Below are 72089 nucleotides of genomic sequence, written 5' to 3' on the forward strand. Positions count from 1 at the left end.
CAGATGGAGGGCCGACTCAGGCTAAAGGGAAATGGGTGTCAATGCTTGATGCAGCAGAAACTGAGAAAGATTCAGCCTTCAGATTTATACACAGAGGTTCTTCCTGTCTCTTTCTCCAGTTAGTGATATCTCATGCAGGAGTTTTCTCCATGCTAGGAAATGGCTTCTCAATCCAAAGCACCCTAGAAAGGTACAGCATCTATGGAAGGTGCCTCCCCTGCACTAGCCTTTCTTACTGCTGCATTTTTAACCTCCTGGCTTTCCCTCCTCTGGATCTCCCTGGGGAACATGTGGCCATATGATTCTTTCCATTTCACAGAAAGGAAAATGGCACTGGAGACATAACCCAGTGGCCTTCCAAGGGACGTGGGTGATGTCATAGGAGGAACAAAAAGAAGGACTCTTTGTGCCTAAAAGTGAAATCAACTTCAGCAGAGAGTGGGATACCCACCGCTTTTCTGGGTCTTACATTCAATATCACACAAGATGGGTCGGGGCTGGAACCTCCTGGGACCTGAATCCCAGTCATGGGAGAGGGTAAGGCGGGAGCCCTGGGGATCTGGGAACCTGAGAGGGAGTAGGGTCACCCTTGCTGAGGACAGCCACTACTGGAACCAGACAATAACAGAAAAGAAGGGGTAGGGGAAGTCCCATCATTGCTGAAAAGCAGGGTATAAAGAGCCCCACTGTTAACGTAACTCTCCACCACAGATCCTGGGATAGTGAAGGTCACAGAAGAGAAGGGGGCAAAGCCACCCTAAAACAGCAAAGGCAGACCTGGCTCTGGGACCAACAGAAGGAAAAGAGGAGAGGACTCTGTTTCCTCAGGTTATTTCCTAAGCTGGCCAGCCGTACCAGAAACACCCATCCTCCAGATAGGCCAGGATGCTGGCTGGCGTTTTCGGATGAGGCTTTCCAGGTTCTGCAGATAAGTGTCCAAAAAGACTTGGCAAGTGACCCATAAAGATCACAGGGCTTATAAAACAACAAAGTGCCATTCCACCCCGGCACCTGCCTCTCAAAAATTCATATTCTTTTCTCTACATTCTGGAGTCTGGATGTGTAAGCTTTGACTGGAGATGGGGTTAGGGGAACAGGATGAAATGCTGATGTGGGAAGTCAGGGAGAAGTCACAGCTCTAGGGAAGCAATCCCCTGCAGCCCACACAAAATTCATCTAATATTTACCTAAAATTAGCCGCACTCCAGTCCATGCCTGATCTGAGGCCTCATTAGGCCATAAAGACTCACGTCTTATACAAGGGGACTTTGAAAGGTTGTTGACAATGCGTATTATGAAAAAAACTATGCATGGATTTCAAAATTTTTGCACCAACGAACTTCTATGGCCTTTTTAAAATATCTCTGAACAGAATCTAGTTTGAGGCGCTAAGAAGGATAAGACATCAGTTTGAAAAGGGCCCTATCAGAACAACAAAAATTCTGCTAAAATTGATTTCCATAGGTTTTTGGGGAACAGGTGGTGTTTGGTTACATGAGTAAGTTCTTTAGTGGTGATTTCTGAAATTCTGATGCACCCATCACCTGAACAGTGTGCACTGCACCCTATTTGTAGTCTTTTATCCCTTGTCCCGCTCCTTTCCTTCCCCGCAAGTTCCCAAAGTCCATTGTATCATTCTCATGCCTTTGCATCCTCATAGCTTAGCTCTGACATATTGGTGAGAACATATGATGTCTGCTTTTCCATTCCTGAGTTACTTCACTTAGAGTAATAGTCTCCAGTCTCATCCAGGTGGCTGTGAATGCTGTTAATTCTTTCCTTTTTATGACTGAGAAGTGTTCCATCATATATATATACCACAGTTTCTTTATCCACTCATTGATTGATGGGCATTTGGGTTGGTTCCACGATTTTGCAATTGTGAATTGTGCTGCTATAAACATGCATGTGCCAATATCTTTTTCATATGATGACTTCTTTTCCTGTGGGTGGATACCCAGTAGTATGATTGCTGGATCAAATAGTAGTTCTACTTTTAGTTCTTTAAGAAATCTCCACACTGTTTTCCACAGTGGCTGTACTAATTTACACTCCCAAGAGCAGTGTAGAATGTTCCCTGATCACTGCATCCACGCCAACATCTATGATTTTTTTTATTTTTATTTTTTGATTATGGCCATTCTTGCAAGAGTAATGTGGTATCTCATTGTGGTTTTGATTTGCATTTCCCTGATCATTAGTCATGTTGAGCATTTTTTCATATGTTTGTTGGCCATTTGTATATCTTCTTTGGAGAATTGTCTATTCATGTCCTTAGCCCACTTTTTTATGGGATTGTTTGGTTTTTTTCTTGCTGATTTGTTTGAGCTCATTGTAGATCCTGGATATTAGTCCTTTGTCAGATGTATAGATTGTGAAGGTTTTCTCTGACTATGGGTTGTCTGTTGACTCTACTGATGGTTCCTTTTGCCATGCAAAAGCTCTTTAAATTAGGTCCCAGCTATTTATCTTTGTTTTTTGTTGTTGTTGTTTGTTTGTTTGTTTTCCAGACGAAGTCTAGCTCTGTCTCCCAGGCTGGAGTGTAGTGGCGCAATCTCAGCTCACTGCAAGTTCCTCCTCCTGGGTTCATGCTATTCTCCTGCCTGAGCCTCCCGAGTAGCTGGGACTACAGGCGCCCACCACCACACGTGGCTAATTTTTTGTATTTTTAGTAGAGACAGGGTTTCACCATGTTAGCCAGGATTATCTTTGTTTTTATTTCATTTGCTTTTGGGTTCTTGGTCATGAAATCCTTGCTTAAGCCAATGTCTAGAAGGGATTTTCCAATGTTATCTTCTATAATTTTAATAGCTTCAGGTCTTAGATTTAAGTCCTTAATTAATCTTTAGTTGATTTTTGTATAAAGTGAGAGATGAGGATCTGGTTTTATTCTCTTACATGTGGCTAGCCAATTACCCTCGCACCATTTGTTGAAAATGGTGTTCTTTCCCCACTTCATGTTTTTGTTTGCTTTGTCCAAGATCATTATGTATTTGGGTTTATTTCTGGGTTCTGTATTCTGTTCCATTAGTCTATGTGCCTATTTTTATACCAGTATCACACTATTTTGGTGACTATGACCTTATAGTATAGTTTGAAATCAGGTAGTGTGATGCCTCCAGATTTGTTCTTTTTTCTTAGTCTTGCTTTGGCTATGCAGGCTCTTTTTTTGGTTCAGTATGAATTTTAGAATTGTTTCTTCTAATTCTGTGAAGAGTGATAGTGGTATTTTGAGGGGTATAGTACTGAATTTGTAGATTACTTTTGGCAGTATGGTCATTTTCAAAATATTGATTCTACCCATCCATGAGCATGGAATGTGTTTCCATTTGTTTGTGTCATCTGTGATTTTTTTCAGCAGTGTTTTGTAGTTTTCCTTGTAGAGGTCTTTCACCTCCTTGGTTAGGTATATTCCTAAGAATTTTTTTTTTTTTTTTTTGCAGCTATTGTAAAAGGGGTTGATTTTCTGATTTGATTCTCTGCTTTGTCACTGTTGGTGTATATAAGATCTACTGATTTGTTTACATTAATCTTGTATCCTAAACTTTGCTGAATTCTTTTTATCAGTTCTAGGGGCTTTCTGGAGGAGTCTTTAGGGTTTTCAAGGTAAATGATCATATCGTCAGCAAACAGTGACAGTTTGACTTCTTCTTTACCAATTTGGATGCCCTTTACTTCTTTCTCTTGTCTGATTGCTCTGGTTAGGACTTCCAGTACTATGTTGAAGAGGAGTGGTGAGAGTGGGTATTCTTGTCTGTTCCAGTTCTCAGAGGGAATGCTTTCAACTCTTCCTCTTTCAGTATTATGTTGCCTTTGGGTTTGTTATAGATGGCTTTTATTACATTGAGGTATGTCCCTTGTATGCCGGTTTTGCTGAGAGTTTTAATCGTAAAGGGATGCTGGATTTTTGTCAAATGTTTTTTCTGCATCTATCGAGATGATCATGTGATTATTGTTTTTAATTCTGTTTATGTGGTATATCACATTTATTGACTAGCATATGTTAAGCTGTATCTGCATTCCTGGTATGAAACTCACTTGATGATTGTGGATTATCTTTTGGATATGTTGTTGGATTTGGGTAGCTAGTATTTTGATAAAGATTTTAGCATCCATGTTCATCAACCCAAAACTAGTTTTCTTTTTCGGTTATGTCTTTTCTTGGTTTTGATATAAGGGTGATGCTGGATGCATAGAATTAATTTGGGGGTTCCCTCTTTATCTTGTGGAATAGTGTCAAAAGGATTGGTATCAATTCTTCTTTGAATATGTGGTAGATTTCTGCTGTAAATCCGACTGGTCCTGAATTTTTATTTGTTGGTAATTTTTTAATTACGATTTCAATCTTGCTGCTTGTAACTGGTCTGTTAAGGGTATCTAATTCTTCCTGATTTAAGCTAGGAGGGTTGTATTTTTCCAGGAATTTATACATCTCTTCCAGGTTTTCTAGTTTATGTGTGTAAAGGTGTTCATAGTAGCTTTGAATGATCTTTTGTATTTCTGTGGTATCAGTTGTAATATCTCTCATTTTGTTTCTTATTGAGGTTATTTGAATGTTCTCTCTTCTTGGTTAATCTTGCTGATGGTCTATCAATTTTATTTATCTTTTCAACATTTTTTTATTTGAGAAAAACATATATTCTCCCCTGGATTTGCCATTAGGGAATAATTTCAGGTCAAGGCTATCTTTTATAACTTGAAATATGATTGGGAGAAACATGTTATTGAGTGGCTAGTGTAATTTTAGTGTTAATCTTAGCTAAATCTTTCCTGCAATTAATTCCTTCATGGCTTCCACAAACCACCTATGACATGCTTAAATTTTCTGACTTGTCCTGAATATTCTTCTTTTTAAACAATCAACCATTCTTTTTAGGACAAGTATTTACCATCCATCCTTATAATTTTTTCACGATTTCCACAAACCATCTACAACATGCTTAAACTTTCTGACTTGTCCTAAACATCTCTTTTAAACAACCAACTATTTTCTTTTAGACAAGTATTTACCACCCAAGATCCTTTCTTATATAAAATATCTTTCCTTTACAACCTTCTTTTCATAGCCAGGATGTGACATATTACCAAACCCAATAAAAAGTCCTTGCAGGCTCAGTGATAGTAAAACTTTCATGCTTCCTTTTTGTTGGTAACTATTATTTCTGCTATAAGGATAATAATTAAGCAAAATACTATAGCAATGAAAACTCTCTGTCTGATATTCCAGTTAGAAGGTGTTACAGCATATAGTCTCATTACAAATAGAGTGAGTATCACAATTCCTGCAAGTGTGGTGTAGTAGATAATTTTCATCTAAATTGCCAAGACATAACATTTCCCTTTTGGAGGTCTATGAAGTTACAAATGCAATCCCATGGATAATTAAAACCTCCCTGCAAATATGTATCAAAAAGAAGTTTTAATATCTGGCAGTACATCTCGAGGGGAAAAGTAGAAATGACGGAAAGTAAAAGTCGGACTGAGTGGGATGAGCAGCCCTTGCTCATTTATTTATCCTTTATGATTTTCACCTTAAGATCGCCTATTTCTTCACATTGGTATCCAGGACGTTTATCTGGGCTGTCAAAGGTTGCTCTATCAGCTTTCTAGGTTTGACTTGAGTATGATGTGTCCAGAAGTTGATACCTGTAACTTTTATCACATTTCAATTAATGTTGTACCTTGATATCCCAGATGAGGTCCCCAATATGAAGCGGCTGCATTGTCTGGGTGATATACTCTGGGGTTCATCATTGTCCACCAGGAAAATTTAGGAAATAGACACACATGAGGAGTTTAGGAGCAGAGGTTTAATAGACCAAAGAGAAGAGAAAGAGGAACAGCTCTCTATATATAGAGAGAAGGGTCTCTGAGCAGAAAAGACCCAAAACACATCAAATTTATGGTGAAGCTTGAGTGGAGGAATGGTGAAACATTGATGCTTTATGAAAATTTCATAGGGACAATGACCCAAAGGAATCAGCAGTTTGCAGGTGGATAACTCATTTAAGAACAGATAAGACAAAGTTGAAAATGAAGCCCATGACAGTAGAGCATCCAACATTAATTTGTGAGAAAAATATTCATCTTGTTCATGTCCTAATTGAAAAGGACCAATAATTAACTGCACAAAAATAGTCAACATATTAGACACCTCAACTAATTTAGTTTACACAATTCTGACTGAAAAATTAAAGTTGAGTAAATTTTCTACTCAATGGGTGCCAAAATTCTTGCACCCAGATCAGCAGCAGACAAGAACAGAGCTTTTCATGGAAATTTTAATCAAATGCTATCTCCATCCTGAAGCATTTCTTCAAAGGGTTATTATAGGAGATGAAATATGGCTCTACCAGTACAATCTTGAAGACAAATCACAATCAAAGCAAGGCTACCAAGAGATGGAGGGGATCCAGTCAAAGCAAAAGTGGACCAATGGAGAGCAAAGGTCGTGGCAACAGTTTTTGAGATGCTCAAGGCATTTTGCTTGTTGACTTTCTGGAGGGCCAGAGAATTATAACATCTACTTATTATAAGAGTATTTCGAGAAAGTTAGCCAAAGTTTTAGCAGAAAAATGCCTAAAAAAACTTCATGAGAGAGCCTTTGTCCACCACGACAATGCCCCTGCTCATATCTCTCATTAAACAAGGGCAATTTGCCACACTTTCAGTGGGAAATCATTAGGCATTCACCTCACAGCCCTGGTTTGGCTCCTTATTACTTCTTTTTTTTTTGTAATATTAAAAAATCTTTAAAGGGTGCTCATTTTTTTCAGTGAATAATGTTTAAAAAACCTGTTTAACATGGTTAAATTCCTAGGACTCTCAGTTTTTTTAGGGATGGACTGAACAGGTGGTATCACTGGTTTCAAAAGTTTCTTCATCTTGCTTATGTTGAGAAATAAATTTTTATCTTTAATTCCATTTTTTCACAATATTTTCGAAGTCCTCTGTTACTTGGCTTGGGTCCCTGGGGCACAAAATAGACAATGCACAATTTCCTGGAGTGTTGATGTTATTATTCAAAAATAAAACAAGGGTATCTGTATTAGTTAGCTAGTTTGTTCAGCAATGAAGTAGCAAAGACTGGGTGGCTTAAATAACAGACATTTATTTTCTCATAGTTCTGGAGGCCAGAAGTACAAGATCAATGTGTCATCAGGGTTGGTTTCTCTTGAGGTTGAGGCCTCTCTCCTTGGCTTGCAGATGACTACCTATTTCTGCCTTTTCACCTGGTCATCTCCTGTGTATGTGCACCCTTGGTGTCTCCTTGTGTGTTCAAATTTTCTCTTCTTACAAGGACACCAGTCAGATTAGATTAGGATCCACCCATATAGCATCATTTTACCTCTTTAAAGGACCTATTTTCAAATACAATCACATTCTGAAGTGCTGCAGGAATATGAATTTGGAAGAATACAATTCAGCTCTCAACAGCATTCAGATTAAAAAAAAAGTAAATCATTTCTATTCACAGGTAAAATAATCTAATAAATAGAAAAATGCCAAAGAAGCCATTAAAAAACTATTAAAGCTAATAAAAGCATTCAGCAAAGTTGCAGAATACCAAATCAACAAAAAAGTTGTATTTCTACACATTATTAATAAATAACCTGAAATCAAAATTTATAAACAATGCAATTTACTATAGTATCAAAAAATAGTATACTTAGTAATAAATTTAACCAAAGGAGCAAGACTTGTACACTGAAAACTAGAAAACTTTACTGAAATAAATTGAAGAATACCTAAACAAATGAAAGACATCCCATGTTCATGGATTGGAAGACTTAATATTGTTGGGATGGCAATACACACAAAGTGATCTATAGATCTATTAATCTGCACACTTTACATATGTACATTATACACGAATAACAAGGAAAAGAAGAGAAGAGAAAGAAAGAAAACAAAAACAAAGCCGTTTTCATTACATTTTGAGATAAAATAATCCAAATGGTATCCAATAAGCCCTTAGTTATCTTTCCAACTGCCCTCTCCTCTCCCTCACTATAGCATGCTCCCACTTTATAGATTCTGATGACAGAACAAGATGGAATCAGAGATTCAGTATTTGTGTATCTGAAGACTATTATGGTAGTCTTAAAAAAGCCTGGCCCAAAAAATGGACCAGACTTCCCTTTACCCCCACAGGATGGTCCTAGGACCAAAGATAGATGCCAGGAAAGCTTCAATTCAGTGGTAACCAGTGTTCATGCCTGAGAACTGCCCATGGAACCATATGCCATGTGGTGCATCATGCTCCCATCCCTGCCTGGGGCCAAGCAGAACCTTAGGGCCTTTTGTCTGGACACTGCAAAGAGCACTGTCCAGTTCTACTAATTGGACCAGACCAGAAGCAACTCCTCCTACCTTGACTGGTTGCTGCTGCCTGACCCATCCACCTCTGCTTCCCCAGTGGGATCAGGCACACAGTCATCCTGGAGAATTTCAGCCAGTGGAGCTTCTGTGCAAAATTCTGTGACCCTGGGTGGACAAAGTTGGTGACGCTACCAAAGAACGATGTCTAGGGAGGCCACCAGGGCATCTGCAGAGAAGCAGAGAGCTTCCAATTCCTAATAGACATGACTCAAACCTTAAGAGATGCCGAGATATCAGGGGAGGTGTGCAGACGACCCTGTAACTGATGCATCCCTCAAACCCCCTTCAGGAATGAAGAGCATAGCCCCAGCTCCAGAGCCCTCAGCTGCATGGTCAGTTCCTCCAGGATTGCCTGTCCTGGAGAGCACCTCCCATCCAAAGTTATGCCTTCTTCTGGGGATGGCATCCACAGACTGCTCAATGTGGGCCATGAGGGCCTGGGCCCCTTGTCCCTCCAAGACAACTCTGAAGGGTTGTCTCAGCCTTCAGAGTCCCCATAAAATGGGAAGGGGTCTCAGCAGAGTCAGCATCACAGCCTGCCTCTCCCTCTACATTGCTCTGTGTCTTTCTCGTACCTTCCTAGCAGTGATCCCAGGAGCACCCTTAATGATGCTGAAGAGGAAAGAGTTAAAAGATGAGACAAAAAGTGAGTGTCCTTTCAGCTCCCCAAGCTGTAAGCAGCTCTTTCCTTAGCAACCTAACATATCAGTTAACAGTTTCTGTGTTTATTTTTTCTCCCAGCCAGAGCAAATCTAGACCGCTTGCTTTGGGCTGAATGTTAAAGAAGGCAGTACTGTTGGCAGGCAGAGGGGCTGTGGGCTGTCCGTCTTCCTCTTCCTCCGCTCCGGGAAACAATGGCAGGATCCAGTTGCTTATCTGCCTGCTTATCTAGCAAGCTGCTGGGTGTCTGGATCCTGCAGGGGCAGTGGGGGAGAGCCCTTAGCTCAGCACTGCCCTCCTGTGCTGGGGCAGGCATGGCAAAGCCCATGAAGTTGCTTCCCTCAGATAACCTTGTGTTTCCACCCAGAGAGGGGAAATAAAGACACGTCACATCATTGGATTATGGGGAGTAAATTATAGGAGGCACACACACAGTGATGGCATTCAAAAAATATCAGTTGTGGCCACCACTGTCTCAGCTCTTTGAACTTGGACTTGCAGGACTGGCCTCACTTGCAGGGACTGTGGCAAATTTCTCCCCATTTAGTGAACTTCTGTTGACAGTAAAATAGCTGTAGGTATGCATAGTGAGGAAATGTTAGACTTTATCCAAGAGTCAGGTTGCAAGACCAAGCTTCTCTACTTCCTGGCTATCTAGCTTTAAACAAGTCATACCTTTGAGCCTCCATTTTCTCACAAACTCATTTCTTATGGATAGACAAACTGGAGAATCTGGTGAAATAACTCATATAAGAGGTCTTGACACCCCCAGAAAGCATTGGCTGATTCGAAGTCCACGGTATAAAATGTAAGAAGGATTTGGTTATGCTGATGAGTAAATTTACCTGATCAGGACAGGTAGAGGAGCTCAAACTGACCGACAATACAGTGGCTGGGAAGAGAGGAGGCCTCTAAGAACCTGTTATCTGAATGGTGGGCTGAGGAGGGCATTCCTAGAAAAAGGGAAGACGCTGTCCTGAGTGAATTCTGCTCAGACCCATCTACTGTTTTTATGAAACACCCTCCTATGGCTCCATTTCCTCAACACAATGGCCTGTCTTGTGTCATTGAACATGTTCTATGGCCTGCCTGGAATGTCTTCCTTCTCCCCTCCCATGCTCACCTCCACCGCAGTAAACTCCTATTCATCCCTCAAAACCCCAGCTCTGCCATCAAGTCTTCCAGGAAGGCTCTCCCAGCACCATCCTCACCTGTGGGTGGGTTTTGCACCACATCTATGCTTTGACCTGGGCTGCTGTTGAACAGTTGCCATGAGCCCAGACCTCTCTGAGAGCATGTGGAGCACCCTTCATGACACAAACAAGAGCTCAAGGATGGTGGCTGGGGTTCAGTCTGCCACTGCAAATACCAAAAGCTGTCCTCATTGAGTCATCCCTCCCAGAGCAGGAAGAGCAGAGGGTCTGGGAAAACAACCCCAAGGAGAGAGACAGGGCACTTGTGAGCTGTGCAGCCTCCCTGCTGGGACATAGGGAACTCTTGCTGGAGATGAGCAGGGCCTGAGTCTGAGGGTGGCCCTGCTGAAAGCACAGTAATAGGAGTTATAATCAGCTAAGAGCAGGAAATCTACTTTGTTTTTCTAATGTTATTCTTTGCTTTCTAGATAAAACAGCATGTGAGCATCTCTGCAGTTGCTGTCCCCAGAGTCCGCCTCCTGGATATTGCCAGCTGCCTGGACCAACCTTTCCGAAAGATCAGCCAGGTCACAGTGAGGGTCAAAGGTGAGCCACGGGCCTCAGCAGCTGCTGAGTGGATGGTGCATGGGACTCAGGAAGTGACGTTCTCTCCCCACCCCGCCTTCCTCGGTCTATTGCTCCAAATCCTGGACCACACACTGCGTGCTGTGGCTCCATCACTGTGCTGGGTGAGGGGTGGAGGACTGTCCAGCTGACAGCCACCCAGGAGGCCCGCCCAGGAGATGCAGCCCAGGCCTCTCCTTGGAACCTGAAGAACTCCAGGGAGCTGATGGGACACTGGGGCCCAGGTCAGCCCCTCCCCCTCCCTGAGGGTGCCTGAGGACACCTTCACTGTTCTAGAGAAGGAGGCCCTCCCCATGGTTGGGGACAGTCGCAGCAGCTGCAGACAGATGATGGGAGGGAGCATTCTTTCCCAAACCCTACAGGCGGCCGAGCATTCACCAACTGTTGTTGTTAAAGAAAAAAATAAAAGAAAAAGAAACCAGGATTGTACCTGAGGTCAGGCAGGCAGTGCTCAACTCAGCACTGGAAAGATTGCTAGAAGCCTTGGGCCTCTCTAGGAAGACTGGGCCAACATGCGATCCCCTCTGCAAGGTGGAGGCCATGCACCTGCTTCCTGCTCCTGAGCTCCGGTATCCTCACTGTGACCCAGGCCCCACTGCAGCAAAGAGACACTGGGAATGAGCCCTTCTGTCCCCTCCTTTCCAGAAGGTGGGAAGATGCGTTGGTTGAGGGCCTAGACTTTTTTTCATCCCCAAAGACTTTCTTTTTTTAATATTATTACACTTTAAGTTCTAGGGTACATGTGCACAACATACGGGTTTGATACATAAGTATGCATGTGCCATGTTGGTTTGCTGCACCCATCAACTCGTCATTTACATTTGGTATTTCTCCTAATGCTATCCTTCCCCCCAGCCCCCAACCCCCTGACAGGCCCCGGTGTGTGATGTTCCCCACCCTGTGTCCAAGTGATCTCATTGTTAAATTCCCACCTGTAAGTGAGAACATGTGGTGTTTGGTTTTCTGTCCTTGTGATAGTTTGCTGAGAATGATGGTTTCCAGCTTCATCCATGTCCCTACAAAGGACATGAACTCATACTTTTTATGGCTGCATAGTATTCCATGGTGTATATGTGCCACATTTTCTTAATCCAGTATCATTGATGAACATTTGGGTTGGTTCCAGCTCTTCGCTATTGTGAATAGTGCCACAATAAACATACATGTGAATGCGTCCTATAGTAGCATGATTTATAATCCTTTGGGTATATACCCAGTAATGGGATGGCTGGGTCAAATGGTATTTCTAGTTCTAGATCCTTGAGGAATTGCCACAGTGTCCTCCACAATGGTTGAACTAATTTACACTCCCACTAATAGTGTAAAAGTGCTCCTATTTCTCCACATCCTCTCCAGCATCTGTAGTTTCCTGACTTTTTAATGATTGCCATTCTAACTGGCATGAGATGGTATCTCATTGTGGTTTTGATTTGTATTTCTCTGATGACCAGTGATGATGAGCATTTTTTCATGTATCTGTTGGCTGCATAAATGTCTTCTTTTGAGAAGTGTCTGTTCATATCCTTTGCCTACTTTTTGATGGGGTTGTTTGTTTTTTTCTTGTAAAATTAATTGTGTTATTTGTAGATTCTGGATATTAGCCCTTTGTCAGATGGGTAGATTGCAAAAATTTTCTCCCATTCTGTAGGTTGCCTGTTCACTCTGATGGTAGTTTCTTTTGCTGTGCAGAAGCTATTTCATTTAATTAGATCCCATTTGTCTATTTTGGCTTTTGTTGCCATTGCTTTTGGTATTTTAGTCATGAAGTCCTTGCCCATGCCTGTGTCCTGAATGGTATTGCCTAGCTTTTCTTCTAGGGTTTTGATGGTTTTAAGTCTAACATTTAAGTCTTTAATCCATCTTGAATTAATTTTTGTATAAGGTGTAAGGAAAGGATCCAGTTTCAGCTTTCTATATATGGCTAGCCAGTTTTCCCAGCACCATTTATTAAATAGGGAATCCTTTCCCCATTTCTTGTTTTTGTCAGGTTTGTCAAAAATCAGATGGTTGGAGATGTGCGGTGTTATTTCTGAGGTCTCTGTTCTGTTCCCTTGGTCTATGTATCCGTTTTGGTACCAGTACCATGCTGTTTTGGTTACTGTAGCCTTGTAGTACAGTTTGACATCAGGTAGCACAATGCTTCCAGCTTTGATCTTTTTGCTTAGGATCGTCTTGGCAATGCAGGCTCTTTTTTGGTTCCATATGAACTTTAAAGTAGTTTTTTCCAATTCTGTGAAGAAAGTCATTGGTATTTTGATGGGGATGGCATTGAATCTGTAAATTACCTTGGGCAGTATGGCCATTTTCACGATATTGATTCTTCCTACCCATGAGCATGGAATGTTCTTCCATTTGTTTGTATCCTCTTTTATTTCACTGAGCAGTGGTTTGTAGTTCTCCTTGAAGAGGTCCTTCACACCCCTTGTAAGTTGGATTCCTAGGTATTTTATTCTCTTTGTAGCAATTGTGAATGGGAGTTCACTCATGATTTGGCTCTCTGTCTGTTATCAGTGTATAGGAATGCTTGTGATTTTTGCACATTGATTTTGTATCCTGAGACTTTGCTGAAGTTGTTCATTTTGTTATTTACCCAGTAGTCATTCAGGAGTAAGTTGTTCAGTTTCCATGTAGTTGTGTGGTTTTGAGTGAGTTTCTTAATCCTGAATTCTAATTTGATTGAACTGTGGTCTGAGAGACAGTTTGTTGTGATTTCTGTTCTTTTACATTATTGAGGAGTGCTTTACTTTAAAATATGGTCAATTTTACAATAAGTGTGATGTGGCCCTGGGAAGAATGTATATTTTGTTGATTTGGGGTGGAGAGTTCTGTAGATGTCTATTAGGTCTGCTTGGTGCAGAGCTGAGTTCAAGTCCTGGATATCTTTGTTAACCTTCTGTCTCATTGATCTGTCTAATGTTGACAGTGGGGGGTTAAAAGTCTCCCATTATTATTGTGTGGGAGTCTAAGTCTCTTTGTAGGTCTCTAAGGATTTGCTTTATGAATCTGGGTGCTCCTGTATTGGGTGCATATATATTTAGGATAGTTAGCTCTTCTTGTTGAATTGATCCCTTTACCATTATGTAAGGGCCTTCTTTGTCTCTTTTGATCTTTGTTGGTTTAAAGTCTGTTTTATCAGAGAGTAGGATTGCAACCTCTGCTTTTTTTTGCTTTCTATTTGCTTGGTAGATCTTCCTCCATCCCTTTATTATGAGCCTATGTGTGTCTTTGCATGTGAGATGGGTTTCCTGAATACAGCACACTGATGAGTCTTGACTCTTTATCCAATTTGCCAGTCTGTGTCTTTTAATTGGGGCATACTACCCATTTACATTTAAAGTTAATATTGTTATGTGTGAATTTGATCCTGTCATTATGATGTTGGCTGGTTATTTTGCCCATTAATTGATGCAGTTTCTTCCTAGCATCGATGGTCTTTATAATATGGCATGTTTTTGCAGTGGCTGGTACCAGTTGTTTCTTTCCATGTTTAGTGCTTCCTTCAGGAGCTCTTGTAAAGCAGGCCTGGTGGTAACAAAATCTCTCAACATTTGCTTGTCTGTAAAGGATTTTATTTCTCCTTCACTTATGAAGCTTAGTTTGGCTGGATATGAAATTCTGGGTTGAAAATTCTTTTCTTTAACAATGTTGAATATTGGCCCTCACTCTCTTCTGGCTTGTCGGGTTTCTGCTGAGAGATTCACTGTTAGTCTGTTGGGCTTCCCTTTGTGGGTAACCCAACCTTTCTCTCTGGCTGCCCTTAATATATTTTCCTTCATTTCAACCTTGGTGAATCTGACAATTTTGTGTCTTGGTGTTGCTCATCTCAAGGACTATCTTTGTGGTGCTCTCTATATTTCCTGAATTTGAATGTTGGCCTGCCTTGCTAGATTGGGGAAGTTCTCCTGGATAATATCCTGAAGATTGTTTTCCAACTTGGTTCCATTCTCCCCATCACTTTCAGGTACACCAATCAAACGTAGATTTGGTCTTTTCACATAGTCCCATATTTCTTGGAGGCTTTGTTTGTTTCTTTTTACTCTTTTTTCTCTAACCTTGTCTTCTCAGTTTATTTCATTAGTTTGATATTCAGTCACTGATACCCTTTCTTCCACTTGATCGAATCAGTTATTGAAGCTTGTGCATGAGTCACGAGGTTCTTGTGCCATGGTTTTCAGCTCCATCAGGTCATTTAAGTTCTTCTCTACATTGTTTATTCTAGTTAGCCATTCTTCTAACCTTTTTTCAAGGTTTTTAGCTTCATTGCAATGGGTTCAAACATGCTCCTTTAGCTCAAAGAAGTTTGTTATTAACAACCTTCTGAAGCCTATTTCTGTCAACTCGTCAAAGTCCTTCTCCGTCTGGCTTTGTTCTGTTGCTGGCAAGGAGCTGCGATCCTTTGGAGGAGAAGAGGCACTCTGATTTTTAGAATTTTCAGCTTTTCTGCTCTAGTGTCTCCCCATCTTTGTGGTTTTATCTACCTTTGGTCTTTGATGTTGGTGACCTACAGATTGGGTTTTGGTGTAGATGTCCTTTTTGTTGATGTTGATGTTATTCCTTTTTGTTCATTAGTTTTCCTTCTAACAGTCAGGTCCCTCAGCTGCAGGTCTGTTGGAGTTTGCTGGAGGTCCATTCCAGACCCTATTTGCCTGGTATCACCAGCGGAGGCTGCAGAACAGCAAATATTGCAGGCGGTAAATATTGCTGCCTGATCCTTCCTCTGGAAGCTTCGCCCCAGAGGGGCACCCGCCTATATAAGGTGTCTGTCGGCCCCTACTGGGAGGTGTCTCCCAGTTAGGCTACATGGGGGTCAGGGACCCTCTTGAGGAGGCAGTCTGTTCATTCTCAGAGCTCAAATGCCATGCTGGGAGAACCACTGCTCTCTTCAGAGCTGTCAGACAGGGACGTTTAAGTCTGCAGAAGTTTCTGCTGCCTTTTGTTCAGCTATGCCCTGCCCACAGAGCTCGAGTCTAGAGGCAGTAGGCCTTCCTGACCTCTGGTGGGCTCTGCCCAGTTCAAGCTTCCTGGCCACTTTGTTTACTTACTCAAGCCTCAGCAATTGCGGAGCCCCTCCCCCAGCCAAGCTGCCACCTCACAGTTCAATCTCAGACTGCTGCGCTAGCAGTGAGCAAGGCTCTGTGGGCATGGGACTTGCCAAGCCAGGCACAGGAGAGAATCTCCTTGTCTGTCGGTTGCTAAGACCTTGGGAAAAGTGCAGTATTTGGGCGGGAGTGTACTGTTTTTCCAGGTACCATCTGTCATGGCTTCCTTTGGCTAGGAAAGGGAAATCCCCCAACCCCTTGTGTTTCCCGGGTGAGACAACACCCCAGCCTGCTTTGGCTTGCCCCCCATGGGCTGCACCTGCTGTCCAACAAGTCCTAATGAGATGAACCAAGTACCTCAGTCGGAAATGCAGAAATCACCCATCTTCTGTGTCAAACACGCTGGGAGCGGCAGACCGGAGATGTTCCTACTCAGCCATCTTGGAACAGAGCCCCCCTCCCAAAGGACTTTCTCTGGCTAACTCTGATGCTTTTCTGAGTTCTTACTTAAATTTCTCCTTCTCCTTCTGTGGCCCAGCCAGTTTTTTTTTTTTTTGTCCTTACCACTACCCTTGCTGCCTCCTCAAATTATCCAGAGCCACTGTTGTTTTCTAGAACATTGGCAAGCACATTGATAGAGTGCCCACATTGTACTGAACTCTGAGGGGAATAGTCTTGTCCCCATCACTCAGGTGGGGAAACTGAGGTGAGGTTAGTTTAAAGCAGGTAAGCAGTGGGTCTGGAATTGGAGCTCTGGCTGGCTGGCTCATGGCCGTGCTCTTCCCACCACAGCAGGAGGCCACTGGAGGCTCCAAGGGCTCTGAAATGTTGAGAACTGCCCTGTGGGTACCAGCGAAGAGGGCAAGAACACAGCACTACTTCCTTGGATACTGTTTCCCTCCTCAGAGGGGTTTTCTGAGCTGCCTTGGGTCCTGTGAGGAAGGTAGGAATTACATTTCACTAGGGAACAGCCAGGGTCACCTCCTTGCCTGAGGCCCCACCATCCCATCAGCCTGGATGGGCCTGCTCAGCAGCCACACTTGCCCCTAGGCTGAGAAGGGGTGGGGCTCGGTTCCACAGAGTCTCCCAGGGCCTCAGGCAGGTACTCTAGGCTTATTCCATCTCCAGGTTCGCAAGTAAAAAAAAAAGTCAACTGCCCAAAAGACTTCTCTTAGCACTCACAGCAGGTTAGGCTGGCAGGTGGAGTCTATGCTGGGGTGGTCCCGTCTGCCAGGCCTGATGTTCCAGGTGAAGAGATTGGTGAGCACCAGGTGACCCCACCCAGGTGCACGTGGCTCTGTCAGGTACAGGCAAGTCTCTGCCCACCGAAGGGACACCACGAGGGCCCAGGCAAAGCAGAGCTTTGCTTACTGGGTGTCTGCTGGTGCTGACATCACCAAGGAACACACCCCGGGCAGCTTAAACCACAGATGTTTATCCTTACACAGTGCTGGAGGTCACAAGTCCAAGATCAAGGTGCTGGACAGCCTGGCTCTTCCTGAGGGTGGCTGGTGGGTCCAGTGCAGGCCTCCCACCTTGGCTGGTGGACAGCCATCTGCTCCCTGGCTCTCCATATCACCTTCCCCCTGTGCCTGTCTCTCTCCAGATCTCCCCTTTCTGTAAAGACACCAGTGCTACTAGATCAGGGCCCACCTGTGTGACTTCACTTTTACTTGAGTACCTCTCACAGACCCTAACTCCAAATCAGATCACATGCTGAGGTACTGGATGTGAAGACTTTGACATTTGAATTTTGAGGAGGCCTCCATTTAACCTGCACCACCAAGGACAGAGCCAAAGACCCTGGGATGACATGCCCAGAACAGGACCTGGTGGAGGCTCTTCTTCAGGGGAGAGAGGGAAATGGGAGCCACCACTGGCAGAGCCTGAGGGCAGGGAAGCCAGAAAGAAGCTGTGGGAGTCCCCACCATGGAAGCCCCTGCTGAGCAGCCTGTGTTCCCTGAAGCAGACCCTGACATGAGGACTGGGGAGCACGTGTTTATTAAGGGCAATCCCCGGAAGGAGGAGAGAACCAGGTAGGGAAGGAGGGAACCCAGGGCAGGGCTCTAGAGAGAGGATGACCCTCAGGAGCAGGAGGGTGTACCTGAAACCAGACCCAGCAAGAGATGGGAGCCCTGGGAGCAGCCCCACTCCAGGTCCTCTGCAGGAGTGACCCGGCTGCCACCAGGCTGCCCTGCCCAGCTCAGCAGGTCCTACGGGTGCAGGGAGGCAGACGGGCAGCGAGATCTGGGACCGGTACAGAACCACAGCTGCCACAACTGCCCATGGCTCCCTCCCTTCTCTGACGTCAGAGTGAGCAGTGCGGTCTCTGCTGCCTTCGCATTCCAGCCTCACACACCTCCCTGCAGCCTGGCTGTGCCCTCTGCACCACTGGAACCTGCTGAGCCATGCAGGGCAGCCTGGTGGTTGCCAGGACACTTCTGCAGAGGACCTGGAGTTGGGCTGCTCCCGGGGCTCCCGTCTCTTGCTGGGTCTGGTTTCAGGTGCACCCTCCTCCTCCAGGAGGTAGGGGCAAGACAAGCTTCAGCCCCTCTTGCTCTCCATGGTCTGTGTATGGTACAGGGCGTGGGCCTGGGGAGACTGTTGTGTGGTGTGTGCGTTGTGTGTGTGTGGGGGATTGTCTGCATGTCTGTGAATATTTGTGTGATATGTGTGTAGTATGCTCATGTGTCATGACTTTGTGAGGGTGTGATGGAAGAGTATGTGTAAGAGAGAGGTTTGAGTGTGTGTGGTATGTGCATCTGTTGTCTGTGTGTGATGTGTGTGTACATAGTGTCTGTGTGTGATGTCGGTGTGTTGTGTGAGGATTTATGTGTGTGTGTGGTGTCTGTGTTTGTGATGGTGTGAGTTTATGTTTGTGTGTGATGTTGGTGTGTGTGATATTGGTGTGTTGTGTGTGAGTATGTGTGTGTGTGTGATGTCTGTGTGTGATGGTGTGTTTTGTGTGGGATTGTGTGTGTGTGTGTGGTGTCTGTGTGTGTGATGTCAGTGTGTTGTGTGTGGGTTTATGTTTGTGCGTGATGTCGGTGGGTGTGATATCAGTGTGTTGTGTGTGGGTTTATATGTGTATGTGTGATGTTGGTGTGTTGTGTGTGGGTTTATGTGTGTGTGGTGTCTGTGTGTGTGATGTCGGTGTGTTGTGTGTGGGTGTATGTGCATCATGTCAGTGTGTGTGATGTCAGTGTGTTGTGTGTGGGTTTATGTGTGTGTGATTTTGGTGTGTTGTGTGTGGGTTTATGTGTGTGTGGTGTCTGTGTGTGTGATGTCAGTGTGTTGTGTGGGTTTATGTGTAAGTGATGTTGGTGTGTGTAATGTCAGTGTGTTGTGTGTGGGTTTATATGTGTTTGTGTGATGTTGGTGTGTTGTGTGTGGGTTTATGAGTGTGCATGGTGTCTGTGTGATGTTGGTGTGTTGTGTGGGTTTGTGTGTGTGGATGTGGTTTCTGCCTATGGGAGAAGGTTTGCTCACAGATGGAGGAAAAGGAGCTCTACAGGCAAAGATCCCAGGGCCGTGGAGGAGGGGACACAGTCCTGAGAACTCCTTCCTCTGAGTCAGAAGGGCAAGAAAGGTGGGATTTTAAAGAAACAGAGAACCCTGGTGGGCGAGGTGAACCTGAGCTCCTTGGGCCATCCGTTGTCCTGTGGAGCAGAGGCAGGCCCGTGAGGGTGATTTTCAGAATGCTGCCTGCTTCTGAGAGTGAGACGAAGACCCTCTGGGGTCCCTCTGATGTCACCAATGTCACCCGTCTCGGAGCATCTCTGGTCCAGACCTGGCTGGGAGAGAGAGCTGTGGGTGGAGGTGCACTGGGTGGGGGCTGGTGGGAGGGGCGGGCTGGCTTTTCCTCAGCCCCCAGACTTAGTTAGAGAAGATCACATGCAAGAGCTTGGAAGTCCTGGGAGGAAGTATGATCCTGAGTGCTGGCACACTTGATCATGCATGACAGGGACTTAAGAAAACCCCTAATTACAGCCGTGTGGGGTTTGTCTCCCTTCTGAAGCCTGGCACCTGTGTGCTCAAGGCAAGGGCGTGACCAAGGTAAGAGACCCCTTCTCTCCCTTAGGCAGAAGTCCTCCTAGCAGAGTATGCCCACGCTGGTTAGTGCTGCTGCAAAGATGAGCCGAAGACCATGAGAGACCCCAGGTGGTCCTTCTGGGGAGAAGAAATGGGTTTTGGCCCCAAATCCTACTGCTGCATTTTTCCCCTATCCCTGGGAAGCCATGAGACCTCAAACCTGTGTTCCCAAGGAGGCGAGCAGCTGTTGCCAGGTGATAATATGATGTGCTTTGGGAAAGTAAGTGGCTGCCAGACATGGCTGAGAGCTGTTGTCACTGCCGTCAAGTGCATGTCTTCAAGCCATATCACACGGCGTCCCTCGATGTGAGGCCACATGGCAAGTGGGCCATGTATCTCCCTCTGCCCTTTGCAAGCACGTAAGACAGCAGATTTTGCAGATACCTTGTGGCACAGGGGAATTTCCTTTGGCCAGGTCTGAAGAAATAAAGCAGCAGGCACAGAGAACAAAGCCAAGGCTTTCAAAAGACAAGGAGCCAAAAAATTTACTCAAAATAAAAGTAGCTTTAAAATGTCTCTGCCACTGGTAGTCTCATTTTCTTTTTAATGTAGGAAATAGTCAAGTATTAAAATGACCAAAATGAAACAAGTGCCTCACGGACTGAGAAGGAAGGAGGAAGATAAAAAATGAAAACAGGACAGAGAAGAGAGGGAGGTTCTGGGTGTATCTGCATGTGTGCATGTCTTGTTTTTCCCTTTTATATCTCCTTCATCTGAAATATCTAGCAAAGAAAAATTTAAGCTGTAAGAGGGAAACTTTTTCCAAACAGTGAAGTTTACCAAACTATGGCCTAAGATCTATATTCACATTCTAAAAAACCATGCCCAATTCCCCACGCTAACAGCAGCCCCAGACCAAAGAGCAGCTCTTGTCTTGACCAAAGTGAATAACTGTCTTAACACGAGGTGACTAGAAACCATCTGTCTCGAGACCAGAGAGGAGACCTGTGGTCAGTGACGCTGTTCAGCAAATACTTTCCATTCCTGACGTCCAGGCTCAAGGAGGGATTGGCCACCCTGGTCCCCTAGGAAGATGGGGCCATGTGCTGGCTCTGGACAATGGTCATGATGGAAATGGCATCTGCTCTTGCAGGCCAAAGAGTTTAATTGCCTCCAGAGCTCTCCTTCCCTCTGCAACAGTGACCAACAATGTCCAGGTAGTGGTCCTTCCATCACCTTGAATCTCAGAGTAAGAATGTCATGGAGTAGAGCCCCCCAGATAAGCTGTATTGAACATGTAACGTGTAGATGAAATCAACTGTTGTTGTTTAAATTCACTAAGTGTGAATTACATAGCACAATTATACTTATCTTAATTGATACAAGATGAGTTTGTTTCTTAGCTGACCAATAGCAAAAATCCATTAAATGATGAATAAATTAACAAATGGATGGATGGATGGATGGATGGATCAGTGGATGGGTGGGTGGATAGATGGAGCTGTTAGATATGGCTCTTTGTTTATAAATCTCAACCACAAACTTTGTCACTTCTCCAAAATAAAACTCCTACATGGTAGGGACCCTGTGAATGTTACTAAAATGAGAGAGCTATTAGAAGCCAAGAGATGAGGCTGATTTTGACCTCTAGCTTAAGAATATTTGGTGCCACTGTGTATAAGCTTTACCCACCTTTGACAAAAAGGGACCCACTATGGACACCTCAGGAAGTTCTTCAGCCTGCAGGCACTTCTGTTCAGGGTAGGGATTCAGGTTATCTAAACTCCAACCAAGTGTGACCAATAACTCTTGTTGCTCCTATAGCCTCAGCAAGAACACAAGCAAATATGCTCTCACTTTTGATAAAAAGCATGTCTATGATTGTTGATGTGCAAATATAAAGAGCCGAGCATGGAGAAAGAAGAACAAGAGTTAAAACATACCTCAGTGACCACCACCAGCCCTTACATACCTGCCCTGTCCTGGTCCCCTTCTCCAGGTGCCCTCTTCAAAGTATCCCAAATCAGAGAAACAATATAACCAGTGACTATCAGGGAGATTTCAGTTCCAGACCTAGGACCTGCGATGAATTTCGGGGGAAAAGTGCTTTCCTTTTTTATCAGCTACTCAGAGGATGTTGACTGACAGCTAAAACTACTCAAAGGCTACAAAATCCAGCCTTACGGTTTCAAGAATAGTCAACCCTGCGTGTGAAATCATCAGAGAATGGAGATTTGCCCCCTGTCTAGGCAGGCTCTTAAATTTGCAGTTCAGATATAAAAAAAGGTCTCACTTGTTTACTTATCTGTTTTGCATATATTTTTAATTTTCTGTTGAGTATGATGTTAGATATTAAAAAAACTTTTTAGCTGAGGATGGCTTCTGGGGTTAGCCAGTTCTTAGAGACAGCAAAAGACTCAGCTGGGAGCATGCCTTTGTTGCACCAACTAACCCATCCAGAGCCATTCCCTTCTATCTGGCCTGTACATCTCAAAAGGCAATATTCCTCTACCTTGACAAGCCCAGGGCCAGCTACCAGGCAACTAGAGACCACCAAAAGCCCCCTAAAATTATTCCAATTGGCCAATTCTAAATTGTTCACACTGCCCTGTTTTGCCTTTTCCGTTGAAACCAAAATAAGGACTGAGGTCCAAGCTGTCCTTAGCTCCTGTCTTCTGCCATCTGACCAAAGCTTGGTGCTTCCAATGTGGCCCTGAGTGGTATGTGTTGGCCTCCTCTCTGGAACTGTGCGTGTAATCAGCTTTGTCTTTCTCACGTCTCCTTGGTGGCGGCATCTGACTGATTATCCCATAAAGAAACACAAAACATTACTGTTTCTGTTTCTGAGAATAGACATGCCTAGTGCTGCTGGGTAGGGCGACAGGCGCTCAGCACCGCTGTGGGAAAATGAACTCCTGCAATCTTTCTGGAGGGCAAACATCAACAAGGCTTGCCAAGTTTTAACATGTGCACACACTGCCTCCCAGCCACTCCAATTCTAGGAATTTATCCTAAGGAGATAATGAGTTAATTGCAAATATGAATATCCAAAAATGTTTATCACTGTTTAATATAGAATCATGAAAATTTGGAAACAGCTACCATGGACTATGGTAGGGGACGGAATAAATAAACTTTGATGCCACATGCAGTTGAATGCATAAAACCTGCATTTGAAAAAAATATTGTGTGCCATGAGAAAATACTGTATGATAAAGATCTTTTAAGGCTCTATGACATTTTCTGTATGATTCCGTTTAATTGCGTACATCTGTACATAAACAATGCTATTAACATCAACATGCTCTGAGGTGGGTTATAGGAGATTTTCATTCACATCTCAGTACTCTTCTGTATTTTCAAATTCTTGACTGTAAAAATCTACTTCTCTAGAATAAGAAAAAAAATCTATAATTTTTTAATTGATGGGGAAACAAACCCTGAATGATAGGAACCAACAGTTTTGTCAGTTATTCATAATTAATGCTATCAGTATTTAGTAGCTCTCTTCAAGCATGCAGGTTTACAAAACACCACTGGTTTATCATCTTGTGAATCAAGACCCGTTTTCTTGAGTGTAGAGGCTCTGGCATGGTGAAAACACCGAACACTTAATTCAGAAGAGCTCAAGCAAGACTTGGCAAAAAAAGAAAAAAAATCAAATCATTTTATGGATAAAGAACAAAGCCAAGGTGGAGATGGCCCCATTCTCTTCTTTGTTAAAACTGATCATTGATCATTGATGGAACATGGAACTTGGGGTTTGGGGGGATTTGTTTGTTTGTTATTTGTGATGGGGAAAAAAGTTTTCAAAATAGGCTTTGTCATAGCCCTGCCTGGGGTCAGGCTGAACTGTAAAAGCATTTCTATGATTGTTGAGCTCACTCAGTAGACTGAGTGTGAAGGGCTCTAGATCCCAGGACTGGGTCCAGAGAAGTTGTCGTGCATATGTAGGCAGCTCACACACCTCTGACTTCATGCAGCGATAATTAGCTCCTAAACTCAGTTTCGATTTGTTCATGCAACCCTTACCACTCCCAACCTCCACTCATCAAAGATCTGGGCTGGATGTACTCAGTGGTGTTAATTTGGTGTAACTTATGTTCAGACATTAAGCAACGCTTATGGGATAAACTAAAATCTTGTCCCTCCCTGGGCTGTTGGCAGAGTAGCCCACACAATCAGCACATCTCATTGCCAGCTGGCACCAGCTGCTGGACCCCTGCTTCTGGGTGATAAACACTGAAGAACGTGAACGTTACACCAGGAACACTTGTCATTCACTAGCTTCTGGCAGGAGCCAGCAGAATCCCTTCAAACCCCTTCGTGCGTAACCCTTAAGCTACTTATCTCCTGGGCCACATCACGTGATGTCATCAGATGTAGATGTGTATTTACAAGTTCGTTACCCAAGACTTTGAAACTATCTCCACCTCCATTCCCAAAATGAAGATGTTAACGTCCTCTTAGGAGAAAATGGAGAAGTGGCTTTCTCCAAAAGTCATTCTTACCCAGAAGACTATGGGGGGTAAACATTCAGGCCAGACCGAAGGTACTGTTGTCTTATGCTTTGGTTTGGTTTGTTTTTCCTGTTTTCTGGTCAATTCCTGTGGCTCTTTTTCCTGGGGCCCGGCTTTGGAGGCAAGCCCAGGTCCATGCACTCCAGACCATGCAGTCAAGCATGACTGGGATCTTCACTAACAGGAGGTTGGAACCTGAGAGAGGTGCCTTCTGTGAAGCTGGAAGAGCCCCACCAGCACTGGGCCATGGCTGTGGAGTTTGTGGAGACTGCCATCAATGAGATAATAATAATAAAGACATACTCAAAGCTAAGTGGATAAAAGGCTTAGGCTGTATCCAGCTTCTTTTAAGCACTTTACATAATTCGTCTCATTTAAGGCTCCAAATAACATCATTGAAGACAAGATTGTATTCTAGACCCACACAATTTAGAGGACAGACAGAACCCAGGAACTTTCAAAATACCAGGGAAATGTCTTTTAAAGAGGCAGAGGCAGCTCCTAAAAAATATTCGATTCCCATACCTGTGAGACCTATGCAAGCACATTGGAAAAATGATATGCAATATAATACATATTATATTGATATTGTGGGGATTGTTGTTACAGTCATGTTACAGAAAACTAGCTCAACATAATAAAGGCTATATATAAAAAACCCACAGTTAACATCATATTCAATGGTGAAAGACTGAAATATTTTCCTGTAAGATCAGGCAGAAGAAAAGGGTGCCCATTTTCACCACTTTTTCTCAACATTGTATGGGAAGACTGAGCCAGAGCAATGAATCAAGAAAAATAAATAAAAAGACATCCAAATGGCAAAGTAGAAGTAAAATTATCTCTGCTCACAGATGACATGATCTTTTAAGTAGAAAATCCTTTAGATCACATCCATACACACACAAACACACACACACACACACTCACACTTTAGTATCTTGAAGTGTTTCCAGTTCCTTCAAATAAAGTTAGGTTGCTGATGTCAGATCTTCTGTTTTAATGTGTAACAGCTATAAATGTTTTTGAGTTAAAAATAAAAAAATGAACTCAGCAGGATAGAAAATTCAGAAAGTTGCAGGATTCAAAATTAACATGCAAAAATTATTTCCATTTCTATACATTAACAATGAATAATCTGAAAAGGAAATGAAGAAAACAATCCCATTGACAATAGCATCAGAATAAACATTTTATTCTAAGAATAAAATACTTAGAAGCAAACATAAGGAGGTAAGAAATTTGTACACTGAAAGCTAAAAAAAAATTGCTGAAAGATATTTAAAGCATAAGTAAATAAAAAAAAGTTCTGTGTTCATGAATTGGAAAACTTAATATTGCTAAGAAGTCAGTACTACCCAAAATGATCTACCAACTCAATACAATCCCTGTAAAGATCCTAGTGACTTTTTGTGCACAAGTAAAAAAATCTATTCTAAAATTATATGAATCTCAAAAGACCTCAAATAACCAGAGCAATCTTTAAAAAGAGGAACAAAACTGAAAGTCTTTCACTTCTTGATTTCAAAACTTACTACAAAACTATAGTAATCAGGACCCGTACCTTTCACCATATACAATAATCAACTCAAGATGGAGAGAAGATGTACATGTAAGACCTCAAACTAGAAGAATCCTAGAAGAAAACCTAGGAAACACCATTTTTGACATCGGCCTTGGGAAAGAATTTGTGACTAAGTCCTCAAAAGCAATTGCAACAAAAACAAAAAATGACAAGTGGGACCTAATTAAACTAAAGAACTTTTTTCTTTTTTCTTTTATTTATTTATTTATTATTATTATACTTTAGGTTTTAGGGTATATGTGCACAATGTGCAGGTTAGTTACATATGTATACATGTGCCATGCTGGTGCTCAGCAAAAGAAACTGTCAACAGACAACCTCCACAATGGGAGAATATATTCACAAACTATGCATCTGACAAAGGTCTAGTATCTAGAATCTATAAAGAATTTAAGCAATTGAACAAGCAAAAAAAGACCCTATTAAGAGGTGGGCAAAAAACATGAACAGGCACATTTTAAACAAAGACATATAAGCAGCCAATAAACATATGAAAAAGATGGTCATTATAACGAATCATCAGAGAAATGGAAATCAAACCATAATGAGATACTATCTCACACCAGTCAGAATGACTTTTGTTAAAAAGTCAAAAAACACTGGGCAAGGTGGCTCACGCCTATAATCCCAACAATTTGAGATGCCAAGATGGGTGGATCACCTGAGGCCAGGAGTTAAAGAGCAGCCTTTAACTGCTGCTTTCATGGTGAAACCCTGTCTCTACTAAAAATACAAAAATTAGCCAGGGCTGGTGGCAGGCATCCGTAATCTCTCAGCCACCAGAGAGGCTGAGGCGTGAGAATCATTTGAACCTGGGAGGCAGAGGCTGCAGTAAGCCGAGATTGTGCCACTGCATGCCAGCCTGGGCAACAGAGCAAAACTCTTTCTAAAAAAAAAAAAAAAGTCAAAAAAACATCAGATGCTGGTGAGGCTACGGAGAAAAGGGAGCACCTATACACTGTTGGTGGGGTTGTCAGTTAGTTCAGCCACTGTGGAAAGCAGTCTAGAGATTTCTCAAAGAACTTAAAGTAGAACTGCCATTGGACCCAGCAATCCCATTACTGGGTATATACCCAAAAGAAAGCTAATTGTTCCACCAAAAAGACACACATGCACACACAAACACACACACACACACACACTTGTTCATTGGAGCACTATACACAAGAGCAAAGATAGAGAATCAACCTAGGTTCCAATCAACGGTGGATTGGATAAAGAAAATATGGTACATATACATCATAGAATACTACACAGCCAGTAAAAAGAATGAAATCATGTCCTTTGCAGCAATATGGATGCAGCTGGAGGCCATTATCCTAAGTAAATTAACACAGACACAGAAAACCAAATACTGCATGTTTTCATTCATAAGCAGGAAGTAAATATCAGGACCTCATGGATATAAAGACAGCAACAATAGACACTGGGGACTACTAGAGGAAGGAGAGAGGTGGGTACAGGTTAAGAAACTTATGGGTGCTATTCTCAGTACCTGGGTGATGGGATCACTTACCATACCCCAAACCTCAGCATCACACAATAGAACCAGGTAAAAAATCTGTACATGTACCCCTGAATCTAAAATAAAAGTTGAAAAAACAAACTACAGTAATCAAAACATTGTACTTACATAAAGACAGACATACAGAATAATGGGATAGAATACAGAGTTCAGGTTTAAATTCTCACATATATGGTCAAATAATTTTGAATGAGGGTGCCAAAACCATTCAACAAGAGTAAGGACAGTTTTTTTAACAAATGGCACTGGAAAAACACAATATTCACATGGAAAAGAACGAAGTTGAACCCCTACCTTAACTATATATAAAAATTAACTCAAAATGGATTAAAGAACTAAATGTAATTACTAAAACTATAAAACTCTTAGAAGAAAACATAGAGGAAACCTTCACATCATTGGATTTGGCAATGATTTATTGGATATAGCAGTAAAAGCACAAACAACAAAAGAAAAAAATTGATAAATTGGAATACTTCAAAATTTAAAAATTTTGTGCACCAAAGGACACTGTCAACAGAGTAAAAGCAATCCACAAAATGGAAGAAAATATTTGCAAATCCATATATCCAATAAGAGATTAATAGCCAGAATATCTAAAGAGATTTCACAACTGAAAAAAATGAAAACAAAAACAACCGGATTAAAACATTAGCAAAGGACTTGAGCAGACATTTCTCCAAAAAATATATACCAATGAACTTTATGGGATTTTTCCATCTTGGTAAGAACAGGCACTATTCACAGCTCTGAGTAAGCTTGGGGCATTGCTTAATCTAAATCTTTCAGATGGTTCTTTCCCCAGCCTTCAACAGAACCCATTAATAATTTGCTGAATATTTGAGGGGTACCCTCGGCACATCTTCAGAGCTCTCTTGCCCACTCTCTCCATGCACGTGTCTCCTCTTTGGTGCTCATCCTATCAGTGCTAGTCAGCGGGTTCTCCCTGGACTCTCCACTCTGTGTCTTCAACTCAGAGTCCACCAGGCTCCAGCTGGCTTCTCCTTCCTTGTATGTATTCTTTTTGCTTTTACAGAGAAATAAAATGTCACATAATGCTAAGGTAAACAAAAACCTACCTTTCCAGTGCCATTTGTTAACCAGACTGTCCTTACCCTTGCCTGGAAACTCTCAAAGCAGTAGCTGGGGCAATCATATGAGTTGCCTCATTTCTTCCCTGTCTCTCAGGGCTTACTGTCCTCCATTGCCTGATGCTCCTTGTCTTGAAACTGTCATTTTATATATTTGGTCTAGCTTGTTGTTTTTTTTTTGTTTTGTTTTGTTTTCAGGTGGGAATATAAATCCAGTCCCTGTTACTCCATCTTGCACAGAAACAGAGTTTTGCCCATGAATCTTTAAATTATGATTAAAAACAATCTTTCCTAAGGAAAGTAAATAATTTTGGTGAGAGCTTTTCTTCCCCAGTGACATTTCAAAAGAAATGTGTGGCCAAGCATGTAACGGGATCTCCTCATGGGGAACTCTATCTCTACTTGGTACCCAAAGAGAGGATCTGTGGCATGAAAGCAAAGCTATCTCTAAATTGATGTTGCAGGAAGCAGAATATCCCCAAGAACCAGAGGAGGCAGCCCCAGTGTTCAAAAAAGCTCACTACCCATATGTGACCTCTTTTAGTTCCCACGGAGGAAACTGCTTCCACTGGATGGAGAAGTTAAAGCCTTTAATCAGCAAGAGGTGGCAGATCATTCATTCATCCCTGCAAGCCTGGGGTTAAATCACAGCTCATCCTTGGAGACAACTGAATCCAATCTTTTTGCTTTTACAGATAAATAAAATGTCACATAATGTTAAGGTAAACAAACACCTACATATCATGAGGTTAACATTTCCAGGGAGCCCTAGGGGTTGTAGCAGTGCCTGAGAGGATTTTACAGAAGACAGGGAGGCCAGAGGGAAGATAGAGAGGACTCCAGGCCCATTCCTCCTTCAGTCAAAGCTGTTTATTTTATATGTGAAGAAGATTTCATCTGAAAAATCACTGATTTGATCCAACCGCTGCAATTTTCAGATGAAGAAGAAAAATTTGTAAAAGACTTACCCAGGGTCAGGCAGGACGTTTAACATGCAGCCTGTGATCAGAACCCCGATCTCTTGCGCCTCTGTGTGATACTTTTACATCTGGGTCACAGAAGGATGCTGGTGAATGGAACAGAGCCCACAGGAAATCCCTGATTCCTAAGGCAAGATAAAGCGGACTTCACAGACTTGTCATGAGGAACCAAGAAGCAGATGAATGCAGAATGCTTTGTGAAGAGTAAGAAGCGGCACAAACCCCAGGAATTTACAACAACTGTTCTTACCTACCAGACCACTGCCACCCAACTGGGCTGACAATTCCGAGCAGGCTGCTTCTCAATCCAGCATGGCACAGGACACCGACAGCCCCATCGGGGCATTTTAAATTTTGTCTTGACAATGGTTTTCTTCACAGCAGTTTGATCTGGGGATAACTCTGTCTACCGTATGACTTCAAAGAAGCTATGGATGACCTGCAAGCTGAGTCCTTCCCAAGGTTGTGCTTGCAAGGGGAAAGGGAACACGAGAGGGGAGGATGCTGGGCATCTCCGTGGGCAAGGAGTCCCAGAGAAAGGTGTGAGTTTCCAAACAACAACCTGAGAGCATTGGGATACCTTGTCTGCTTCCTCAAAGCCAGTCCAGAAGTCTAATACAAATGGAGTACCTGTGAGGCCCCAGAGCATAGCTTCACAGACACCAAAGAACAGGTTTCCTATGCTCTCTGATCACTCTGCAATTAAGTTAGAAATTAATTGAAAATAAATGTGTGTTCCTTTTGATATAGACAGTTGTGTGACCACATGAGGTTTGTACAGTCCCAGGACCCAACCCCAAAGGTTCTGGGTGAACCCCTGATTGAATGGTTATTGATTGACTAACAAATTGATGTTTTTGCTTGTTTGTATTTGTTGGAGTGAAACCTGTAGCCATGTTATGACCTCTGCTTAGACTGCAGAGCAGCTCAGCAAAGCACCGGTTTGTTTGTTTGCTTGTTTTTAATTCATCATCTACACACAATCTCTACATTTTTATAGACTATTTTAGAGGAGTTTTAGTTTCACAGAAAAATTGAGCAGAATCCTTTTTTAAATAAAAAACACATTGAAAGTAAAATAAACCTCAATGTTAGACCCAGTAAAAAAAACTACCAGGCATGCAATTTAGGTGTCTTCATTCACACTTCTGCTTTCATTCACACTTCTGCCTTCATTCACACTTCTGCTCAGCAAATGTGTGGTGAGGATGGTGCTGTGCAACGTACTAAGATGATGGGAGGACTGGCCCACAGCCGCATGCAGGGCGACAGGGTGGAATAAGTGCGCAGTGGTGGCTGCGCTTGAGGTTGTGGAACTTGGTGGCCAGGCCAGCCACCCCATGATAGAAATCTACCCGATACCGATGTACACAGTGAAAAGCCCTTTCTGCCGTGCACTGAAGCCACAATGATGTAAGTCCGAGCAGCCAGGTGCACAGTGGGGGCCGTTCTCAAGGGCAGGGTATCTGGTCCCCATGAACATACTCAGGGACCAAACCTCAGCCATTGGAGGGGAAAGGAGCTCCCAGTTCAACACAACATCAACACTGGGATCGTCCAGTACAGCCCCCAGAGATTCATGTCTAAGCCCTGTGGACGTCTGCAGCAAGGTGATAGAAGAGAAAAGGCTGCTTTACTATAAATCATTAGGGTGTAGCAATCACGGTTTGAGATCTGGCCTCCCAGGGAGGCTGAGCAGTGGCGGGCTTCCTCCAGAGATGGCAGGCTGGGTATCGGAACAGCACCTGGAAGGAGAAGCATGACACCTGGTGGAGAGCAAGGACCCAACAGCCAGGACCCAACCCGGACATGCCACAGGGAGCTGGGAGCAGCCTCAGGGACCCCGTCTACCCAGTGGGGGTGTGGCAGGAAGCAGTGACAGCCCATGGAATTTGACTAGTTCATAAGCACATGTGAGTTTACCTCCTAAACCTGCCAGAAATTCTGGAGGGAATTTTACGGAGCCAACGTCTGACAAGAATAGGTGGGGGAAGAAGCCATGGAATCATGGAATAGGGGCTGCTCTTTATGACAATGATCCCAACAGTTGGGGAGATGAATGGAAGTGTAACTTAGTGCTGTTGTGTTGTTAACTGGCATGGTCTTTGGGGTCAGACACACCCTCTGATCCCACTGTGCTACATGTCAGCTGTGTCATTGTCATAGGTAAATTTCAATCTCCCTTGAACTCCATTTTCTCCATCTGTTGAATGATAAGCTGCTATCTCTTGGGGCTCCTCTGAAAATCAAATAAGACTGAATTTCAAGGACTTAGAACAGATCAGGTGCTCAATAAGTGGCATCCAAGGTTTTCTCGAGTAGTTGTAGTGGAACTGTTCCAGCTCAGAGTAGTAACAATAGACAAAGACCACAAACCGTAGGTCAGCATGAAGGGGATGTGCTAGCTGCTCAGGAAGGGTCAAAGGGTGACTCCCAGTCGGGCTTTGGAGGCTTAAAGAGTTCAGCCTTAGCTGAACTTTAGGAGTTCCTCTAAAGCAGATGAAGAGGGGAAGGTTGCTACAGGCAGGGGAAAGCATGAAGGCCAAGTAACAGCAGCGTGGAACTTCAGAGAGCTCCCGGCTCTCCGATGTAGGAGACAGAGGGGTAAGGGGTGGGCTTCTAACCAGAGTGGAACAGAGAAGACAGGACGGGCCTCTGGCTGCATGTGGAGAGAACTGGGGGGTGCTGGTCTTAGGCATATAAATAGTTTCCCTTTTCAATAAAGCAGCTCACTAAATGTACAGCCCAGATATCAACTCAAACCCCAAGTGCACAGCCTCCCCAGGATTTCTGTCCATCCCTGACATCTGTGATTTCCTGGTGACTGCCACTCTGAGCTCCTCTCCTGAGCACTTGGCTTCACTCATCCATTCTTCTCATTCATCATTATTATTCAGCCAGTATGTATTGAGGCTGTGGGAGTTGATCACAAAAATTGGATCATTCTTGTCGCACCTGACTTAAACGGACTCAAGAGGCCTAGGGGAACGCACTCAGGGCACAAAACATTGCTCCAAAAATGTAATTGTCTGCAAGCCTGGCTGCGGAAACTGCCTATAACCTATATCTCATGGCTACTAAAACACCCTGACATGACTCTAAGACTAGTTTTACCCACTGCCATCACTCACCAAGCAGAGCCTGCCAGCTCCCCAAAACTTTACTCTTGTCAAAGAACATTCTAGAAAAAAAATCTAACATTTTGCCTGTTTATAAAGCCTCCTACCTCCTCTTTGTCTTTGGACATCATACTGAAGACTACTCCATCTACATGTATGCCTTGCATTGCAATTCTCACGTCCCAAATAAAATGTTACATTTAAGACATGCGTCTCTGCAGTTTTATTCTACCTTTAACAGTGCCTGCTATGTGTCAGGCATGGTTCTAACAATAAAAAGTGCCCTGATGGAGGTGACATTCTAGTTGGGGGTGGAGGGTGGGGTAAGGAGAGAAACACAGCAAATAAACAGAAAGCAAAATATATTGAATGTCAGATAACGATCAGTGCCATGAGGAAAAAAATAATGCACTGGTGAGGATTAACAAGCAAAAGATGCAGCTAAAAACACTCTCTTCCTCCCTCCCCACCCACCTCATCTTCCTCTGCCCCATTACCATTCAAAGCCTGCATTCTTGGTTCACCTTTGCTGCACTGGGTAATGGAACTCTGCGTGTACATCCTCCATCCCTAGAGGAGTGCTGAACTCAGCTACTCAGGGGAGCATGCTTATCTGGCATCCATTTCCAAAAAACACTTTCTCTATAAATAACATGGGCAATTAAATTGTTTAGAGCACCAAGGGTTTGCAGAGAACAAACATCATGTTGTTCACATTTGAGCTGGAAGGATTACTAAATGATTCCTGTTTTTCACTCTGATTGTTAAAACCTTGATAAGTCAGCTTATTTTTATTAACAGAATCACTGGGTTCCTCCTGCTACGTGATGTTCAACTGAATTAACTGAGATTGGAGGCAAAGATTGGATGTAAGGAGTAACTGGGCTCACAACAAGTTTCTATTAACAGGCTAATTAAAGCAGGTTTTCATGGTTTTAGGAAATGTGGCCTCATCTGGGTGTGCAAACAAGGGCTCTGGGTCTGGGAGAACTAATAATAGCTGTTTGGCAACACTTTGCAGCAGAGCCTTGACACACTAGGTTGCTGGCAGCTTGCATTGTTCATCCCTCAGGAAAATATTTTTGTTTTGAAACTTACTAAACTGTTTTTGGTCTGTGCGGTGATGTTAATAGAAACAGGTTCTTTTCCTCCCCCTTAATCTTTTAAAGTTTGCCAAAATAATGGAAAATCCTGGGATACCAAACAACAAAACATTATCACTACCCTCCTGCCAATGGTTATAAAAAGACCATCCCCTAAGTTCTGTTCTCCTGATTGGAATGCTTGTCTGGAATAAGATTATGACCTGAATATGCCTTGAACAGGCTGACTCATAATCAGGCCCTATATAAATTCTTAGGGTTGTTAAGAAAAAATATTTAAAATATGGAAATAAGGCCCCAAAGTGGGTAGCATGATGTTTTATTACAATACTGGGGCCATGTTTACTAAAGCCACACAAGGATTATTTAATTATCTAGGGAAATGCACCTGTGTTTGACCTGCCAGTTACTATTATTTGAGGCTATACACTGAGATCACATGATATTTCAGAGAACTTGTCTAGGAGAAATGCACATCATTTCTGTCCTGTAGGAAAATAATGCTAAAGATTACAGTCTTATTGCCCTGCAGGACATTAACCAACCAGTGTTACCTGTAAGTCAGCAAACACTTCAAGATGTCTTTTCTGGTAGACTAAAATCTGTTCTATTTCTTTCTGAATCAACTTTATTATCTTATTTCTTCACCGATGAGCTGAGTGAAATATCTGACTTGTGTTCATTCTATATTTGTATGAGTCTTTTTTAACTTGTTGAAACTGTACATTGACAGGAATGACAACAAAAGTGGTGGCATATGACAGGCAGCAGCAATGTTCAACTTTACCTAAGCCTGAGACCTTGGAAAACAGGGCCATGTAAGAAAACCCCCACCCTCCTGTTCCTGGAAATTGCTTACTGCCGAAGCCTACCTTCCCCGTGTGGCTCAGATAAGATGCATGGATGCCTCCTTGTTTACCCGTAACACACACGGTCACAGATTCACCACCATTTCCATTCTTTGCCTCATAAATGATTAGCTGAATTGCCTGCCACAGTGACCAATCTGGACAAGATACCTGCTCATTTGAATTAACCAAAGTTTGGTTAAGTTTCTCTCCTTCCCCCAGATGCACCCTCAGCCTAAGCCAGCATCAGAATGTGGATGGCCCCTCTTTGATGTTCCCTCCCAACATGAAGAGAACTGGCTGTCAGTTTCCTGATCAATTGTCCTGCTAGGCCACCTGCCAGCCCCACTTCCCCACACCAATTCTTTCCAGCCTTGCTTTACTCTTCCCTTTCAAAGAAAACTCTTCTCCCTGCCTGATTTGGGAGACACTTGCAGATCTTGCTGTCTGTGCCTTCCCATATGGAAATGGTCTTCCGGCACAGCAGTGATCTTTTCCAATAAAGTCTCTATATCTAAGTCCTGATTTGTTCTTATTTGACCCTACTCTGACACTGCAAAGAGAAAGGACCCAAACCAGTGCTTTCACGGCAGCCTGCTCTTCCTCTCCTCCCTGCCCCTCCTAGGAATCCAGACCCGGGACTACTTGATAGTCAAGCTACTAGCCATGTGCCTGATAAGTGTCCTAAGTGGCTTTCTATAGATTCTTGTTCCCCAAAATGTGGTTCACGGAGCAAAACATCAAGGACACTCGTCAGTTAGTTAGAATTCAGAATCTCATACCCCACCCCAGACTCCCAGAATCAGAATCTGCATTTTAGCAAGACCTCAGGGCAATGCATGTGCACATTCAGGTGTGAGAAACACTGCTGCAGAGCGCACTGGCACAGGCCACCCTAAATCCTTGCTCTCCTGGGGCTCTGTATCCAAGAGCAGTTTGTCTCAAATGGAAAGCCTTTCCAGCACAGCTGGTGCCTGCCAGCTGCTGTTCTCTGGGCTCCTGGGTGCTTAGAGAGGCAGAGCTAAGTCTGAACACAAACATCGCATAAACCTCCTTTTATATGCTAATAAACCTCCTAGATTAAACAGCTAGTCCTTTGCGGGCACAATTCTCATTTTCTTTTTATGAAAGATGGTCACTATGTCATTCTTAGACAACTTTACTTATTCTCTGCAACTTCCTTTCCTCCTTGCAGGAGAAACTTGGATTTCCAAAGCATTCAAAATGCATGGCCCAGCTGCTCCTCATATTGAAGTTGCGACCATGGGATTTGGCAACATTGAGCTCTGGCTCTGGGCATTGCTCTCGCAGCTGAGAGTGACGCCCAGGCTCTGGCAGCCCAGACTTGTCATCCTGTAAATGAACAATCCCCAGTCCCCGGGCCTCATTTTATTCACTTGGCTGAGCCGCCTGTTTGCTTTCCGTTCTGTGCTTGCCAGCTCACTGAGCAAGAGGATCCATGCCTGACTGCGTGGAGAAGCTGTAGAGGAAATGGCCACCCTGACTGTCCCAGCACCTCCCGGGGTGGCCCGGGGCCTGGGCCCTGAGCAGAACTGTGATAAAGGGAAGCAGGGAGGCAGTGGGAGAGCCCTGACCAGGTGCAGGAGCCTGATTCCGAGTCCACCTCTGCCATGGGCAGATTGCATGAAGCCATCAGAGCCCTCTAACCTCTGGCCTTCAGTTGTCACACCTGTAAAATGGGGAAATATTCTAGAGAAGTGTCTCAAAACCTGAGCATCCATCAGCCTCCCCCAAAGAACATGGGGACAGTGCACGTGGCAAGGCCCCATACCCAGAGTTTCTGATTCCACAGTTTGGGATGAAGCCTGAGAATGCGCATTTCCAACAAGGCTTCTGGTGAGGCTGATGGCCCAGGGACCTCACTTTGGGAAGCTCTGTAGTAAATCCAGTTTCTCAGCCAGTCTGCTCTGTAGAGCTCCTGAGACAGACTCTTTCCCTAGGCCTCCCCTGAGGTTCTTACTTAAGCAAGTCTCCATTTTTCAAAAGCTCTGCCAGGTAACTGTATATGGCACTAGGGCTGAGAGGCACTGGGTGGATGTTTCTAAGATCCCACGTAGCTCTCACATGCCAGGATGCCATGATTTTGAAGCAGAGTGCCTCCTGCCTTGCCAGGGCTGACAGAACACACAGGGCAAAAGGCCATCGTCACATATTGGAATTTCACTCTTTGAAAACCTGGTAATCGTGTGTTCCATTTCAGCTCGAGCAGAGGTTCTCCAGAATGAGATCCTGCCCAGAAGCACCCATATCCCCTTGGAACTTGGCAGAAATGCAAGCTCTCAGCCCCATTCCAGGTCCCCTGAAGCAGAAACTCTGGGATGAGAATGCAAGTATCTATGTCCTAAAACACACTTGTGATGCTTCTAATTCAGCTAGTGTTGGAGAACCACTGACTTAAAGGAAGAGCTGTTTTTCTCTGTCCCAAATGCTCTGCTAGGAACACTCAGTGTGAACTCTGACCCCAAATGACAGCTGCCCTGGACTCCCTTCCTCAGACAGTGTGAAAGCCTGAAACGTGTTTAATTAATCACCTTAGAACCCAGCAGGAAAAAGGCTTCCAAAACCTACTGTCCTCAGAATTGCCCCTGTAGGGACCAAAGGACTCCGACTTGTCTGACCTGAAGCCCCATTGCATGGATGAAGAGGAGGCTGCTGGGTGGGGGCCGCTGAGGACTGAGAGGCCATGGGCAGTTTCTCGTCTCCCTGGTGCATTACGCCAAAGCTATCCACAGGGGTCAGCAGTTGTTGCCTGGAGAAGGTTTCACCATCAGTTTGATGTTATTTATTAACAAAAACAAAAACAACCCTACCAAGGGCCGAGAGTTCTAACAGGTGGCTCCCCATGTCCAGGCCACACGCTAGATCCATGCAAGCAGGGACATGTGTACTTCATAAGGCTCCCCAGGGATTTCCAGGATGAGACCAAGGCAGGGACAAGGTCTCCTGTGCCCCACCAGCAGCCCTGGGTTAAAATTCTCACTGTATGACCTTGGAAATTGACCTGATCTCACTAAGCCTCAATGTCCTTTTCTGTCCCCACCCCCACCACCAGCATGCGGACAGGTGTCCTGCTGTTCTACTTAGCATCAAGTGTCTGGCTCTGAATGATGCTGGACACATTGTAGGTGCTCAATTTGTTGACTAACTAGGTGGTTTGAGGCAACAATCATATGTACCCCATGGGTATTTGAGAGAACTAAATGAGAAAAGGCAGGAAAATTGCATAGCATGCTGCCTGGCAAACTGGTGGTGCTTATTTATGTTTGCTATTGTTATTAGTCTGCATTTTTATATGTGAGATTTTCTCATGTTGATTCTCATATAGAGGAGGTCAATGATACACTAAGCTTATGTCTCATTGATAAAATTCTGAAAATCTCATTCAAAGAAAAATGCATCCAGATTTATGCTTCCACAAAAAATAACAGGTAACAGCTTTCAGCCAGGCAGTGACCCAGTGGAAGAGGCAGAAGGAATGGACCCCTTGACCTACATGCCTTGGACCTGGCAAGGGAAGCCCTGACTGTGGCCCTCAGGTCCAGCTCTCATGCCCACTGCCCTGCACTGCACACACTGGCTGAAATGTGTCTGAGTCTTATGCACACATGGAAACAGTTCCCCTGGGGTCACTGGCTATCTTCCAGGGCTTAGGGCTTCCAAGGGGTACTATGCCAGTGGGATTTTTTCCACAAAAGGGGAATTCCAACCTGATGGATAGTTTTAGAAAATCTGCCACAGTGTCTTGGTGTCACCTGCTCATTCACAATGATGCAGCTGATGGATGCATTTCTACAATGACACATCCCTACCCTCTGCATGACCCTAGGTTCCTGTCATGCCATGAAGTGCATGACTATCTCTCCTGGGAGGGTCCACCCCCAAGGGACAAACATGAAGAGGAAGTTGACCACAGCAGACCTCCTTAAAGGTAGATTTTTCCAGGGCCCAGTGCCCCCAGAGCTATAGAGTATTGCTGATCTTCACTTGGGTTGGACAGTGATTTTTTAAAACTATCTGGACAAATAAGTTTCTTATTTGGCACCAGGAAGTTGGTTACTCTAAGTATATGCAAGAGTTGAGTTAAAATGGGGTGGGGGCCAAGGAAGGGGACAAAAGGACATGCTCATCTCATCTCTATTCAGAAGTGGCCCTCCCAGTCCTCCACCAGGCTCAACTCAACTTGTAGGAAGGTTTCTGGCACCAGATGGATCTGCATTCTATTGTCACCGCTACCATAATGATGTAGATGCGTGACATTGGACAAGTTAATGAGCTGCCCTAACCATAGGGTTCTCACCTATGGGAGAACCATAATGGTTCATAATTCATAGAATATGTACAGACTGAGTGTTCATATCCCAGTGAAATTCACATGCTGAAACTTAATCTCCAATGTGATGGCATCAGGAGGTGGAGCTTTTGGGAGGTGATTAAGTCATGAAGGCAGAGCCCTCATATATGGAATTAGTGTCCTTATAAAAGAGACCTCAGGGAGCTCTCATTCTCTTTTTCCGCAATGTGAGGGGATAGCAAGAAGACAGCCATCTGCAAACTAGGAAGCAGACCTCACCAGTGATTCTACCAGTGTTTTGATCTTGCACTCCCTAGCCTCCCAAACTATGAGAAAAAAAAAAATCTATTGTTTAAGCCACCCAGTCTATGGTAGATTGTTACAGAAGCCTAAACTATGACAGGAATTAGTAGCAAGAAGTGGGAATGGTGCTGTAAAAAGCACCGAAAATATAGAAGTAGCTTTGGAAGTGGGTAGCAGAGGCTGGAAGAGCTTTGAGGTACATGCTAGAAGCCAAGGTTTAAGGAAGTAAAGGGTGTTTTAAAGGAGATTCTGGTAATAGTTCAGAAAGAAAAGAAGAGAGCTGCAGGAAAAGCTTCAATCTCCTTAGAAAACACCTGAATAATTCTGAACAGAATGTTGATATAACTATGGGTGATAAAGGCCATTCTGATGAAGTCTATGCCAGAAATGGGGAGCATGTTTTTGGAAACTAGAGGAAAGGCATTCTTGTTACAAAGTGGCAAAGAACTTGGCTAAACCGTGTTCCTGTTATAGTGTTTTGTGGAAAGTAGAATTTGTGAATGATGAAATTGGATATTTAGGGGAGGACATTTCTAAACAAAGTGTTGAAGGAGTGGCTTGGTTCCTCCTAACAGCTTATAGCAAGTGCAAGAAGGAAGAAATAACTTGAAGACAGAATTATAAGCAAAAAAGGTATTAGAACTTAAAGTTTTGGAAAATGCTCAGCCTTTTCATATGGAAAAAAAATGAGACAGTATATTTGGAAGAGACCACTAAGTTTGTGGCCAAATGACACTTTGATAAAGAGATTAGCATGGCTGTGAACCACAAAGTTAATCAGGTACCCTAGCAGGAAAACTGCACGTGAGCAAGAATATGGGAAGGAGTGAAGGAAGATTACCTGACTTCCTGAATTTTATAGGACAGGACCGGAGAGCTATTTAAAAGTGCTCTGTTCTTCAAGACAAGGGAAGAATGACCCTAAAGAAGATTCAGAGAATCACTGGGGCTGCATTTTCAGTTTCAAGCAGGGGGGTGAGCTTGATCCCTGCTAGTAGGGGTCTAGAAGGCAAAGTACCAAGCTAGAGATATCATTCTCTAGCCTTAAGATCTCATGAGATTTGCATTGCTAGGTTTTGGGCTTTTTTGGAGCCTGTCACCCTTTTCTTCTTTTTTTTTTATTTTTTCCTTTTGAAATGGGAATGTCTATCCTATACTTTTCCCATCACTATAACTTGCTGAGTTTGACAGATTCACAACTGGGGAGGAATTTTGCCTCAAAATAAACCATACCTTGTGTCTCACCCATATCTGATTTAGATGATATTTAGATGAGACTTCAGAGTGGATGCTGGAATGAGTGAAGACTTTGGGGGCTGCTGGGATGGAATGAATGTATTTTGTATGCAAGAATATAAATTGGGCAGGGGGGCCAGGGCTGGAATGTTATGGACTGAATGTTTGTGTCTCTCCAAATTCATGTGTTGAAATCCTGACCCTCAGTGTGATGGATTAGGAAGTGTAGACTTTGGGAAGTAATTAGTTCACAAGGGTAGAGCCCTTGAGAATGGGATTACTGCTGTTCTAAAAGAGACCCCGGAGAGCTCTCCTGTCCTTTCATCATGGTGAGAACACAGCAAGAAGAAGGCTATCTGGGGGCTAGGAGGTGGATCCTCCCCAGACACTGAAAGAGCCAGCACCTTGATCTTAGACTTCCAAGTTCCAGAACTGTGAGAAATAAATGTCTGTTGTTTAAGCCACACAGTCGATGATAATTTGTTACAGCAGCCCAAGCTGACTAAGACAGCATGTTAGTGAGGTTTGAATGATGCAAGTGTCTGATTAATAGAAACAATTACAAGTATTAATAAAGATTAATTAGAAACAATTACAAGTATTAATAAAGTGCCGAGCTGGGAGAGGGAAGGGCAATGCAGGGCCACGACCTCAGAGCTTTGAAGGAGCAGGAGTTCTTGGCAACAGAGACAACGCCAAGCCAGGAAGGAGGACATACCCGAATCAGTACAAGGGAATCTATCCCTACTGCCCCTGCCTAGACCGCTGCAGCCCTCTCCTCCACCCTCAGGGCTACTTCATTCACTTCTCAGTGGTCTTTCTGCTTCCCATCTTCCCTCTTATAGTCTATGCCTGTATCTCTCCATTATCCAGAATGAGCACACGTTAAATAATACTGTTTTATGAGCACAAGTTAAATAATACTATTCCTTCCACTTAAAACCCTCCAATGCATTCTTCTTATTGGATTAGACTCTTCTCCATGGCCTCCAAAGCTGCAGATGTGATCTGACCCATGCCACCCTCCCCTCCTTCCTCTCCTCCACTCCCTTCTGTGTCATTCAACTCACTGAGCTTGTTCTGGCCCTGGCCCTTGCACTGGCTCTCAGAAAATGACTCTCAATATTTTCACACAGTGCACTCCTTGCCTGTCCAAGAGCCTCCTCTTTAGAAAAGGCCTAGAAAGGAGAGGGAGCCTGAGCATATGGCCCACACTCCCTCTCCTTCTTCCACATCATCTCCCTCTGTGCCAGCACTACACGTGCACTCAGGCCTCATGGAGGCTGCACTTGGACAGGAGTGTTCCCTCCCTGAGGCAAAGCGGGATCTGGGGCAAGAGCCTGGGGCAGGCAAGGGGGTCCCTGATGTACCCCCACAGCAGGACTTCACATCTGAGCACCCAACACTGACTCTCCTTGACTCCAGCCGAGACTCAAAGCACTTAGCCTTTCTTGGGCCCAGCCCTGTGCTCAGAGTTATAAAGTGATTGAAGCTCAGGTGTCAGCAGGTGGGTCATTGGTGGTTGATTATCCCTTCCAGAAAACATTGGAGTTTCCTGAGGGTCTTCAAGATTCTGGTTCAAAAGCTTGTCTTAGAGTGGGTAGTTCAGGAACTTTCCCATTCTTTGATGTTGAGAATCTTGTACAGAGGGTTTCAGTGATTCTCATTATAGTTTCACAGATGATCCCTACTCTATGGCTGTCAGAGATCACAAAACTGACCAGAGACAAATCTGCAGCTTGAGACCCAGCTCTGAGCTCACAGCCTGGGTCCAGGCTCTCTCTTTGCCCTGCTACTTACCCTAAAAGTTGCTTAAGACTCTCTCTCCCCTTCAATCATGTGGCCTGTGAGAGCCAGACACTGATGCCTGGTGCTTTTAATTACAGAGTGAGGAAATAACAAGCTTTGCTACAAAGATTGTTAAGTTGATAGGAGATAATGATCATTGCCATTGACATCTCACAAGAAGTTCAGACATCAAAGCAGCACCCACCCTAGGAACTGGGTTTTCATCTTATCCTTTCTCTTTGTGTCTTTATTTACTTATTGGCCTAGGACATTCCATGAGGACTGGAATAATGACATTTGTACTGAGAGGATGATATCAGTTTGAAATTCGTGCTGTCAGGATAAATAGAAAACCCTTCACTATTTGATTATCTAGCAAGAAATTAATGGCTATCCATAAAATGTCTAATAAAATGATCTGTTTATTCTAGAAGCAGTAGAAACTCTGTTTGCTTTCCTCACCCTTACGCTTGTTCTTCTCAGTGCAATATGACTAATTGGTTTAACACAGACATCAAATTACCAGCCTGGCTCCTTCCACACCAGGAGAGCCCTGCAGAACCAAAGCAGTGCACACACCCCTGGGGAACAAATGCCTGGGGCAGGATGCTGGGGAGCCGAATTGTTTGCTATGTGTTGCATTGATGTCTCCTGTTTTTATTCCAGTTAGTGACCTGCAGTCCGTCACAGGCTGCTTTGAGAACCCAAGATAGGGCGCATGGTAAGGGCTTTCTGTTAGGGTGGAGACACCACCCACCATCTTTTTGTTCCTAAGAACTGTGATCAGACCCAGAGTACAACCACGGTAGTTACATGAGCCAGTTTACGGAGGGAATAGAAATGGGCTCCAAGAGCTTCCAGCTGTCTTCAGAGCCCAAAGCCCTTCCCATACACCCACTTCATACCTTCATTCCTTTCCTGGCTCCAGTGGAGTTTTTTAAATGCCCAACTTTGAAAAGTTCTTTTTAATTGAGTATGTATATGTTCTGAATTATAGTCAGAAACTTTCAGTCAATATATATAAGATATTATATATGTATATATTATACATATATGTATACATATATTGTGTATATATACGATTTCAACATGTAAATTATTGAGAGGTTTTACATTCTTATATTGTATGTTAAGTCTTCAAGATCCAGTGTGTATCACGCACAGCATGTCTCAATACTTACTAGCTACAATCCAAGTGTTTAATAGCCACCTATGGCTAGTGGCTACTATACTGGCCAGCACAGTTATAGATAATAGAAAAGTAAACAACATTTTCAATATTAAAAAGGTTTGAAATAAAAACTATAGTTATCAAAGCTTATAGCAAATTTGAGATCAATCACTTATGAACATAGATGCAAAAAAAAACTAAGCAAAATATTGGCAAACTGAATTCAGTCAATACACATAAAAACATAAAAGACCATGTCAAAATTATTATATTCCAGGAATTCATGGATGGTTTAACATTAGTAAAATATATATACACACATATATATGTACTAAAGACTATGAAGGAAGAAAAGAACAGTAATTATTAATGATTTTATCTCAGAATGATGTGATATAGGGTAATTTTTACTTTATTTTTTGTATTGCTTATATTTTTACATGCTATAAAACAATTTTCACAATAGGGGAATAAAAGGGTAATCACAAAATTCAAAATTAAAAGTGAGAATAAAAATAATAGGAATAGAGAAAAAATAATTTTGAGAGAATATTTTGTTTAACTGAATGCAAATAAAATAAAATGGATGTTATTCTAGAAATATATACAGTATTTTTATTTTTATTTTTCTTTATCTAGAAAATACAACCCTGACCTCAGAGGAAATAAAACATCTAAACACAGAAGTTATGTGAAACAACTGGGAATGTTACTAAAGGTCTGAACCTTCACCACTAAAGTCCAGATGATTCCTATGAAATCTGATAAAACCTTCAGTTCAAGTAACAGGTAATTCCAATGCCATTTTAAGTATTCTAGGTCAGTAAAACAGACAAAGTTTCATATTTATTTTTATTCAGCAAATAAGATACTCTATTCCAAGAAAGCATACACAAAACAATAAACTTATCTTCTTTATAATTATTAGTGGAAACATCGTAAGTAAAATAGTAGCAAATACAAACCAGGAATACATCAAAGAAGCAATAGCCCATCAAGGAGAGTCTATCCTGGAGATGAAGGACAGCCACACTAGGAAATCAATCCCAATTCACGTGAAGGCATCTTATAAACCCCACAGGAAAAATGTTCTGAGCACTCGTGATAGGCAGAATAGTGACCTCCCCAAAAAGGACTACACCTTAATTCCCAGAACCTGTAAATATGTTAGTTTACATAAAAGTGGGGAATTTAGGTGGCAGAGGGAACTAAGTTGGCTAAACAACTGACCATAACATAGACAGATGACTCTGTTATCCAGGTGGGGCTGCAGATGGCAGGAGGGGACCACTGGACGGCCCAACTGGAGCGGCCTCTGGACACTGGGGGAGGCAAGGAGGCAGTGTCTCCCGGAGCCCCAGCAAGGAACACAGTCCTCCCAGCACCTTGACTTCAGCCCAGTGATTCTTAGGCCAGACTTCCAAACCACAGAATTGGAAGATCATATATTTCTGTTGTTTTAAGCCACTGTGTTAGTGGTGATTTGTAACAGCAGCAATGGAAAACCATCACAGTACTTAAACAGCCCCTTTAAATCTAATAAACCAAAGTTAGAACTGTAGAGAATCAATGTTCTCTTAGGCATTGCCATGCTGATTTATAAACTTCATAACATTCCTATATACTTATCAACTTAAACTCACAAGTCTAAAACCAATTTCACATTTCAAATTTAAACCACATTACATGTCAAATATGCCACAAGTATTTCAACTGAAAGACTTTAAAAAAACAAACACATGAGTTATCCCAGCACTTATGAACATTTTTTAAGTTTAGCTTGAGTGAGTGTGCCTGCGATGTGTTGGATGCGACGTGTTGCGATGTGTTGCCTGCAATGTGTTGGATACACCCGCGAGTCTGTCTGAGAGGCCTGGGCGCATGGATCCCTCCAGTGCACAGGGCTACACTCCGCACTCACTGGCTCGGCCTGCATTCTGTGTTCTCATCTACACTGCAAGCTGTTAGAGGGCAGGACTTCTGAATTTCTCCCTCACATCCCTTCCTACCCTGCACGGCACCTGAAAGCAGTTCGGGCTTCATGACTGTTTGCAGGTTGATCAGTCATTTATAGGATGATCAGTTATCTCCATTACTAGTGCAGTTATTTACAATTAGTAGATCATTCTCTAATTGCTAGTATAGTAATTACTGGACTACATAAAACATACTATATTACTATACTATATAAAATTCTAGTATGCCCAGGCTCTGCCCTCACCTGTGTCTGGCTAACATGGCCCTGCCCCAGCTCCAGGCCCGGTTCTCCTAGGCCCAGGCCCTCCTTGAGGATCCCACCTCCTCTTGCCACTGATTGACTCATGAATCCAGGCTCTGGCCAATCAGTGCTTGGCTTTCCCCCATGCTATTGATGTAAGTAGCCATGACATAAACTGGCCCAATCCAGCTGGAAGGAGAGCCTGTTATTCCATGACTGGGAGACAAAGCCTCTCTCCTAGGGGCTATGAAAAAGGAAACACTGTATCCCATTTATGGCTGGTGGTCGAAGGGGAGCTGGTCTGAGGGCGAAACCAGCAGAGGAGGAAGAGATAACAAAGAACAGAAATTTGAGGGCAAACCCCAACCACAGGTACTGGGGCCACCTGAGCCCTGGACTCCTCTGGAGTGAGGCCACAGCCTGCAAGAAGAAAAGGTCAAGATCGTTATTTTCTATTTGAAAACAGAGGTTTAAAGAGCATATATGACTCCATGAAAGACCCTTTCTTCGTGACATCAAAGAGGCGTCCACCCAGGTCTAGGACAGGGGTCTCAGAACCCAGCCTCCTCCTGTGCTCTCCTCACAACACACTGCCCCAGAAGTTTGGTTGGAGGGGGATGCTGGTATATTTTAAATTGTGTCCTCTTAAATAGCCAGCACCCTGACACAGTAGGAGGGAATGACAGGATCTTTTTACTAGAGAAAATTTCAAATACAGTCGGCCCTTGGTGCAGGGGTTGGGGGTAATTAATTCCACGACCCCATGGATACCAAAATTCTCAGAAGCTCAAGTCCCTGATATAAATTGACATCATATTTGCACATAACCTATGCACATCTTCCTGTACACTTTAAATAATCTCTAGGTTACTCCTTTTTTTGGCATAACTGTTCATGTATTCCTTTACCCTAGATACACTGTTCTTGCCTTTTTGCTCCTATTGTTTAATCAAAAATGAACTCAGTAAGTTCAGAGGACGCAAATAGATAGCACATGATCATGTCTCTTCAAACACAGTTACTCCCTTGCTCAAAGTGTGGTCCACAAACTGGCAGCATCAGCATCAGCAGGGAGCTACAGAAACGCAGGAGCTCAGGTCCCACCTCAAAATATGGAATCCAAGTTTGCACTTTAATGAGCACCCAGGGGATTCATCTGTGAATGAGCATTTGAGAAGTATGATCCAGGACCCAGTCCTTACCCTTCCTCCCATGTTCCAATGCATCATCACCTAAATCATACCCCAAAGTTTCACTGTTACAATGTGCCATAGGATGGACAACAATTCAAAACAAAATTTTTCACCTGCTTTTCTGATTTTTGAAACATAACCCTTGTCCATTAACCTATTGGAATGAAGGAAATTGTAGTAGTATTATTGATCACCTATGGGAAGTTGGGAAGAGCAATGGGATCAGTGCATGGGCTTACCAACTGTAAGAACTTTTAACACATGACTTAACTTCTCTAACTCTCAATTTCTTAATCTGAAACCTACCTCAGAATATTATTGAGAAAACCAAATGAAGAAATGTATGTGAAAGTGATTTTATAATTAGTTAGTTTTGGGGTTTACTACATTATCATGGTTTTCTTAAATTTTTAAATTATTTCAATATTTTTTGGGGAACAGGTGGCGTTTGGCTACATGGATAAGTTCTTTAGTGATGATTTCTGAGATCTTGGTGCACCCATCACCTGAGCAGTGTACACTGTACATATTGTGTAATCTTTTATCTCTCACTCCCCTCCTACCTTTCCCCTCAAGTCTCCAGAGTCATTCTTGTGCCTTTGCGTCCTCATCGCTTAGTTCTCACTTATGAGTGAGAACAGAGGATGTTTGGTTTTCCATTCCTGAGTTACTTCACTTAGAATAATGGTCTCCAACTCCATCCAGGTTGATATTAATGCCATTATTTTGTTCCTTTTTATGGCTTAGTAGTATTCCATGGTGTGTGTGTGTATATATATATACACATACATACATATATACACATATATATATACACACACATATATATATACACACACACACACATATATATATATATATCCCACATTTTCTTTATCACTTGTTGGTTGATGGGCATTCAGGTTGGCTCCATATTTTTGCAATTGCAAATTGTGCTGCTATAAACATGCATGTGCAAGTATTTTTTACATATAATGACTTATTTTCCTCAGGGTAGATACCCAGTAGTGGAATTACTAGATAGAATGGTATTTCCACTCTTAGTTCTTTAAGGATTCTCCATACTGTTTTCCATAACGGTCATACTGATTTACATTCCCACCAGCAGTGTAAAAGTGTTCCCTTTTCACCACATACACGCCAATATCTATTATTTTTTGATTTTTTGATTATGGCCATTCTTGCAGGAGTAAGGTGGTATCACATTGTAATTTTGATTTGCATTTCCATGATGAAAGTGATGTTTAGCATTATTTCACATGTTTGTTGCCATTTGTATAACTTCTTTTAAGAATAGTCTATTCTGTTCTTAGCCCACTTTTTGGTGGGATTATTTGTTTTCTTCTTGCTGATTTTTTTAAGTTCTTTGTAGATTCCAGATATTAGTCCTTTGTTGGATGCATAGTTTGGGAATATTTTCTCCCACTCTGTGGATTGTCTATTTACTCTGCTTATTATTTATTTTGCTGTGTAGAAGTTTTTTAGTTTAATTAAGTTCCATCTATTTCTCTTTGCTTTTGTTGCATTTGCTTTTGGGTTCTTGGTCTTTGCCTAAGCCAATGTCTAGACAAATTTTTCTGATATTATCTTCTAGAATTTTTATGGTTTCAGGACTTAGTTTTAAGTTTTTGATCCATCTTGATTTGATTTTTGTATGAGATGAGAGATAAGAATCCAGTTTCATTCTTCTACATGTGGCTTGCTAATTATCCCACAAACATTTGTTGAATAGGGTGTCCTTTCCCCACTTGATGTTTTTGTTTGCTTTGTCAAAGATCAGTTGACTGTAAGTACTGGGCTTTATTTCTGAGTTCTCTATTCTGTTCTATTGGTCTATATGCCTGTTTTCATACCAGTACCATGCTGCTTTGATAACTATAGCCTGTAGTATAGTCTGAAGTCGAGTAATGTGATACCTCCAGATTTGTTCTCTTTGCTTAGTCTTGCTTTGGCTATGTGGGCTCTTTTTTGGTTCCATATGAATTTTAGGATTTTTTTCTAGTTCTGTGAAGAATTATGATAGTATTTTCATGGGAATTGCATTGAATTTATACATTGTTTTTGGCAGTATGGTCATTTTCACAATGTTGGTTCTACCTGTCCATGAGCATGGGATGTGTTTCCATTTGTTTGTGTCATCAATGATTTCTTTCAGGGGCGTTTTGTAGTTCCCTTGTAGAGAGCTCTTACCTCTTTGATTAGATATTTTCCTAAGTATTTTATTTTTTGCAGCATTGTAAAATGGGTTGTGTTCTTGATTTGATTCTCAGCTTGGTCACTGTTGGTGTATAGCAGTGCTAGTAATTTGTGTACCTTGATTTTGTATCCTGAAACTTTACTGACTTTATTTATCAGATCTAGCAGCTTTTTGGATGAGTCTTTAGGGTTTTCTAGGTAAACGATCATGTCATCAGCAAACAGTGATGGGAATTGCTTTGAATTTATAGATTGACAGCTTGACTTCCTCTTTACCCATTTGAACGCCCTTTATTTCTTTCTCTTTTCTGATTACTCTGGCTAGAACTTCCAGTACTATGTTGAATAGAAGTGGTAAAAGTGGGCATCCTTGTCTTGTTCCAGTTCTCGGGGGAATGCTTTCAACTTTTCCCCATTCAGCATAATGTTGGCTGTGGGTTTGTCACAGATGGGTGTTATAACTTTAAGGTATGTCCTTTCTATGCCGATTTTGCTGAGGGCTTTAATCATAAAGGAATGCTGAATTTTGTCAAATGCTTTTTCTGCATCTGTTGAGATGATCGTGTGGTTTTTGTTTTTAATTGTGTTTATGTGGTGTATCACATTGATTGACTTGTGTATGTGAAGCCAGTCCTGCATCCCTGGTATGAAACCCACTTGATCATGGTGTATTATCTTTTTGATATACTGTTGGATTTGTTTCACTAGTAGTTTGTTGAGGATTTTTGCATTTATGTTAATTAGGGATATTGGTCTGTAGTTTTCTTTTTTTTATTATGTCCTTTCCTGGTTTTGGTATTAGGGTAATACTGGCTTCATACAATAATTTAGGAAGCATTCCCTCTTTCTCTATCTTTTGGAATAGTTTCAGTAGGATTGATACCAACTCTTCTTTGAATGTCTGATAGAATTCAGCTATGAATTCATCTGGTCCTGGGCGTTTTTTGTTGGCAATGTTTTTATTACTGTTTCAATCTCACTACTTGTTATTGATCTGTTCAGAATTTCTATTTCTTACTGTTTTAATCTAGGTGGGTTGTGTATTTCCAAGAACTTATCCATCTCCTCTAGGTTTTCTAGTTTGTGTGCATAAAGGTATTCATAGTAGCCTTGAATTATCTTTTGTATTTCTGTGGTATCAGTTGTAATAGCTCCCATTTTGTTTCTAATTGAGCTTATTTGGATCTTCTCTCTTTTCTTCATTAATCTTGCTAATGGTCTATCAATTTTATCTTTTCAAAGAACCAGCTTTTTGTTTCACTTATCTTTTGTATTTTGTTTGTTCCAATTTTATTTAGTTTTGCTGTGATCTTTGTTATTTATTTTCTTCTGCTGGGTTTGGGTTTGGTTTATTCTTGTTTCTGTAGTTCCTTGAGGTGTGAGCTTAGATTGTCTATTTGTGTTCTTTCAGAATTTCTGATGTAGGCATTTAATGCTATGAACTCTCCTCTAAGCACCAATTTTGCTGTATTACTATTTTCATTCAGTTTGAAAATTTTTTTAATTTCCATCTTGATTTTATTGTTGACTCAAAGATCATTCAGGAGCATATTATTTAGTTTCCATGTATTTGTATAGTTTTGAGTGTTCCTTTTGCAGTTAATTTCGAATTTTGTTTCACTTTCTCTCAGGTCTGAGAGAGTACTTGATATAATTTTGATTTCCTTAAATTTATTGTGACTTGTTTTATGGCCTAGCATATGATCTTGGAGAATGTCCCATGAGCTGATGAAAAGAATGTATATTCTACAGTTGTTGGGTAGAATGTTTTGTAAATATCTGTTAAATCCATTTGTTCTAGGGTATAGTTTAAGTTCATTGTTTCTTTGTTGACTTTCTGTCTTGATGACCTGTCTAGTGCTGTCAGTGGAGTATTGAAGTGCCCCCCCGCCACATTGTTGTGTTGCCATCTATCTCATTTCTCAGGTCTACTAGTAAATGTTTTATAAATTTGAGAGCTCCAGTGTTAGGTGCATATATATTTAGGATTGTGATATTTTCCTGTTGGACTAATCGTTTCATCATTACATAATGTCCCTCTTTGTCTTTTTTCACTGTTGTTGCTTTAAAGTATGTTTTGTCTATATAAGAATAGCTACTCTTGCTCACTTTTGCTTTCCATTTGTATAGAATACCTTTTTTCACCCCTTTAAGTTTAAGTGAGTCCTTATGTGTTAGGTGAGTCTCTTAAAGACAGCAGATATTTGGTTGGAGGATTTTTATCCATTCTGTATCTTTTAAGTAAAACATTTAGGCCATTTACATTCAACATTAGCATTGAGATGTAAGGTACTGTTCTATTCATCATATTAGTTGTCATCTGAATACCTTGGGTTTTTTTTTTCATTGTGTTATTTTTTAATAGGCTCTGTGAGATTTATGCTTTAAAGAGGTTCTATTTTGGTATATTTTGAGGTTTTTTTCAAGATTTAGAACTCTTCTTAGAAGTTCTTATAATGCTAGCTTGGTAGTGGTAAATTATCTCAGCATTTGTCTGAAAAAGACTTTCTCCTTCATTTATGAAGCTTGGTTTGCTGGATACAGAATTCTTGGCTGATTCTTGGACAGAATCATTTTGTTTAAGGAGGCTGAAGATAGGATACCAATCCTTTCTGGTTTGTAGGGTTTCTGCTGAGAAATCTGTTGTTAATCTGATAGGTTTTCTTTTATAGCTGACCTGATGCTTTTGCCTCACAGCTCTTAAGATTCTTTCCTTCATCTTGACTTTCAATAACTTGATGACTATGTGCCTAGGTAATGAACTTTTTGTAATAAAATTTCCTGGGTGTTCTTGTAGCTTCTTGTATTTGGATGTCTAGATCTCTAGCAAGACTGGGGACATTTTCCTCGATCTTTCGAAACTCAGATAAGTTTTCCAAACTTTTAGATTTCTCTTCTTCCTCAGGAACACCACTTATTCTTACGTTTGGTTGTTTAACATAATCCCAAATTTCTTGGAGGCTCTGTTCATTTTTTAAAATTCTTTTTTCTTTGTCTTTGTTGGATTGGGTTAATTCAAAAGCCATCTTTTTGGATTCTGAAGTTCTTTCTTCTACTCGTTCGATTCTATTGTTGAAATTTTCTAGTGTAATTTGCATTTCTCTAAGTATGTCTTTCATTTCCAGAAGTTGTGGTTCTTTTTTCTTTATGGTATCTGTTTATCTGGAGACTTTTTCATCTATATACTGTGTTTTTAAAATTTTCTTTAAGTTGGTTTTCTTCTTTCTCTGGTATCTCTTTGAGTAGCTTAATAATCAATCTTCTGAATTTTTTATCTGGCAATTTAGAGATTTATTCTTGGTTTGGATCCATTACTAGAGAGCTAGTGTGATCTTTTGAGAGTGTTATAGAACGCTGTTTTATCATATTACCAGAATTACTTTTCTGGTTCCTTCTCATTTGGGTAGACTGTTTCAGTGGGAAGATCTGGAACCCAAGGGCTGCAGCTCAGATTCTTTGGTTCCATGGGGTGATCCCTTGATATGGTACTTTTCCCCTTCCCCTAAGCATAGGGCTTCCTGAGAGCCAGATTGCAGTGATTGTTGTTGCCCTTCTGGGTGTAGCCTCTCAAGGACTGTGGGGCTCCAGGTTGGTGCTGGGGAAATGTCTGCAAAGAGTCCTGTGATGTGATCCATCTTCAGGTCTCCCAGCTGTGGACAGCAGCACCTGTTTCAGTGGAGGTGGCAAGGGAGTTAAGTGGGTTCTGTGAGAGTCCTTGGTTGTAATTTTCTTCAGTGTCCTGGCTTTCTTGAATGCTGGTTGTACTAGCAGTGAAGTTGTCACGTGGACACACTCAAGATCTCTGTTTAGCCAGAGTGTTGTAGGCAGTGGAATTAGCTGTTGTTTTCTCCTTTTTTGGAGCAGGGTTTTTCTGCTATAAGTTGCTGTAAAGGCCTGAGTTGGTTGGCATCCAGCCAGGAGGTGGTGCTTTCAAGAGAGCATCACTATGGTAGTATAGGGAGGACATAAGCTTGTCCTACATTGGCCAGTATTTTATAAGTACTTGGATTTCTTAGGCAATGGTTGGGGCCATAGAGATCCCAAGAGTTTATGTCTTTTGTCTTCGGCTACCAGGGCCAGTAGAGAAAAACCATCAGCATCATGGTCCATATGGCCCTGCACCTACTTGGCCACAAGGGACTGAGCACAGGGTAGATAGCTGGTCCTCAACCAGCAAGGACCTCTGGCTTCTGTGGCCAAGCTCAAAGTGTGAGTCAGTCATCAGACACCCCATTCCCTGGGGACCCAGACTGCAAAAGCGGGAGTCTGGGCCCACAAGGGGCAGCAGAGAGGTAAGAGCCACCAGATGGACCATGGGAGGCCCTGAGAAGCTTGTGAATATACAGGCTGGTGAGAGGGGACAGGAGCAGATGCTGCTCTGAGCGACTGTGGGGAGAAGCAGCAGCTCTTCCCCTCCACCCTCTGTGGCTTCTGGGTTTGTCCAGGCTCTGTGAATGCCCTCATCATGGCTCTTTTTTCCAGGAAGAAAGTTGAACACATCCGTCTTAGTCTGTTTCAAGTTGCTATAACAGAAGGCCTCAGACGGGGTAATTTATAAAGAGAAGAGGTGTATTTTGGCTCATGGTTCTGGAGGCTGGGAAGTCAAAGATTGGGTGGCTGCATCTGGTGGGCCTAGAGCTGCATCAGAACATGGCAGAGATGTGAAAAAGGAAGCAGGTGTGTGCATGTGCCAAGGAGACCCCACAGAATTCGAGTGCAGAGAGCAGCACTCGCTCCTGTGAGAAAGGCCATAACTCCTCTTAACAAGCTAATCACTTATTAAAAGCCCCACCTCCCAACACTGTCACATTGAGAACCAAGCACCAGCATGAGTTTTGGTGGGGACAAGCCATATTCAAACCATAGCAACATCTTTGTATGGTTATGTCACAATGTTTAAACTCACTTTTGACATTATTCATTATATGTAAGCATGTTTCTCTCACCACCTCTCTTTCCAACCATCTTCATAGACCCAGGGAAAGGGAAGAAAGAGAAGAATGGATACCACATTGAAAAAGAAAAATGTGTCACCTAGAAGGCTCCCAGGGGTCACCAAGAGGGAGAGGTGTTACCCATCCTGTCCGGCCACGGTGGGAAGACGAGGCTAAGGTAGGAAGCAGGAGAGGAGCTTCCTGCCCATAGCCTTTCTCTCCAGGCCAAAGTCCAGGCTGAGGAGACACCAAGAGCAGAAGGGCATTGGCTTTGCTCCTTTCTTGGACTCCTTGGAATAGCATAGCACACATCCTCCAGCCCAGGCTGCAACAGTGAATGCCAGACCTGCCCATGGCCAGGAGAGGCACCTGACCAAAAGGACTCAGAGCACAGCAGCAAGCAAACACCAAGGCAAGCCTGAGGCCAGAGACACAAGGTCAAATGAACCCAGTTATGGACTGAATTGTGCCCCCTGGATTCGTGTGTTGAAGCACCAACTCCCAATGTGACTGTATGCAAAGATGGGGCCTTGAAAGAGGTCAGAAGGGTGGGGCCCTAATTCAATAGGTCTTGTGTCTCTGTAAGAGGAGATTACGACACAGACACATATATGTGAAGACATAGGGAGAAGATAGCCATCTGCAAGCCAAGGAAAGAGGCCTCAAGATGAACCAACCTTGCCAACACCCTAATCTTGGACTTCAGCTTCCAGACCTGTGAGAAATAAATTTCTGTTTAAGCCACCTGTTCTCTGGTACAGTTATCATTTGGTACCCAGAAAGGATTGCTTCCAGGACCTCCTGTGAATACCAAAATCCATGGATGCTCAAGTCCCTTGTATAAAATGGTGTAGTACAGTACTTGTGTATAACCTACACACATCCTGCCATATACTTTAAATCATCTCTAGGTTACTTACCATACCAAATACATTGTAAATGCTCTTAAATAGTTATCTTGTATAATTTAGGCAAGAATGACAAGAAAAAATCTGTACACGTTCAGTATAGATGCAACCTACCTTTTTGAAAATGTATGTATTTTTTATCTGCAGTTGGTTGAATCCACGGATACAGAACCCATGGACCTGGAACCCATGGCTGCCAGGGGCCGACTGGATTTTGTTTCACAGCCTGAGCAGACCAATGCAACCCCTACAGCCCCACCATCCTGGTGAGGTCTGGAAGGGGTCCTGAGAAGGGCTGAGCCATCCAAAGCAGCTGTGTCAATCTAACGACCACAGACAGCGCTGCCTGGGACTGGGCTTTCAGGATACGATGGCAGCAATGCATTTTCCCCGCTGTCCTGCAGGGTAGAGCTGGAGAGACAGCTCACAAAGTAAAACAGGTTGTCTGTCATGCCTAAAGCCAAGATGCCTTCCAACCAAATCATATATGTTATAGGCTTACTTAGGCCACCTCAGAGTCCCTTTCTAGAACATGGAGGAATACAAGGAGGGAGGGGGGCCAAGGGAGGCCGAGGAGGAAGGAATAGGTTGGCTAGGGAACATTGCCATTCCCTATCCAACCACAAATGAATGGAAGTCCAGTCATTTTGAGTTGAAACAGAAAAGCAGAATGCCTGTTTGGGCATTTGGGTGTCCCTTCTGTCTCCTCTCCCATCAGACCAAATCTCCAGGATATTCTGAACCCCAAATAGAAATCAGAACTCATTCCATTTTGTAGCAAAGATCCTGCACCCCCAACCTCCATGCCAGCCTGTGAGTAACTCAGTGTATTCTGGTCTCTGGTCTCTCAAGATGTTGAAATGAGCAGCTTGCCCAATGGCATCCCAATGGACTAAGAAACCTCAGAGTTCTCCTTCGAGACTCATTTCCTGATTGCACAATCTCTGAGCCAGCAGGCCTCCTATCCCTGATAAGACAATGACCCAGCCCCAGTAGATAGCAGATTGCTTTCTAGGTCCAGGCTGAGCAATCTCAAATAAGGGCATGGCAGCCAAGGGTGGCTTGGACTTGATGAGGAAGGTCATTCATCCTGATTCTGCAGCTGCTAAGGCACCACAATCAACTGTTTTTTTGTTTTGTTTCGTTTTAATCTGCTTAGTGCTTACCAAACTGTGTCTTTTCTCCTCCCAGGCCAGAGGTTCCCAGGAGTAGACCAAGAGAGTCAATGTCATGCAGCAAAAGTCTGCAGCCCCTCACTATCCAGGGCTCTGTGCTGGGGTGTGGGGTACAAAGAAGGCTGTGCAGTGACCCCAGGCTCAAGAAGCTCACACGTGGGAGGCCACTGGGAAGCCAGAGAAGAGTCCTCTCTCCTGGATAGACTCCTTTGCCCTCAGTTTCCTTGTTGTAAAATGGTGGTCATAACAGATAGTAGAAAAACAGTAACTCCTAGGGTTTTGTGCAAATGAAATAATACACGGAGAGTCCAACAGCTAATAATTTACTGTATACCTCACATAGGTTTACTGGATGTTGTTGGATTAGCTGTTAATTGAAAAAGTTACATATTCTTCAAAGAAAGAATGAAGGGAGGAAGGGAGGAGGCTGTGCTTTAGAAGTGTATCAGTAAAATTGGGGCTGCTAAACAGCCACAGAGTATGAGAAGGCATATTTGGTGAACACGCCTAATTGTTCAAGGTTGACCATGCAGAACGCAAGTCAATTCCTGGGGCTGGGGATGGGCCCCCCCAACCCTGGAACACAAAGTCCTGCCCCTGGGAATCTGGAATGGGATCACAGCATTGGGAGTTAAGGGCCAAATCCTGTCGATGATGGCTGCAGAGAAGAGAAATCCCCAAACCTGTCCAATCCAACTCTTCCTTGAATTCCTCGAGAAGCCCCAACATCTTTTTGATAATCTCCCTTCTTCATTCCAACTGCCTCAAGTCAGTTTATTTTGCCCATAGAAACAAGAAACTGACTGATGCAGATCCTTAAGGTCTGGTATGTTTAAGTGCTCCTTTTCCTTGGCACTAGCTAATGTGCAGCAGAAACTATGGTGGTGGTAGGTAAGCCGGGCACTGAGGCCAGACTTCCAGCTGAAGCTCTCTCCTCCGGGCATCCCTTTCTTTACCGTGAAAATCAGAAGGTGGCCCTCTCCTCCCCCAACCCCAGCTTAACAGGCCTGGATTCTAGGGCTGACACCAAGTTTTGCCAGCAACAAACATAAATCCTGTGGGGGAAGGAGAACAGAGGTAGAGAATGTTTTCTCAACAATGGGCACCCCATGAATGCAAGCCTCAGAAATTGCATTTAGATGATATAATTAAATGCTTAAAAAAAAGACAAGAATGAGATCCAGTCATCTTTCCAGATATTTTTCCACTCAGCAAAAGTTCAGGATGTACTTTTCTAAGCTCCTTTCCTCTAAAATGTGTGTATTTTGAAGGAAATGTAGCCCATATGTTGCTTACTCATGCTTCACGCTAAGTGCTCTTGGGGCATATTTACTCAAAGTCCAAAACAACCTCCATTTGTTTATGTTTTTAAAGAATCTCTCAGAGCTTAAAAACAGGAAGGCTTAGTTGGCCAAGTGCACTCCTTACAAGTTTTCCACGGGTTGAGGGTTCAGCATCCATGATGAGATAGAAAGGGCTTCTCAAGTTCATAAAGGTGCATTGACCACCTGAGCCTGGCTGATGAACTGTGAGTTTATTCAGCCCAAGGCCAGGTCCATGAGAGGAGCAGCCTGTGCCTAGGAGGGTAAGGATGGGCCAGAACCCTGCTGAGAGTCAGCGCTGGCTCAAAGCCCTGATGAGGGCATTGCCCTGCAATCCCCAAGTCTACTTCCCAGCCCTGAGTGGAGGACATCTAGGGGGTAGTTCTAGCAAGCCCAGGGCAATGGTTCACTGTAGTAAAGAGTGAGAGAATTCTATGTTGGCTGGATGACCTCTCCCCTACCAAATGGAAGAGTACAAGGCAGGGAAGAGGCAGCAAGACAGTGGCGTGGGGCTAGCAGAAAGGTATGGCAAGTAGAAGCAGCCTGTGCTGTGCCTTCTGCCTCTGCCCTTCTCTAGCCTGAAGACCTGAAGCCTGCCAGGCTCAGTCTCATCGTCTGTAAAATGGGAATCATGCATTTACCTTATAAAGGTACAAGGATCAGAAATGCACATCCAAAATACCCAGCATAGGACCCGGGGATCCATAATTGGGAACCCTTAGCAGACAATATGGGTGTAATGGTTAATATTGAGTGTCAACTTGATTGGATTGAAGGATGCAAAGTGTTGTTCCTGGGTATGTCTGTGAGGGTATTTCCAAAGGAGATGAACATTTGGGTTGGTGGACTGGGAGAGGCAGACCCAGCCTTAATCTTTTTGGGCACCATCTAATCAGCTGCCAGTGCGGCTAGAATAAAGCAGACAGAGGAATGTGGAAGGACTTGACTGGCTGAGTCTTCCGGCCTTCACCTTTCTCCCATGCTAGATGCTTCCTGCTCTGGAACATCAGATTTCTTCAGCTTTTGGACTCTTGGACTTACAGACTGACTAATACAGTGACTAATACAGTGGCAGAATCTGGACGGCATGATCCTTGTTAATGTGACAGTGGGGGTCACATCTGCTGCTATGGTCTGAATGGTTTCATTCCCCAAAATTTATATGTTGAAGCCTAATCCCCAGTATAATGGTATTTGGAGGTGGGACCTTTGGGAGGTGATTAGGTCAGAGGGTGGAGTCCCTGTGATTGGGATTGGTGCCCTAATAAAAGAGACCCCAGAGAGATCCCTCACTCCCCCAACACCATGTGAGGACACTGAGAATATGTCTCTATGAACCAGAAAGAGAGCTCACAGCAGACACTGAATCTTCAGTTGTCTTGATTTTGGACATCCCAGCCTCTAGAACTGTGGGAAATACATTTATTTTGTGTATAAATCACTTTGTCTATGGTATTCTGTTTGAGCAGCCAGACTAAGACATCTGCCCTGACTCAGTATGCCATGGAGTTAGGATACCAGCACAAGTGGGAGCTCAGGCAGTGGAGCTGGAAGCTCCCCCTTACAAGCACTTAGTCTGGATCAGCAGTCTCCAAGGCAGGATGTGGGACCCCAAGGGAGTGCATGACAATCTAGTGGGGTATGGGAAGGATACAGAGAGCAATCTCTACATTTATTTCACCTGCATATAATAAAGAATGTTTTCTAATACTCAGCGTAAGGATTAACTCTGCTTGGCCAACCATTGTAGTCCCAAAAGTCCATGAGCTATCCAGAGGGAAGAATAGGAATTGCCCAGTGGAGAGGCAGGTGTGAGACCCTGTCTGCATATTATGCAGTTTATATGCACCTGGGTGCGTAGATTTCCTTACGGAGAAGAATCTTCACACCACTCTGCTAGCAACTCCCTGTGTAGCTGATGTACTCAGACGAGCGATTTCGAGGTGGGTGGTTTTCTTTTACAAAAGGCAGGCACTTCTTTGGCTGAACTGTCCTCTATGGGTGGACAAGAGCTAGTCATCCACATGCAACCCAGCAGTGTTTCCAAAAATAATAAACATGCTCAAGCTGTCTTTTCAAGGGAAAGGTGATGTTGAACACTAGGTGTTAAGGAAACTGCTTTTCAAAGAAACTTACCCTACAGAGAGATTGAAAAATGATGCATGGAACTTTTCCCTCCTTATGTGATTTTGTTACCAAAAATAACATAGGCATGTCATTTATTTTTAAAAACTTCATATCTCGTACATTGAAAACACTTGCAAACAGAATTTTCTAACCTGTTTAAAAATCTTCCAAAATGTTTTAGTGGATTTTGAAGCTATTTGCCTAAAAATTATAAAAATGCAAATATCTTATAAGAAAAACTGAGATAAAAAAATAAGTTTTAGCCACATTTCAACACAAGCCTTTGCATGATTGGTGAATGGAGTTGAAAACATGAGTGCTGTGATTTAGGCAGCTCTGTGCACTTACTGGATCCCTGGGAACCTGGTGTGTTGAGAGGGGTCCTCCCAAAGTAGCCCAAACTGAGAAGGTTGAATTGCTGCCTCAGAAATTATAAACCAAAGTTTATGAAATCGATGGAGCATGTCCGATAGTGTTAGTAATCCTTCTAATACCACTTTAGTTCAAAAATAAAAAAGATCGTGTCCATAATAAGAAAATATTTTAAATATTATTTATTTCATCTTTGTTTTATTTTTATCTTTTTTATGTTAATGTATATTTTATTTTCCAGATAATATACTATGTCAGTGTCATAAAGATAGAATATGTGTGTGTCCATAGACATATATAATGCATTTGTATATTGGGGATGACTTTTTAGATTTTCGGGGATCTCAGCGGCCCAGATGGTTCCACCGACTGGTGGCCCTGAGGAGCCACACTGCAATGCCAGACTCTCCACCGTCCACAGCCCCCACCCACCCAGCAGCCCAGTCATGCCCACCTCTGCCCTCCAGCTTCCATTCCACCTGGCATCTGGCCTGCCTCTTCTCACTTGCTCCTGCTCTGCCCAAACACATATGGAGGACGTACTTTGACAAAAGGACCAATGTGGAAACCACACCCAAGTTAGATCCTCAGACAACGGCCAGAGCAGACAAGTGCCTGTCACCGAGTGAGAGGGAAAAAGGGATTTCCATGATCAAATCAGGGAGTATTCTTGCTCTGGGTGTCTCTGGAGGAAGCTGCCTCCTGCTCCCTCTTCTCACCTCTGTCTCCCTCACATCCTCCCCTGCCAGCGTAGACATCACAGGAGGATGCCTCCACACACCATTGGACAAGTGAGTTCACATCTGAGGTGCATATATTTTTCACGATAGTTTTGATTGTCCAGAAAATTAACAATGAAATGATGGGGTGGCAGAAGGAAAGCAAGAAAAAAAACTTGAAAATTTACAATCTAACTCAGAGAGAACAACACTTTTAGACATCAGGGCAGTGATAAAAGAATAAATACTTTGTTAATGAATAAAGTAAAGCAGAACAAACAGGAACGTGTACCTAATAATGCTGGCCCCAGGTGGGCATGTGGTTCAGGGAGATGAATGAGTGAAGTGGTAAATAACTGATGGCGAAGAGGGGCCCTGGCTCCCTGTCCCTGCTGCCAGACAGCTCTGAGGCAGGCATTGCCCAGCCCTGCTCATAAGAACCCCCTCCCATGTCAGCTGTTCCTCCCTTCCCATCTCACTTCCCCACCTCCTCACACCTGCGTTTTGGGATCACCTCGCAGGTGTGCCGCCCGCCCCAACACCATGTCTTGAGTCTGCTTTCAGGGTGACCACATAAACACATGTCACCAAGTCCAATGGACACGACCTCCTGTCCAGTGGTACCACAAGGTGTGGTGTGTGCAGACTGCAAGTATTTCTTGTTCTTCCAAACACTAAGGCTGTGCTAGGTGTGGTATCAGTCATTGCCACTGTGTTTTCTGGACGGGCATGTCCCAGAGCTGGGGAGTGGGACTTCCACCAGCTGGATGCAAGGCACCATGGCACGTGTATCCACCTGCACTCCCTGCATCCGAGCCACCTGCTCCAGCATGTGCCAGGCGGAAGCACTCGTCTAGCCCCCACAGGAAGCAACTCCACCTTATATAGGAGACAGAATTTCCTGCTGCCTGGCCCCACTGCCTGCAAGCTCTTGGTGTGTTTTTAATTCCATATCTTTCGGTCTTGACAGGCGCGTTGCCTGTTACTGGTTGCCAGCTGCTGGGCAGAGCTGCCCTCCAGTCACTAGGCCTTCTGTTACTCCTCTGTCACAGAAGGAGCCTGCTCTTCCAGCTCCCCAAAGACAGGAGGGATCTGGGCTTGCTCTAAGATTCCCACACCCAAGACATTGGCCCACTCATAGCCTGGACCACCTGGCACTTGCTCAGTCACCTGCCAGACACTCTTCTCAGCTCCCCTTCAAAATCCCACACCTTTACCCTGCATGCAGAAATGGAGGTCTTGGGGGGCACTGAGATGCACCAGTCTTCTCCCCGCTCCACACAGTGCCTCCACCTCTGCCCTCCTGTCTCTCCTCTGCTTGCTCTGTGATGTTCAGTAGGGCTGTGAGTCGGCCCCAGGCCTGGCCGATTCTCACCCCAGCATTTCCTTCAAAAGCTCTCTGTTCCCTTTGCCCCACAGCCTTCCTGCAGGTTCCAAGGCCAAGGTCTCCACCTGGCCTCCCGTGCCAACTCCCAACCAGCCCAATTCTCTACAGTGTCAGGAACCTCTTAAAATACCCATCTAGTGACTGGCTGCAGGGCTGCAGTGTGGCCCAGAGCCCACACTAAGGCCACAGGAGAGTGTCCCCATGTGACAAGATATTCCAGGATTCCAGGCCTGTTCCCACCCTGCCAGCTTGTCCTTTTAGCCTGTCTCTTCTCCTATTCTGCCCAACCCTGCTGGATGACCTGGTGTCACTAAATATGCCTTTGTTATGATGAATTATCCAAAACATGGGGATGAGTCAAAAGATTACTATGTGACCCTCTGACAGCCACACCAGAGCATTGGCTGCCAAGCAGGCCTGCCTGAGAGTGATCATATTTCCTAGGGGAGGTAATATGGTGGTTTTTAAGAAATGTCCACACACTCTGATAATCCTTCCCCAAAGGGTAGAACTTAGTTTCCCTTCCCTTGAGTGGGCTGCGCCTAGAGACTCACACCTAGAGAACAGAACACAACAAAGGAAGTGATGAGCTGCCACTTCTGAGATTAGGTTATAAAAAGACTGTGGCTTTCATCTTGACTCCTCCCCATTCCCCTCCCTCCCCATGTCCCTTTTCATCACTCCCTGGGGGAAGGAGCCACCAGGTTTTGTGACAAGCCATGCAGAGAGGCCCCCTTCGTGCAGAGAAGATCTGGAGCCTCTGCCAAGAGCCACCTGAGTAAGCCTGGAAGCGGATTGTGAAGCACCTTCTGAAGACTCCAGCCCAGGCTCACAGCCTGACGGAAACCTCATAGAGACCCTCAGAAACTGTGCAACACAAGAAATGTGTGCTGGTTTAGGCTGCTGAGTTTTAGGGTGATACCGCACTAAAAAATTAAATTGTTTGTTGGTTAAGGACCAGACTCTATGAAGTTGGATGTTAACTTGTTGAATATTGATACATTGCAACCCTTTCTGCGGGCAGAGTAAATAACCTGAAAGATAGTGGTTCCATTGTCCTACAGGACATTAATCAGTCTCGTATCTGACTTTATCATTGGACTCTCTCATTCTGATATGCACTGTCAGTTTTTCCAGTCCTTTGAACCAGGTTTATCATTCTAGTTCTCTCACTAATGAACTAAGTAAATATTTGATACCAAAATATTTGTGGGGGAATCATATGTTAACTTTTGAGGACTGCCCTTTGATACTGTGTCACTCTGTGTCTTTGCACCTCTGCCCTGCTTTACCTGTAGGTGGAAGCCCTTCCCTGTCCCAGCTACCTGCTATAAAAGAGCTTTCTCTGTGCCCTCTCGGGAGAAGTTTTCCCTGGCCCTGGGAAGAAGCCATCCCCGCTCTCTCCACATCCCCGCGGCACTTTGCTCATGAGGCTATCAGAGAATGTCTCAGACCACGTGGATCATGTTGGGGCCCAACCCCAGCTGTGACTGCTGTCCAGGCCTTTGTGTAGGAAGTGAGGGCAGGCTGGGGCAGGGCTTTGCAGGGGACACATCTTCAGAAGAGGCTGGGGTGGTCCTGGCGACCTGTTCGAATAAAGGAGTCCTTTTGCAAGGAGTTGTCATGCGTGTGCCAAGCCAAGGGCGAGAGACTAAGGCTCAGCTTGGGGGAAAGTGGGGATGGAAAACTTGGGCCTCTACTGTTCATCAAATAAAAAAGGAGAGAAAAATGCACCAAGGATAGAGGGACAGAGACAAAAAAGGAGAGAAAAATGCACCAAGGATCGAGGGACAGAGAAGCTGGCGTGAAGGGAGCCAGAGTGTGTGAGGAGAGGTGAGGGGTGAGGAGGGGAGGCCAGGCTCGTCAGGAAGTGCCGTGAGGCTCCTTTAAGGACAAGCCCCTGCATCTGGCCCAACTTCATAAAGGACAAGCTCTGAGTGGGGCAGTCATGAGTTTCATGAGGGCATAGAAGAAGTTTCATTTGCCTTTCAGTCTTCTTCCCCATCCAGCACACAACACATAGATGCTTGTTAACCAAGAGATTCACCAGTAAATGAATGTCTCATATATATTTTTTAAAGCAGGTATCCTGAAAAACATTTTCCTCAAAATATCTGCTAAAGCATTACTTACTGGTGCCTCTAAGCATATACCCTTCTCATCTGTGTTAGCACCACCCTTTTCTCTTTCTTGTCTTAAGGCTTCCACAAGGCTATCAGTCAGTTTTTACTGCCTAACAAGCCACCACATTTCCTATTGCCCCTGTAACAAACTACCACAAATTTAATGACTTAAAATGCCACACACTCGGCCAGGTGCAGTGGCTCATGCCTGCAATCCCAGCACTTTGGGGGGCCGAGGCAGTTGAATCACCTGAAGTCAGGAGTTCGAGACCAGCCTGGCCAACATGGTAAAACCCCATCTCTACTAAAAATACAAAAAAAATTTCTGGGCATGGTGGCACACACCTGTAATCCCAGCTACTTGGGAGACTGAGGCAGGAGAATCAGTCAAACCCGAACCCAGGAGGCGGAGGCTGCAGTAGCGGAGATTGCACCATTGCACTCCAGCCTGGACGACAAGAGAGAAACTCCATCTCAAAAAAAAAAAAAAAAGCGACACATTTATTCTCTTACAGTTCTGTGAGCCAGAAGTCCAAAGTGAGTCTTCCTGGGCTAAAATTGAAGCATCTGCAGGGGTGGCTTCTTCTAGGGGCTTCAGGGAGAATCTGATCTTTGCCTTATCAGCTGCTAGAGGCCTCTGGCATTCGTGGGCTGCATCATTCCAGTCTCTGTCTGTTGCCATAACTTGTCTTCTGTCTGACCTTCACATGTCCCTCTTACAAGGCCTTTGTGATTACATTAGGCTGACCTGGATAGTCTGGGATGCTCTCTCCCCATTTCAAGACCCTTAACTTCATCACATTCACAAAGGCCCTTTTCCTATGGAAGGTGACATATTCACAGATTCTGGGGATTAGGAAGTGGACATCTTTCTTCGTACAGGGGGGTGAGATCTGTTATTTGGCATTTTGTTCAAGGTTAAGCACCAAAACCATGCATCCCTCTCACAATTTGGGCATTTTTCGATCCCAGCTTGGCTGACTCATGCATAGGCAGCAGCTGTTGGGTCAGCTGAGGGCTGGCTGGTCGAGGATGGCCTCAGCTCAGACAGCTCATCTCTGCTCTTGTGGCCTCTCACCCTCCAGCAGGCTAGGAGGGGCTTGTTTACATGGAAGCTGGACATGGTTCCAAGAAACGAGGCAAAAGCACTCAAGGCATATTGAGGTTCAGTCTCAGAATTGACCCAGAAGTCCTTCTACCTCATTCCACTGGCTGAAACAAGTCATGAGCTCAGCTCAGGTTCTAGTGGGGAGGAAGTCAGTGGAGTTGCCAAGTCATATTGCAAAGGTCAAGATATAGAGAGTGGTGAAAGATTGCAGCCAGTTCTGCCATATGCTATGGTAAACACCTAGCTGCTGCAAAATCTTTCATTCTTTGCATATTATCAAGTACCTGCCAGGGCACTGCTTACAAACAAGAAAACAGCTCCAGGAACCCAAACTACCAAAGACTCTAAGAAGCAGCCCCTTGTCCTGTCTGTAAGAACTCTGCTCCTGACCATCACCCACTGGGTTCATTTCCAACCTCCTGTTCTGTACACAGCAGGGACCTCTGTGTGCTACTCCCTGTTCCTCTCCTCCTAAATAAACCTACCCCTCCATCAAGGTCAAAGCTATTCCAACAACGTGAAGCCTTGCCACTATTCCCCACAAGGGCGTCAGTCCCCCTCCCCATTCTACAGCGCACAGCTTCCATGTTAGCTTCCATGCAAACCCAAGGCTTCATTTGCCAGGGCCTGGGCCAGCACAGCCCTGCTGAATCTGTGCGCTCCATCTCCAACAGCGACACCGTGTGGCAGGAAGAAGGAATGGTAGTAATGGTCGGAGCAGGTGCAGGTTTTTCCCCACTTAGGTGTGAAGACTGACCCTCTTCTGTTTATAAGCCCCATGGGTGGCTCAAGGAAGGGATGTTGTCCTTCCTGCCTTTAAGGCATTAAGATGCATTAGGACAATAAAATTTTAGTGGCTGAAAAATAAACAGCAGGATTGCGTTTATACTCCACTTGGAGCAGGCCATCCTGGTTATACACACACCTTATAGTTGCTTTCTCCAAAACACGTCTGGTTTTGGTTAACTTTTTATTTTAATATAATTTTAAGCTTTAAAAAAGTTGCAAAAATAGTACAAGGATCTCCGTTTTACCATTTTCCCAGATTCACCAATTAATTACCTATTCTTCCTTTTTGCAATGAAAGCAAGAGAGAAAAAGACAGATTTTCCTTGGCTATTTGAGAGTTAAGTTGGAGAAATATTCCCTAATTTACTGATGATTACTTCAGTATGATTTCTAAAAATACAGACAATTTCTTATACACATACCTATAGTATTATTACCAAAATCAGAACATTTTACATTGATGCACTACTGTTATCTAATCCACAGTATCTATTTAAATTTTATCAGTTGTCCCTACGGTGTACTTTATAGTAATATTTTTTCAGTCCGCATACCTTTTTAAATCCTTAACAGCTACATGCATACATTCAGTTGACAGAATATTGTGAGAAATTGATGAACAAGTTTAATCTTTCTACACTTTTTACCTAGCAGTGCAGGTAAGCCTAGACTTGATTGAGTAATACATAGTCCATTGAAAGAGGTATGGCCTTCCAGTGACAGTGTCAATTAATTGACCTGCAATAAGTCCAGGAGAGAAAGGTGGAACTGTCCTTTTAGGGCCAAACATTTCTGAAGGCTGAAGTCCCTTCCTGAGTGTCTACTAGGCAACAGAGCAGGATTCCAGGTAAACTTCCAAAAGACACTGTTTCAGAAAAACACACCTGGCCATGTCAACTACAGGGTACAGAGAGACACAAGGACAAGCCAGACCAAGAGCATCGGCCTTATATGCCATAGCTAAGCTTTGTTTTGATGCAAAAATAAGTTTCTAGCACTTTTATGCCACTGTCAGGAGGAAGCTGACACAGGTAGAAGTGAGGGAGATGGCTAGGCTGCATTTCCAGGATGCCTGGGGTTGGGAGAGTGTGTTTCCCTCTCGGCTCTAGGAAACAACATGTTTTCTCCAGATTTGCCACCTACAGAAAATCTTATTATTTGCCTTATGAATATGAAGTCATTGTTCAAAGAGTTAAAAATAAAATAAGTGGGGAAGGCTATATTTGGCTAGGAATGGTGCTAATACCGGGTTATATAACCTCTCCCATGACACTCCATACATGAAGCATCTCCACCAAGGGTTATGTGTGGAAAATGCACAGACTGAATTTTACAGATTCCATGGAAAACACTGTCAGGCCCCAGTGTCTTTGTTGTCAAGACAACATCTTATTTTCATCTTTCTTCTTGCAAGTTCTCTAGCAAAGACATTATAATTAAAATCCCAACATAAGAAGCAACCATACGTAAAATTCAGAGCACAGACTGTGACAAGCAGGGAAGTGAGTGTGGAGTCCTGTGGTCAAACTTTAATAGACTTGGGACAAAATTGTATTGTCTGTGGGCCTAAACTTCAGGGAGCTTCGGAGCTGTACTGAATCACTTTCTAGGGTTTTTACGGTTTGGGGTTTTACATTTAAGTCTTTAATCCATCTTGAGGTAATTTTTGTATAAGGTGTAAGGAAGGGCTCCGGTTTCAGTTTTCTGCATATGGCCAGCAAGTTTTCCCAGCAGCATTTGTTGAATAGGAGATCCTTTCTCCATTGCTTGATTTTGTCTGGTTTGTCAAAGACCAGACAGTTGTAGATGTGTGGTGTTATTTCTGAGGTCTCTGTTCCATTGGTCTATATGTCTGTTTTGGTACCAGTACCATGCTATTTTGGTTACTGTAGCCTTGTAGTATAGTTTGAAGTCAGGTAGCGTGATGCCTCCAGCTTTGTTCTTTTTGCTTAGGATTGTCTTGGCTATACAGGGTCTTCTTTGATTTCATATGAAGTGGAAAGTAGTTTTTTCTAATTATGTGAAGAATGTCAATGGTAGTTTGAGGGGAATAGCACTGAATCTATAAATTACTTTGGGCAGTATGGTCATTTTCACAATATTGATTCTTCCTACCCAAAAGGATGGAAGTTTTTCCATTTGTTTGTGTCCTTTCTTATTTCCTTGAGCAGTGGTTTGTAGTTCTCCTTGAAGAGGTCCTTCACATTTCTTGTTAGCTGTATTCCTCGGTATTTTATTCCCATTGTAGCAGTTGTGAATGGGAGTTCATTTATGACTTGGCTCAGAATGTTTGTGATTTTTGCACATTGATTTTGTATCCTGAGACTTTGTTGAAGTTGCTTATCAGCTTAAGGAGTTTTGGGGCTGAGATGATGGGATTTTCTAAATATAGAATCATGTTGTCTGCAAACAGAGACAATTTGACTTCCTCTCTTCCTATCTGAATACCCGTTATTTCTTTCTCTTGCCTGATTGCCCTGGCCAGAACTTCCAATACTATGTTGAATAAAAGTGGTGAAACAGGGCATCTTTGTCTTGTACAGCCTTTCAAAGGGAATGCTTCCAGCTTTTCCCTGTTCAATATGATATTGGCTGTGGGTTTATTATTTTGAGATATGTTCCACCAAACTTAGTTTATTGAGAGTTTTTAACATGAAGGGATGTTGAATTTTATCAAAGGCTTTTTCTGCATCTATTGAGATAATCATGTGGTTTTTGTCGTTGGTTCTGTTTATGTGATGGATTACATTTATTGATTTGCATATATTGAACTAGCGTTGCATCCCACAGATGAAGCCAACTTGATCATGGTGGATAAGTTTTTTGATGTGCTGCCATATTTGCTTTGCCAGTATTTTATTGAGGATTTCCACATCAATGTTCATCAGGGATATTGGCCTGAAGTTTTCTTTTTTTGTCGTGTCTCTTTCCAGTTTTGGTATCAGGACGATGCTGGCTTCATAAAATGAGTTAGGGAGGAGTCCTTCCTTTTCAATTGTTTGGAATAGTTTCAGAAGGAATGGTACCAGTTCCTCGCCTATTTCTGATATAATTCATCTTTGAATCTGTCTGGTCCTGAGTTGGTAAGCTACCAATTACTGCCTCAATTTCAGAGCTCATTACTGGTCTTTTCAGGGATTCGACTTCTTCCTGGTTTAGTCTTGGTAGGGTGTATGTGTCCAGGAATGTACCCATTTCTTCTAGATTTTCTAGTTTATTTGCATAGATGTGTTTATAGTAGTCTCTGATGGTAGTCTGTATTTCTGTGGGGTTAGTGGTGATATTCCCTTTATCATTTTTTATTGTGTCTATTTGATTCTTCTCTCTCTTCTTATTAGCCTAGCTAGTGGTCTATTTTGTTAATTTTTTCAAAAGAATAGCTCCTGGATTCATTGATTTTTGGAGGGTTTTTCATGTCTCTATCTCCTTCTTCTCTAAGTTAGCTCAGAGAATTTTGGATTAGTTTCCTCTTGCCTCTCTAGCTCTTTTAATTTTGATGTTAGGGTGTTGATTTGAGATCTCTCTAGCTTTCTGATGTGGGCATTTAGTGCTATAAATTTCCCTCTTCGCACTGCTTTAGCTGTGTCCCAGAGATTATGGTATATTGTCTCTTTGTTCTCATTGGTTTCAAAGAACTTCTTGATTTCTGCCTTAATTTCATTATTTACCCAGGAGTCATTCAGGAGCAGGTTGTTCAATTTCCATGAAATTGTGTGGTTTTGAGTGACTTTCTTAAATCCTGAGTTCTAATTTGATTGCACTGTGGTCTGAGAGATTGTTATGATTTCAGTTCTTTTTCACTTGTTGAGGAGTGTTTTATTTCCAATTATGTGATCCAATTTTAGAATAAGTGCCATGTGGCACTGAGAAGAATGTGTATTCTGTTGATTTGGGGTGAAGAGTTCTGTAGATGTCTATTAGGTCCAGTTGATCCAGAGTGCTGAGTTTAAGTCCTGAATATCCTTGTTAATTTTCTGTCTCATTGATCTGTCTAATATTGACAGTGGGGTGTTAAAGTCTCCCACTATTATTGTATGGGGGTCTAAGTTTCTTTGTAGGTCTCTAAGAACTTGTTTTATGAATCTGGGTGCTCCTGTATTGGGTGCAGATATAGTTAGAATAGTTAGCTCTTGTTTAATTGTTCCTTTTACCATTAAGTAATGCCCTTCTTTGTCTTTTTTGATTTTTGTTGGTTTAAAGTCTGTTTTGTCAGAGACTAGGATTGCAACCCCTGCTTTTTTTTCATTTCGCCTTTTAATCCGCATTCCTGAGCCCATTCGCCCAGTTCCTAAGATCTTATTAGGAAGCTGCCACTCACCAGTTACAGGTGTTTTTATCTATTGAGAAACTGCCTTTCCCTAGCACTGGCTGCAACCAATTATTATTTTAGAGAGGGAGTGTTACAACCACCTGACCATCACCTGATGGTCACCTGGCATTCCTGGTGGGTAAGTGAAAGCCCTCTCCTGCCCTGTTTGTGTTTGACTAGCTATCCACTGTAACAATATCATATGTTCAATTCTTTTTTTTTTTTTTTTTGAGACAGAGTCTCACTTTGTCACCCAGGCTGGAGTGCAATGGCATGATCTTGGCTCATTGCAACCTCCTCCTCCCAGGTTCAAGTGATTCTCCCACCTCAGCTGTCCCAATAGCTGGGATTGCAGACACCTGCCATCATGCCCAGCTAATTTTTGTATTTTTATAGAGATGGGGGTTTCACCATGTTGGCCAGGCTGGTCTTGAACTCCTGACCTCAGCTCATCCACCTGCCTTGGCCTCCCAAAGGGTTGGGATTACAGGTGTGAGCCACCACACCCTGCCAAATGTTCAATTCTTAGGAAAGAAAAATCTAAAAATCCTACACTAACAAGTGTTGAAAGTGTGGTAGGAAATTGTGAATTCGTATACACTGCTGATGAGACATCTTTGAAGAGCTAGCTGGTAATATCAGGTAATGTTAAAAATTGAGATTGTCCCATGACTCAGCAAACTTTATTGTAGAAAATCTAGATATCAATCTCTGAAATGCATGTACAATAAGAAATATACATGGTGTGGTTTTTTTTAAAGCACCATTTGCAACAAGTAAAAACTGAAATGACCTAAATATCCACCAATAGCAAAATAGATAAAGTATGACATATTCATATACTGGAATGCTACACATTGATTAAAATAAACATGCTATTCATGTATTGTCAACAAGAATAAATCTTAAAAAACAATCGGTGTTTGGGGAAAGGGGAATAGAGAGTTGTTGTTTGATGGGTGTAGAGTTTCAGTTTGGAAAGAAAAAAAGTTCTGGAAGTGGATGGTGGTGATAGTTACACAGCAATGCGAACATACTTAATGCTACTGAACTGTACAGTTCAAAATGTCTAAAATGGACCCATGTTGTTCAAGGATCAACTGTACTTCAATCAATCAATAGAAGTGAGCATTGACTTTGCCTTTGCCTTTAAAAAATCCTTTAGGAAAACAACACATCTTATATTTTTCTTTGTTGGGGGGTGCCTTCCTGTGTCACTCAGGCTGGAGTGCAGTGGCACTATCTCAGCTCACTGCAACATCCACCTCCTGGGCTTGAGAGATCCCCCACCTCAGCCTCCTGAGTAGCTGGGACTATAGACATGAACCATCATGGCTGGCTAATTTTTTTACTTTTTGTAGAGATGTTTTTGTAGAGTTTTTTTGTAGAGACCAGCCATTTGCTCAGGCTGGTCTTGAACTCCTGGGGTCAAGTTATCTGCCTGCCTCGGGCTCTCAAAATACTGGGATTATAGACTTGAGCCACCACGTCCGGCCAGCAAGCATCTTTCGAAGTACAAATTATTGAAGGGTTTGCAGCACTTGCTCACTCATGTACGTGAGGTCCCTGCACTGGTTCTTTCCATCAACCAGATGGATCCACTGGTGGGAGGAAGTGGATGATAGAAGTGGGGTCCATGAGGCACTGCTCAGAGGACCGGCAGGACAGCAGGCTGACAGGACATCTAAGGGAAGCAGAAGGTCTGAGGGAGAAGGAGGAGAGGCAGAGCCCAGGCAC

The sequence above is a fragment of the Pongo abelii genome, chromosome 21 (assembly GCF_028885655.2).
Source record: "Pongo abelii isolate AG06213 chromosome 21, NHGRI_mPonAbe1-v2.0_pri, whole genome shotgun sequence".
Lineage (NCBI taxonomy): Eukaryota > Metazoa > Chordata > Mammalia > Primates > Hominidae > Pongo > Pongo abelii.